The following is a 72,089-nucleotide window of genomic DNA, read 5'->3' as shown; positions in this document are numbered from 1 at the left end:
TGCCACAATGCAAAGAGGTAACTGGTGGTTGACAAGATAATCACCATGCTTGCTACGGGGAGGAAGAGAGAAAAGGGCAGAATTCAATAGAATACTTTAGACACAGTTATTCACTTGAGAATTAAAAGTGGCTTGACTTGGGATGGTGGCAGGAAGGTAGAAGGTGGATAGACAGTACATTTTTGAAGACAGAGACAAGAGGACTTATAGCTAGATTGGGACTGAGAGAGTTGGCATTTAATTTAAGTATGAAAAACAAGTTAAAAAACACTGCATCTCTTCCACTTCTACTCCAGGTCCTCCTTCAGGCCAAATACAGACTAGGACAAAAGTATGAATGTTAAATTCAGGTCCCAGCCAACCGCTACCAGAGAGGAAGCTTCTGGGCTTTTCAATTCAAACTCCTTCTAAGCACCAATGACAAGTCATATATAAACATATGTAATGACTGGACTTTTGGCACTTTTAAACCAGGGAGAACCAAAATTTGAATTGCATGCAGAACTTGTTCACGCAGCCTCAATCTAACTGTGTTAGACAAAGATCAGATCATTTTCCTCTTGGCCTGGGTCTCCCTCTGAGGCATAGACTCTTCCCATTTTCTTTCCCCGATCCTTCTCCATGTGTTACCATCACAAGATTGGAGCCTGAGGGAATTAAGTATGTTCCACATTCTCTGTGCTGGGGTTTACCTATATTGCCTCATTAACCTGAATAGCATCTCTAAAGGGAAGTTTTCTTTCCATTCCAAGAATGAAGAAATTCAGACTGTGTGGGCTGAAGATTTGAAGTAAAGGAAATTACAATTTTGGAAAGCCCACCATGTGCTGCTTCACACATTCCATATTGCACAACTGACTGAGCAATTGTTACAGGAATAAGATAAACAAGACTTTGGATTAGTATTGTGTACAAGGTCCCACACCAAAGTAAGAGCAGAGAGTCAGGATTCCAGTTTTGTTTGGTTTCTGTACTCACTTGATAAGGCCCACCACAGACCCAGATGGGGAAAGGCTGAGCTCTGTTTTGGTGGATGTAGAGAATATGAGAAAACTCCTCTAGGAAACCAACAGAGAAGCCATCTGTCTCCTGACTTTACAGTATCCCAGACTTTTCTTGGGATAATTTCTTCCATCTTTTATCACCGCTCACCCTAACTTTCCATGGTAGTGCCTACTTGACTATGGACACTCACAAAGACCACACTCTAGCCATGTGTGTGGGTCATATACATATGTGTGGGCAGGAGGGCGCTTCATAGCAGTAGCAATACGTTTTGCAGCATTTTCATACATGTCAGTCATTTGATCTTTGAACAAGCCTGAGAGGTAAACATAGTGGATATTTTTATTCTCTCTTCACTTATGAGGAATCTAAATCTCAGAGAGGTAAAGGGACTGATCCAATATTGTTTGATGCCAGAAGGAATACATTTGATCTAAATGTATGCAAATATATGCTACAGAATGAGACTTCTATGCAAACAAAGATATTGAGTAATTTTAATCTTTTTCCTCCTCTAAAAACAGCATAATGGGTTAGGTAGTTACTTTATGAGCGATGTTTTAGAAAAGAATGAGCACATAAGCAGCATTATAATTATCATAAAAACTATCTAAAGATCCCCAGATTTCCCATTTGCAGACATCGGAGGAGGCAGTGCTTTGATGTAGATGGCTCTGAATGCTAATGCAGTTATTGTTTTCCACTCCTGTGAACATCCTGAGATCCACAACCCCAGTGTGGAGGTGCTGGGGAGACTGTGTGAGACACACTCCTGCTGTCTTTCAAGGGCAGCCTTAAGGTCACATTATTTTCTACCCAGCTGGCATGGCTTCTCTTCTCACTCTGCAGGGCCCCATGCTGTCATCTGTCAAGAGCTTCCTTCAAATTTCAATGCAGATGAAATTCACCCAGACCATGTGTGACAGCAATATGAAAATAGCAATATGCATAGAACACATTTGAGTTCATTTGTGCAAAAGACATTTATTGAGCACCTACCATTTTCTGTGCAAGATACTGAAAGATGGTTGATTTAAAGGCATGGATAATAAAATACCTAAAATAAAATTTAATATACTCAAAAGTTTGTATAGGTAGGCAGAGATTAAAATATTGAAAAGCAAAAAAAAAAAAAAATCAGGATGTTTCTATTATTTGTACTACTAAAAAAATCTTCCAAAGTAGGAACTATATCTACAATATTTTCTTCATCTTTTCTTAGCATTTTGTATAATAAAACCAGATAAATGCTATTCACTGATTCAATACAATAAATCAGTCTGTTTGAGTGAAAAGAGAATAGATTTGGATTGATGCCTGTGTCCGCTTTATTTACTGCCAAAAAAAACACACAGTTAATTTCCTATCAAGAATGAGAAATAAGATGTTATTGTGTAAGAAAATTGAATAAAATTAAAAACACCTCTTTTCAACTTATTTGGCTATTTATTAATACAAATAATAATTAGTGAGCCATTTTATTCCAAATGTGTCACAATAATGTTTGTTGAAAAACTAACTAAAATCATCCTTTAAAAGTGTAAGATATTTATTTTCAAATGTAGTTATTGTGCTTTAGAAATTACTAGATGGAAATTTTACCTAATGTTTTTGAAAAGTAGAAATGATTAATAAATGATTATTTCTTCATTGAAATAACTGAGTTTTTTTTTTTCCTTTTTGCCATATGGAATGGATCCCCTCTGTCTTGTATGTTGGATGAAATTCATACTCTTTTTCTATGATTGACATTTTCATCAAAAATCTTAGGTCCATAAAACATCCTAGTCTAATAAAAGGGACTTTGACCACATGTTCTTAATTCACTTTATAAAATTTTAAAAACTAAAGAGTAGACAAATCCAGAATGTACAGAATTATGCTGCAAGTCTCTTTCAAAAAGCCAATGATGTAAAAAGTGATTGAAAAAAGCAATGGGCTGTTCTAGATTAAATGGGTTTTTTTAAAAAGACAGAGATGATGCAATGTATGAGATTCAGGATTTCAAAAATGGCTGTAAAATAACACATTTGGAGAATAACTGAGAAAGTTTAAGTTCATTTTTGCCAATATGGAAGTATTAATTGTATTACATATTTTATGAATTTATTCATTTTCTAAAATAAAAGAAACATAGATATTAATTTCATTCTTTCAACGTTTTTTGCAGATTCAAAATTCATTAAAAGAAAAAAATTGAAGAGATAGTAACTCAAAGAGAAAGGAGTAACTGAGAGTTAAGGCACTGAGCTCTGCATCCAGGTCCCCACCAGGCAACACCTGGACATGGCTGACCTGAGTGTCAAATGTCCTTATACTGCAAACAGAGAAAGTATTATATTAAGCTTTGCTACTGCTTACATTTTATCAGTGACAGTACCACTGACTATATCACAGACAGGGTGTGCATGTATTCATTTGTCCCTGTAACAAATACATGCTGAAAACCCCCATGCTAGAAGCTGGAGATGCTCAAGGAGACCTATGTGTTGAGTGACAAATAGAATCTATCCACATGATGGCATGTTTGAGAGTGAAAGAGAATGTGTGATAATACTTTAAATTATGTAATTTAAAAAATATTTCTTGAGCAAAAATTTGTCTTTACTAAACTGGTATTTCTGTTTTACTAGTATTTCTATTCAAAACTTGGGCAGAAACACATGAGTATTTCTATTCAAAAGACCACTGGGCAGTGTGAAGGTCCAACTGGAGGACAAATGCCTATATGCCGTGGACATAATCAATTAGGTATTATTTCTCTCAGGAAATATGGGGAAGTTATAAAGTTGGGTAGATCTAAGGATGAGGTTCCTCCAGGTAGTTTCTATATTAGTTGAGGTAAATGCTTTTGCTTCTATGACAAAAAGAAATACAATGGCTTACTTTAAAAAAAAGTTTCATATAGTAGTTGCAAGATGAAAAGTCCAGGTTAACCAAAAGGCTTGTATCTTTGAGCTTATTCTGGAGAACCCTGACTAATATATATACACCTTTCTTGGAACTGTACCATCCAAGGTATTGGAGGTCTTCACACACTGCCCTTGATGGGTCATAGTCTGTGCTCTTGTTAGAGCCTCCTTCACATCTGGAAGATGACAGACCCTAGAGAAAGGCTTCAATCCTCCTAAGTTCTCACATCACATATTTCTGTCCTAGAAAACAAGATAAGAATCACAACTCACTTTTCAGCAGACTCGTTGGTAGGGATGGGAAGCCTTTTGTATCTACTCCTGTCTCAATGTTGTGTCCCCTCAAAAATTCATATATTGAAACCTAATCACCAATGTATTGGTATTGAGAGGTGGTGGCTTTGGGAAGTGAGGAAATCATGAGGGAAGAGCCCTTGTTAAGAAGATTAAATTCCTTATAAAAGAGGACTCACAGAGACCCCCCACTCCTTCCACCATGTAAGGATACATTGAGAAGATATTGTTAATTAACCAGAGAGCAAACCCTCACTGGACACTGAGTCTGCTATCACTTTTATCTTGGATTCCTAAGCCTCCAGAACTACAAAAAATAAATTTTTGCTGTTTATGGGGAAAAAAAAAGAGAGAGAGCCAGACATGGTGGCACACGCCTGTAATCCCAGCATCTTGGGATGCTGAAGCAGGAGGATCATAAATCCAAAGCCAGTCTCAGCAACTTAGAGAGACATCTCAAAATAAAGATAAAAAGGCTAGTGATGTGGCTCAGTGGTTAAGTGTCCCTGGATTCAATCTCCAGTACCAGAGAGAGAGAGAGAGAGAGAGAGAGAGAGAGAGAGAGAGAGATGCCCTCACCAACAAGAAGGGGCATCATCCAATCCACTGAGAACTTGAATGGAAAAATAGGGAAACGGTGAATCCATTCCCCCTGTGTAATCTGGGACAACCATCTCCTCCAAACTCTCAGACAGCAGAGCTCCTAAATCTTGGACCTTTAGGATTGGACTGGAACGAAACCACTGGCTTTCATGATTTTTCAGCTTGTAGACAACCTAACAATACCACACCCTTGGGAGAGATGACAAAGATTAGTGCCACCATCAAAGACTTGGAAGATGAAGAGCCATGTGACCAAGCAGATTCAATTGTCTTGATGTGTCAGCAGCAGATAGGGATTCTGTTCAAATCCTTTTTGTAAGCCCCTTGAAGAAAATCATAGGACTTTGGATTTTATATCGAAGTCCTGCCATCATCCCCCAGATAGTTACTCTCCTTTGGGGAGATAGCTTTGGACTACTACTATGCTTTAGCAAAGAGTGAACATTTGGCCATGGGTCACTAAATTGCCATGTCACCTGAGCTGCCCGTCATAAACTGGGTGTTAGCTGACACACTGAGTAATAAAGTTGGGCATGCATAGCAAGATTCCATCAAATGGAAGTGGTATATTTGTGATCAGGCCACAGAGACCCTGAAGGCACAAATAAGTTATATGAAGAAGTGACTGAAATGCCCATAGTCCTCAGTCAGCTGCACTGCCTTCTTCCTACCAGCCAGCATTTATGGACTCAAGGGAAGCCCCAAAGATCAGTTGAAAGAAGAATAAAAAACTAGGGTCTGAATTACAGATGGTTCTGTATTATATGTAGGTACCACATGAAAGTGGACAGCTGTAGTACCACATGAAAGTGGACAGCTGTAGCACCACAGGCCTTTTCAAGGACATCCCTGATGAACAGTAGTGAAGGACAATCCTCCCAGCAGGCAGAACTTCAGACAGTGAATCTGTGTGTTTTGCCTGAAAGAAGAAATGGCCAGACTCACAATTATATACCCACTCATGGGTTGTAGCCAGTGGTTTTACAGGATAGCTGGGGACTTTGAAGAAATGTTTTTTTAAAGGTTTATTTATTTCTGCTATCAAAGAACAGAATTATGACAGTGTAATTTAACAATCCTAATTGGCTTCATTTTAAATTTTAAAATCAAGTAACACTTCATTCCATAAAACAGAATCAGTTTTCCTATGAGCCAAGCACTCATCAAAAATAATTTGATGATTAACATCAGATTATTTATTTTGCTTACACAAAATAAGGACAAGGAAACTTCATTATTTCGCCAGTTGAGAATAGCTGTTCTCCTTCCAATCCAGATTTCTCTTGGAGGACCAGATATGTCAGCTTGGTTTGATTGACTCCATGTTTTGTTTTGTTTTTCCCCCTGGAATATTGTCTCTGTTGAAAACTGGCTTCACAAAGAAGGTGGCACCAGGAAAATTTCAGAATCCAAAGCTTAAAAATAAGTCTTGAGCGGTGTGGGGTTATTTTCTGTCTCTGGGGGGGATCATCCGGTGTCTGAGGCCTGGGGACAGAGGCAAAGTCCCCAGCCGCCCATCTAGGAGAGGTCACTCTCAGAAGCATCTGGTGTCCTGACCTGTGCTCACCCAGGATGATGTGGGTAAGGAGCAGCAAGTCACAGGGGCCCCCTGACCCTCTGGGAGACAGAGCTCTCCCTAGGCAGACCCTGGGGCTGAGGGTCAGCGGCCAGGGGAGAATCAATGACTGTCCCCGCCTATGGTCCCTGAGGTCCTGGGGCAGGGATGCAGGAGGCAACCAGTGTCACAAGATGTCCCCGTTCCCAGCCAGTCTGGGCGCCTGGCTAAGCGAAGAGAAAGATGGTGTCCCTCCTCAAGACCTGGCCCCTGCGCCTGGTCTCACTTCCTCCCTGGCACTGCCTGGAAGGGGAGGAAGTGACACTCAGGGGAAGGCCGGGAAGTGAGGCCACCGTCAGTTTCAAGTTCAGGGTGTGACAGCTCAGTCTGCCTCCCAACAGGCCCCATACTCAGCTCCCCTTCATGGGCCATGTCCCTTCTGAGAGTCACACCCTGCCTTTTATAGACACAAGGACCCAGAAGTTCCAGGGACACGTCCATGTTTAGGCCCCAAGATCTGGAAGTTCCTTGGGCGCACATCCATGTTTAAGCCTTAGCATCCGGAAGTGCCTCAGGTGCACGTCCATGTTTAGGCTCTAGGATCTGGAAGTTCCTCAGGTGCCCATGTTTAGGCTCACGATACCAGAGGTTCCTCAGGTGCACGTCCATGTTTAAGCCCCCGGGTCCGGAAGTTCCTCAGGCATCCATGTTTAGGCTCTGGGATCCAGAAATGCCTCAGGCGTCCATGTTTGGCCTCCAGATCCAGAAGTTCCTCAGTTGCACGTCCATGATTAGGCTCTAGGATCTGGAATTTCCTTTGGTGCACATCCATGTTGAGACTGTAGGATTCGGAAGTTCCTCAGTCATCCATGTTTAGGCCGTAACATCCGTAAATTCCTCAGGTGCATGTCCATGTTTAAGACCCTGGATCTGGAAGCATTTCAGGCGTCCATGTTTAGGCCCCCGGGAAGTTCCTCGGGTGCACGTCCATGTTTAGGACCCTGGATCCGGAAGTTCCTCAAGCGCACATCCATGTTTAAGCTCCCGGGTCCGGAAGTTTCTCAGGCATCCATGTTTAGGCTCTATGATCCAGAAGTGCCTCAGGCATCCATGTTTAGGCCCTCGGAAGTTCCTCAGATGCACATTTAGGCCCCTGGATCCGGACTTGAAGAAATATTATTAGAAAATTTGTAACAAAGAAATTTGGGGAAAAGGTATCTAGATAAGCCTCAGTAAATGGTCAAAAAATGTAAAGATGTTTGTGTCCCATGTGACTGCTTAGCAAAGTGTGAATTCTGTGGAGGAGAATTAAAATAATCAAATGTATAGAATGACCCATTCTATGGATAATGATCAGCTTCTTTCCCCAACCTACCAACTCACAATGGACTCATAAACAAAGTGGCCATGGTTGCAGTGATGGAGGTTATGCATGTATTTAGCAACACAAAATTCTAGTTACTGTGCTGACTGGGCCACAGCAACTTCTGAGTGCCCTGTCTGCAGCAACAGCAGAGACCAACATTGAACCCCCATTAAACTATCACTCCCCAGCATAATCATCCAACTACTTGATGGCATACTGATTACCCTAGGCCACTTCTGACAGGATGGGGCAGTGTTTCATATGACATCTTGAAACTTATTATCATATAGCATTGAAACTTATTTTGACATTGATTTTCAGCCCTCAATTTAAAAGCAATGCTTCTGCCAAAAATACCATTCACGGACCTGCAAAATGTTTTACCCACCATAGTGGTATGCCACAGAGAATTGTCTCTGAGCAAGAAACTCATTCACATAAAAGGAAGTGTAGTAATGGGTACAAGGTCATGGAATTCATTGGTCTTACCATAGCCCACAGAATCCTGAAGCAGCAGTTTTGATAGAATGGTTCAAGTGGTCTTCTGAAGACATAGTCACAGTGCCAGCCAAGTGACAATACCTTGTATAGCTGGGGCAAAGTTCTCCAGACAGCTGTATATTATATGAACCAGCATCCAAAATATGGTACTGTGTCACGCAGCGTCCATGAGCTGTGTGTGTGGACTATTGCGCATAGTAGCCAAATGAGGATAGACCTGGCCCTGTGAACTCCCTGTCAGGGATTGATCACATGATGCAGGTGCACCTTCGCCCTCTAGCTCTGCGTAAGATCCCACACAGCACCTGAGACGGGTGTGACTTGCCAAGATGTCAGTCAATCTGCTGACCACAAGAGATCAGGAAGCAAGACTCCACACTTGCAACCTTATCCCTACCTCTGATGTCCCCTCTATAAAATAAACCAAACATGGGCTAATGCTCTCTTTCAGTGCTCTTGCCTTCCAGTGTGGAAGCAGGACCCTTAAGGTCACAGAGCCGTCCCGGCCTTAATTTAAAAACTACTCTCTGTGTTGTGTGACTTTTCACCACCTTCTTTTTAGCTTAATGTTTCAGCCAGCCCATTTAAACCCAGTCGTCTCATCTGTGCGGGTCGCAGGCAAGAATACCGTTTTTTGTGATAGCCAATATTTACTAGTCTAAGAATCAGGGGTTGGATTACAGAGTGGCATCCTTCACTCACCCTTACCCTTAATTATCTGCTAGCAAATTTTTTGCTTCCTGTGGATTTATGTTCTGCTAACCCAGAGGTCCTCTTTTCAGAAGAAGAAATGCTTCCACTAAGAGATACCACAATTATCTCATTGAGGACTGGAGACTATCATGCTGAGTGAAATAAGCCAGTCCCCCAAAATCAAAGGCTGAATGTTCTCTCTGATGTGTGGATGCTAACACACAGTAATGGGTGGAAAAAGAAGAATTCTCATTGTTCACTGGATTAGACAAAGGGGAATAAAGCAAAGGAAGGGGAGATGGGAATAGGAAAGAAGTAGAATGAATCTGATATAACTTTCTTAAGTTCATATATGAATACATGACCAGTTAAACTCTGCATCATGTACAACCACAAGAATGAGATCCTGATTAGAATAAGTTATACTCCATGTGTGTATAATATGTCAAAATAAACTCTACTGTCATGTATATCTAAAAAGAACAAACAAAAAGGAAAAAAATATTATTCCATTGAACTGGAAGTTAAGACTTTCCCTCAGTTTCTTAATCAACAGACCAGGAAGGGGGTTACAGTGTGAATTGGAGTAATTGATCCTCAATACCAAGAGAAAATAGAACTACAACGTTTCAATGGAGATGAGGAAGAGCACATCTGAGATACAGGAGTTCCCTTAGTCTGGCATTATCATGACCTGTGAAAAAAGTCAAGAGAGGTTGTTATGGTCCAATCCAGACAGGACTGGTAATGGCTCAGGCCCTTTAGGAATGAACATCTGGCTCACCCCACCAGGCAAAAAAATACAACCAGCTGAAGTGCTTCCCAAAGGCAAAGAGAGTATAAAAATGGATGGAAGAGTTATAAATGAAAACTACAACCAGTTACAGAAATGATAATCATACTTGTTATGAGTATTTTCTCTTTATTTTGTTATGCATATGTTTGTATGAAATAAAAAATAAAACAAACAGGTAGAAGGATACTAAATTCTCACTTCCTATCTGAGCTGGGGCATCCATCTTCTCCTACTCCCAGACACCAGAGTTCCTGATTCTTGGACTTTAGGATTCAGACTGGGACTCACACCACAAGTTCTTCTGGTTCTCTGGCTTGCAGACTCCACATTGTGGAACTTCTCAGCCTCCACAGATGTATGAGTCAATTCCTACAATAAATTTTGAAACATACACACACACACCCTATTGCTTCTGTTTCTTGGAAGAACTCAAACACAGAATGCAGAATGGCACCTGTAATAAATCAAAGAATAAAGAGATAAAAGGGATCAAGTGGTTGTGGTCTTTGAAGTAACAGTGAAGAGAGATGGAAGTGTTTGTGATCTGAAAACAGAGTTCAAGATTATAGTGGAGAAGTTCAGGGTAACAATCAGTTCAATTGATATATTGAACGTAGGTAAAGATTATTATAAAAAAAACACTGAAGAAACATTCATCAGTTATCTTTTAGGGTGTCACCTAACTATATAGGCCTACCCTAATGTCAAACTAAAGAAATTTATTTAAAATTTCAATAGGGTCTTTTTCTCAGTTATCAAAGTCTATCGTAACCCATGCAATTGACAAAAAGTAAAATCATGTTAGGTTCAAATTTGAAACTTGAGTGTACCCTATTTATCTTAAAGAATTAAAGTCATCATCCTATAGCCATACACATAAACCCATGTTGACAGCAGCACAATTCACAATAGCCAAACTATGAACCAACCTAGGTGTCTATCATTGGATAAATAGATAAAGAAAATATGTACACATATACATATATATGTATATCATATATAAAACTCTAAAGTTTTATTCAGTCATAAAGAAAATGAAATAATGTTATTTGCAGAAAAATGGGTGACACTAGAGAACATTATGTTAAGCAAAATAAGCCAAACTCAGAAGGTTAAGGGTCAAATTTTTTTTTCTCATATGTGAAAGCTAAAGAGGAAAAGGGAGAAGAAAAGTGGGGAGGGGGGAATCTCATGAAAATCGGAGGACCATCAGTAGAGTAGAGGAAAGGAACCAGAGGGAGGGAGGAGGGGAGGGAAAGGGGAAATACTGAGGAATTATATCAGCCAAATTATATTGTTATACTGTGTAAATATACGAGTGTGTACAAATAGCAACATGTGTACAACTATAATTCACCAATGAATAATATGAAAATATAAAAAATAGAAAGAAACCTTAAAAAAAAAAAAAAAACCTACTTGTGGTACATTTGAATTGGCTACTTAGTTGACACTGCCACCAAGTGGTCAGAAGTGAGAACTGCATTTAGTGCTGGAATCAATTGTCAATGGGCCATTTGCCTTTTCAAGATCAAGATCAAACTCAAGCTTTGCAGGTCTACTAACACTCCAGAATAATATTTGTGTGACAGCCTCCAAGTGAAATGTACAATATGTCAATCTCTTACATAAGAAGTTTTATAAAATATGTAGCTTGACAGATGATCTATTCTGACATATTATTCTGACATATTAATTATTTCTTCTGACAATTTGGGGAAAATTTATTTTCAGAGTAACTGTACACTTATGAAAAAGAAACTCCAATACATCAAAAGGCAGAAAAAGTAGAAATTCTTGATGTTACCACATCTGTAGGTAGACCTGAATCTCCAGACTTCAAACTTCTCAACGTGGAGGGGTATTTCAATGTGGTTGATGACATGGATGTACACAACAAAGTGCATGGACTACACATGTTATTATCATTTTTTGTGAATAATGGAGCTATTTTTGGTCAAATACATAAAGATACTGTGTATCTTTGAAATACCCATTTGGAAGACAATGAAGTGAAATTGACGGGGGTTAAGAGCAATTCGGTGGGCCCTTTCCAGTCTCTCTTTTACTTTGTTGTAGCTTTTCACTAAAACAAGAAAAAAAATGAAGATTGAAAAATGAATACCTCCTTTGTTTGCTCAACAGTCATTTACTAAGCACCATCCATGGGCCAAATATGGCCTTACCATGTAAGATAAGGTCTATAGTGCTTAGCATGCTCTGAACAAGGAAGATACTAATAAAAAGAGGCCATATTCACTGCTTTATACAGCAGTGATATTTTCACAGGTAAAGTTTTAAGAGAGATTTTTGTTGTCAAGGATATTTTGTGTGTCAGAAAGCTTTCTACCTTTTTACCTGTGTCACAGGTAAAGAAACTGAAGCTCAGAAATGCAGTGAGCAATTGACAAAATGAGATTTCACACACTGGTATATCCTGCAATAAAACCTATGCTTGTCATTTTTATGCTACAAGCAAAGAGGTGGAACCTCTGTTCCTTTGCAACTTCTGCAAAATTCTGCCATATAGCTATTGTAGAAAGCTTTCTGACACACACAATATCCTTGACACCGAAAATCTCTCTTAAAACTTACCTAGTGAGAGGTAGATTTAGTTAAGTGACTCCACATTCTTCTTCTCCTGATAATATTTCATCATGTTACTTATTGCATTATGTTGAAGTTAATCCATCTGCCATGCCTCTCTCTGTCACTGGATTGTGTGCTCTTTAGAGCAGAAGCCAGGTCTTACTTATGTTTATAGCCAACACCAAATTCAGGCACTGGCAAGAGAAGGAACAAGTAGAACAAGAATTTGCAAAGAGTAACATCTTAGAACTGCCCCATTGAAGAGCATTCTCTGCCCAGTTCACACCCATTGCTATATCCTGATTGATTCTTGATAAATTCTTATTGGCCTAAACTTACTTGCTGAAGTCTGCAAAGGGAGAATGACATTGCTACAGGGAAGAGTGACAGACTAAGAAATCTCACCTTTCAGATGGATGTCTTTTCTTTCTTCCATGAATATAATCCCCCCCCCAATATACTGAAGGAAGAATCCCTTCCAATAATCACTTACTTAAGACCTACTTATCTCCACATGATGCTTTGCCATTGATTTAGAGTATTTTCTTATACTTAATTACATTTGTTTACCTCATTAAGTAGTATTATGATTTGGATCTGGAATGTCCTCCAAAGGCTCGTGTCCTGAAGGCTTGGTCCCCAGTGCAGCCATGTTCAGACATGGGGCTTTGGGAAAGGGATTGGATTAAATGAGCCCTGACATCATCAGTGGATTCATTCATTGATGGGTCAATAACATGATGGCATAATGGGGAAGTGGTGGAAACTCTGGGAGTTAGAACATAGTTGGAGACAGTGGGTCCTTGGGGACATGCCCCTGGAGATATGTCATGTACTTTTTCTTTCTCTGCTTCTCAGCTACCATGAGGTGAGCAACTTTGTTTCACCCTGCCCTTCTGCCATGATGTTCTGCCTCACCCAGACCCAGAGCAAAGAAGTCAGCCAATCATGAACTGAAACCTCTGAAACTGTGAGCCAAAATAAATCCCTTCACCTTTAAGATTTTTTCCTTGAGTATTGTCACAGTGATAAAAAACTAACACAGGTATGTAGGGCAAGCTATTTTCCCCCAAAGAATTTATGGCTTAAAGACATTAAATGATTTTTCCAATGGCACAAGTCTTTAGACTTGATTTCAATTTATATCTAGAAGCATGCATAGATCTGTTTTCCTTAACATGCTTTTACTCTGAATTTTAAAAATCATTCTGCTATAGACATATTTTATAATCTAAAATTCATTGAATATTTTATATCATTCTTTACTGTATGGCAGAGCTATTTTTGTTCCAATATATGAGGACATAGTGTATTTCTGAAGAGATGAAATTTGTCATGATTGAGAAACAGTAAACCAGTGAGTTCCCTTCAATATGTTTCTAGATTAATGGTATCTCTCTACTAAAACTGGAATAAATTAATGCTTTGAGTATCTGTGTCATTAAAATCAAGGGCATTTGTAAATTACTAAAACAACAATTCAAAATATAAATTCTGTAAATATTAAAATGGAGGAATTTAAAGAGAATTGATGGATAGAGGTTTACATCCATTTGATGGGGGCATGAAATAGGAAAACCTTAGAATTCTGAGGTACTGTTTACCAAGAAAATATTGATGATGCCCCACAGAAATATCATGGTGACCACAATTTATGCTGTTTGCAGATTTTGTGTGATCTCAAATGCAAGGAGAATGGATTGTAACACTCCTATCCCCACATGGTGAGCAGTTCATACAGGTGGTTTCCCCCAGGAACTTATAACACTGAAATGAGATATATTAATCATCACACTGGGACAGCATGTTTTAACTGAAATTTCCTATGAAAACTGGGATATATGTTTATCCTGGTATTAATAGTATGCATTTTTTTTCCCAGAGAGTTTTGGAAAACAATTATCCCTACAAAGTCTAAAGTGCAGAGACACTTGTGCAAGTGAATTAGCTGAGACTAAAAATAAGGCTCTGGTATTTCTATCTCAGTACAGGCAGCACTGAAACACAGTAGAGGGTTATTGAATCAGATGCAGCAGGATATGTAGACTTCATTAAACCAAAACCCTTCACTTAGATTTGCTCGGTTAAAGTCTTTCATCATTCTCAAGTACAAAGTTGGATATTAACATTTACTTTCTCCTTATATATATTTTTTTTCTAGAATTATATTTAGGGAATCTGTTTCATACACAGTATAAAGTTCTAATTCCAAAGATAAAAGGGCAGCAGTTCACAGTGAATCTTTGTGATTGTCTTTTTCCAACATAAAGCACCTCTCATGTTTTGTCAAGTAATAATAGCCAGACTCTGTACCCTGACTAATTAATCACGTTAATCAAGGTTGTGGTGCCCAAAATAAGCAAAACTATTAAAGTAGACTTCCTTCAAGAATACTGAATTAGCCTGTCTCACTTCTATCTGGAAATACACATTATACCTCAACTTCTTATTGTACTTTATTATATTTTTTTATTTTTACCAAAAGATTGCAAATTCCTTATTAGCAGGGATGATATCTTTCCTTATACCCCCAGTAACTGGAATCATCACTGGTGTGTAGTAGATAGATTGATTTGTTGGTTGACTGGTCTGTTGATTAGTTGGTTGTTTTTCAAGTTGGTAGGCTGGCTGGTTGATAGGTTTTGGTTTTATTGGTTGGTTAGCTATCTGGTTGAGTGGCTCAATAATATGTTGATTAATTGCCTAGCCGACACACTGATTGTTTGATCAAATTAATGAATTAACTCAGACAGTGAAGCAGAGTCTTTGAAATAAGTTGAAACTGTTTCACCCATTAGTCTCTGGATGTATTATCCTAGAAAATTATTATTATGGTATGGATAGAATTCCACATTAAGTAAAATTTCTTCACTAATGTGCTTTTTTCAGTTCCTGAATATTTTAAACTATTTTTTTGCATTTGTTTGTTCTAATAATTTCTAGAACATTGTATTGGCATAACTGTATGATACTATAAAATCTCTCCCCCAAAATTAAAGCTAAGTAACCAATTATAACCCACCTAATTAGTAAATTATAATTCCTTCATAGTATGATACCCCAATTTTAGTATAAGTCTACCCCCATCAGAGTTAGGCCTCATCAATACACAATATTAAAGAGATTATTGAAAGGATAGTCAATATTTTGAATCTCATCACTTGTCTTTCTTCTTTATAGAATATTTTCTTCAAGTCTCTGAGCATTTGGTTATTGGGGATGGATGTCTTTTAAAAGTTTCACTGTGGTGGTTACCAGAGGCTGGGGAGAGTAGGGAGGAAGGAGAGGGATGGAGACATGTTGGTCAATGGGTTCTAAGTTACAATTAGATAGAAGCAAGAAGTTCTGGTATGCTATAGCACATTGGGGTGACTATACAACAGTAATGTACTGTAAATTTCACAAAGTTAGAGGAAAGGATTTTGAAAGTTTTCACCAATAAGAAATGATAGGAGGGGCTGGGGATGTGGCTCAAGCGGTAGCGCACTCGCCTGGCATGCGTGCGACCCGGGTTCGATCCTCAGCACCACATACCAACAAAGATGTTGTGTCTGCCGAGAACTAAAAAATAAATATTAAAAATTCTCTCTCTCTCTCTCTCTCTCTCTCTCTCTCTCTCTCTCTCTCTCCCCTCTCTCACTCTCTCTCAAAAAAAAAAGAAATTATAGGAGGAGAGAGATATGTTTAACTTGATTTAAACATTATACTATGCTTACATGGTATAATATATACATTACACAACTCATTAATGTAAAATTCAGCATCCATGAGAAGGTAAATGGGGACTTCTTAATAAGCCAAATATATCAAAACATTACATATACAATTTTTATGTTTTGTCACTTAAAATAAATTTTAAAGATAAATAAAATTTCCTTCAGCTCAAAAAATGCAAATAAAAGACAAATGAGACTTTACTAATACTTTAGTCCACAGAGGGCACCTTAGCATAGACCAGGTACCTAGGAACAAATGTAGGAAATACAGAAATCCACCTACAAGAATGGAGGAACATAAAAGGTAAACTGAGTTTTCACATTGTTTTATTATATTCCAGGTCATAATGAATTGTGGTTACTAAGATAGCTTACATGATAATCTATGATCATTCTTCAAAAGTTTGGAAGGAAATAAAGTATAAATTGTTACACAGACATCATTGTCAAAGCTGAGTTTTGAACATAAGCCCCTGTGAGTGAAATGTGTGCATCTGCCAAGGTCTCTTAGAGAATGTAAATGGATATCAATAATGACTCATAATACCTGAATTAAATTCACAAAAATTGTTTCTTATATGTTTCCCCCAAAGCCTTGTTTTCTACAGTGCTTGAGAAACAGCCTCAAGTCATGGTATCGAGAATAAATTTGAAAAAATTTATTCTCCTGCATGTGCTCCACAAAATGAGAAGAAAAAGGAATTAAGCAGTATTTCGGGTTATTCATTCTCACTTTTAATACCAACAATGACTTCTCAGTGACTTGAAAGTGAATATTAGATATGTGATTTTATTAAAACCAATACATTTAATTAAAATCCATCAGTTTAATTTATAGGTCATTTATTTAAAAAATAAATGTTCTTGTACTGATTATAAAATCACTGTAAAATATGGCTAGCATCAGGAGTGGAAAATAACTCTTAATCATTTGGCAATTTAGAGCCATACTACACAAGTCATTGATGTAAAATTCAGCAGCCATGAGAGGGTAATTGGGGACTAATTAATAAGCAAAATTTTATAAAGTCCAGTTGATTGATAAGGCTTGAAAATTACTGTCAATTGTTCTAAGAGTTCTTCTCAGGTTTCCTAATAATAAGTCTAGGATTTTAAAAAACTATCCTTAATTTTTTTTAAAATCCAATATGTCTGTTCTATAGGATGGTTATGATATAATGATGTAAAAATGAAAGGAGCTAGTAAATGGGTCAACTTGTTGGTTGGTTGGCTGATTGACTGGTTGGTTGGTTTTCTGATTAGTTGGCTGATTGCTCAGTTGGCTGGCTGATTGGTAGGTGTGTTGGTTGGCTCAATGGAGCATCATCTTCTTTCATCCCTCTTGGCCCAAAAGCCTTGTCAGGATATGATCTTCTTCAGTGCCAGAGGTACAAAAGAGGCAGTGAAACTGCATAATGTCTCTTAAGTCCTAGATCTGGAATTGACATGCCTTCTCTCTAATCCACATTGAACCAGACAAAGCAGATTGCATGCTCAAGCCCAAATTCAGGGTTGATGAAATATGCTCCATCTTTAATGAAGCCATCACAAGGAAATGGATCCAGGAAGAAGAATGGGATCAATAAATCTCTCACAATCCCAGAACTCTTTAATTGTAGATCCTTTCATGGGACTGGAGACTACGGGACATACTGTCTGAACCATTGCAACATCTTATTGGTATTTTGCAATGCTTATGTTATGGGTACAAGATACCAAACAGTGACATCCTAAGATGCTGCAGCCTGAGAGATGTTTAAAAAATATCAGAAGGTAAGTGAACATCCACTTAGATTCTTAACAGAGAAAGAATTTTCATGTTAATGAGACTTTAAAATCCCTCCTGTTGTCACAGCTTATCAAGAATTCAGCCCCCATAATGAATATAGACACAATTCATTCAGTTTGGAGAGAGAACATGCTCTAAATGTCTCAGCCAGAATTTTGCAAAGCACTTTGGAGGAAGCCAGATTCTTCCACAGGAGGTAGTGAAACTAAATTCTCAGAGGCTATGCTTTGAGGAAGTGCAGTATTGAATACCAATCCGGACAACAGATGCATTGTAGAGAGAAGTCATATCCCTTCCCAGGCCAGGTAGGCAGCTCAAGAACAGCACAGACAAGCCAGCCAGAAGACAGCCAAGCCAGGCCATCAAGTATGTCCCTGAATGTCTCTTAATGAGAAGGTATAGACGCCAGGATCCACTTTGGTCCATGGTATATACCTGTGTGGAGTATAATGTACCTCATTCTCATTAAGATATGGTTTTAGTCATTGTACTGATCCTTTTGGTTTTTAAGCAAAATCAGATTAGTGATCCTCACCAAGAACTCTTGAACCAGATGAAACTTTCTCTAATATGCATAGCCAGAAATCCATATACAGAGTAGGAGAAAACCAGGTCAGCAGCATATCACCTGTAACACTGAGAAGTCATTCATTAGTAAAGTATAATAGCATCCATCTAGAGTTATTATAAAAGTAAATGATAAATGTAATGATACTGTCAAAAAAAATACATAAAAGTGGCCCAAAACTGTAAGATGAGGCCAAGTATCCTCCGTCCATATCTGTGGAAATTTTCAAACATAAGTAAGGATGCAATTAAATCTCATAAGGTGACATTCTCCTGAATAGTGATCTCCAGAACAAGCCTTTTTGGTGACTGATTCTAGTAAAACACAATGCAGCATACTGAGCTAGAATTTTTTTTAATGAAGTATTCATTTTAACAGTATGGCAACAACCACAAAAACAGATTTATTTATTTCATCTTTCATTCAGTCATCCTTAAATTATACAATCAGTTGGGATTTGATTGCCATCATCATCTTCATTATTATCAATCACTGAAACAAAGCATTGAAGTCATAGAAGTTAGCATCACAGATAATCCTGGTCTTTTTAAGATGGAATGTCTATGAGTGAGAATAGCAAGACAAGCCAGCCTGACTACACTTGGAGAAGAGAGGATCTGGTCAGAAATAGCAAATTTGAACAGAAAAATAAACTTTAAGAATTTAATCTGGAAAAACAGTTAATATGTGTTAATCTATAATTTCCACAAATAGGAAATGCTTTGTCCACAAGGTGTTGCAGAGGTTTAAATAATCAGCCAACAAGATAGACCAAAGTTTTTAAAAAGAAACCTGTTCCTATGGTTATTTTTTCCTCGGAGTGGCCTTGAAATCTCCCACTTTGAACCCCAAATACTCTTTAAATTCCATCTCCTATACTTATCTTCTTGATTTTTTTGCAGAGATTTTAAAGCATGTACTCATTTAGAGATGTCTTTTTGCTTAAACACTAACTCTAAAGTAGCTTGCAGTTCTGAAATGCATAACCATTGACTCTACACTGGCTTTTAAAAATTCTGATATGTTGAATTTTTGAACCAATTTTTCTCTTTTCTTTTTTCCTTTTTCTAATTTAATGTGTAATGTATGACATTTTGCTATGCCACTTTGACCACTAATAGGAAAGGGAAGAATTCTAAAAGGTGCTAGGCTATAATGAACCTAATTATTTTAGGGACCACCTATTGAGCTCTTACTGCATGCCAGACCCAGCTAAAGTAATTTTGCATATTTTGGGTCCATAAAGCCTCCTACCATCCATAGTAAGTTTTTACAACTCTTATTTTACAAAAGAAGCACACTAAAGAATATGTCCAAGATCATATGCCTAACAGATTGGGATGGGATGCTGAGTGGGCTGTCTTCAAAATCCCACTGAACCCCCTTGGATAAGAAGTAATCCAGCCAGGCACTGGGACACAGGCCTGTAATTCCAGTGGCTCAGGAGGCTAAGGCAGGAGGATGGCAAGTTCAAAGCCAGCCTCAGAAACTTAGCAAGGCCTTAAGCAACTTAATGGGAACGGGTCTAAAAATAAGAAGTAAAAAAGGGGGTGGAGATGTGCACAGTTCAGTAGTTAAATGACCCTGGGTTCAATTTCTGGTACCAAAAATAGAAAGGAAGGAAAGAAAAGAAAAGATCCAACTCTAGTTTCATCAGTGTCATCTTGTTTGCTAAGCAGTGACTAAGGCCAGCAGATTTGACCAAGGTGCAAGTATGAAGCTCAAGGTCATTATCAAACAATTTTGCTGGGTTAATAGTTTGGGGGATACTGAAGAGATTTAGTCGGATTAAGGCAAAGTTTTTTTAAAAAAGAAACATGTTCCTTGGTGATATTATAGGTTTATTCTTCCCTCCCTCCCTTCCTTTTAACCTTTGGGACATCAGTAAATATTTGTTGACATTAAAAAGGTCGAATTTTTATATCTTACCTGCCCAGCTGAAAACACTAACAAATGTTCATAGAAACCTATGTCACTACCAGAGTCCAGAGAAGCGCTTTAAAAAGCAAGCTGGGCAAGAGGAGCAATGTTTTACCATTCTATTGGAGAAGGCATCCCAAGCTCCTAGGAGAGAGCAGGGCACAGAACAGGCATTCAAAAAAGACGTGCTGATTGGAGGAAGCGTGCTTTAAGTAGCAAAGGTAATCCCGCTCTTGGGGGGGCGTATGGCCTTTTCAGTTCCTTGCCACTCATTTCGGTGGAGGTAGCGTTGGCACCGGAACAGAGACGAAGGTCCTAGATCCAGACCCTCCCACTGCTTCCCCACCTTCCCGCAGCTGGAACCAGTTGTGAGCGGTTTTGCTACGGGCCTGTGGGATAGGTCTGCTGCCCCTGAGAGAAGAAGGGCATCTGCATCCGTGTCACTGTGCGCAGGCTGAGGCCAGCGAGCCCCATTTGGCTTTTCCTCCGGTGCCTGGGGTGCAGCGGGCGGCACAGCAGCGACCGTCTGGCGCGCTCCACCCGCCGCTCCTCCCACCAGGCGGGCTCACCTTCAAGTGTGCGGTGGTTGCCGGGATCTTCCCTCTATTCCCAGAAGGTACAAAGTTTGGTTCTGTGGAGTCACCTGCGGGACTGAGCTGGGGTGGATGGCCAGCGGGTTTCACACTTATTCGGTAAAGAAAGAGGACACGGGTGGAAAGAGCTGGGGAGTGACTTTCTGGGAAGTAGTCGTCCCAATCCAGAAAGCCGGAGCGCGGGGACTCTTTGTGGCAGTGAATGAGTTGAAATAAAGTAGCAAAGGGGAGGCGCTGCTCATTGGTTTGTGTTTATCTAAGCAAGACTGCAGGGTACCTTTTCCGAATTAAAAAAGCCAAATACAGTTCATCTCCTAATAGTTCCTCTTTGTCCAAGTCCCACGTTTGCACCCTCAGATGGCCTTCTGTCAAGTACCCCTCCTGCTCCCGCACTTGTTTACACTTCTATTATTCATATGTTACATATCCCCTGTAAGGTCACCTGAACTTTCCAGAGACCCTAAGGAAGTTTGTGAATGTCCCGGGGCGTGGGCAGAAGGGAGGTGGGCCTTTGCCAGTCAGCGTGCAGCTTCTTAGAGACTTTGAGAAATTCTTCTTAAAAGCACTTTCTTTAGCAACAAAAGAGAATCATGCTTCTTGTACTTCTTAATAAGACTTTGCCTCAAAGCCTAACTTTGAGATAGTGTTTTCTTATTAAATGTTCTCTAAAACTAAACTAAAGAATTAGCCATAAACATGAAATGTTCTTGGGTTTCAGGTATGCACAGATACTTGACTGAACTTAGCTCACTGCAAATTTGGAGGTGGTGTGTTTTCAGGGAATGTTTTATAACTTTTTAATTTTGCATTTTCTACTTAAATAATAATCTGTCAGTATAATTTAGTGGGTGGTGAGGTTAGGGATTTGCTGATTGTCTGGTTATGAATAGGATGAGTTGGTAGCCCAATATTTGTGTTTCATTTCGATCATGACATCTGTTTAATGTCACAATTGAATTGGCTTTGCAGAGCAGACATACCCTTATCTGTTGTCTTGTGGCTATGACAAGATAATTACAGGGGCAATATGCTTGACTCTTAGCCTAACACAGGTTGTTAAACTGCATAAAGCAATCCAATTCCAAGGAAAGAGTTTTTCTAGCCTAGGGAATAAAGTGTCATCAATGCACAGGCCACCTAAGGTTTCTGAAATATTAATGTAGATTGTTAAGCAAAGATTGAACAGGGGAGGAAAAAACCACCAGGCACTTTAAGAGGGACCAAGAATAGTCCTGACTGCCAGTGAGAGAACTAATTTCCTTTTCTACTATCATCTGGGCTTCCCTCAAATTCCCAAAATGGATTGGGGAGGGTGTCTATTGCTGTAGAATAAGAAGTTCAGTATTTTAAGAGGCAAGCCTGTAACACTTAACACAAGTGGTAGGCTAAATGTGCAAGGGGCACCAATTGTCCTGCCAGGACCACAGACTCCCTACATTACTATTTTAGTCCCTGAGTTGGGTGGGGTCTCTCCCTCCACTGGACCACTGGAAGCCCATTAGATCTAGTGATGAGGGCAGCCTCTGGTCAGAGGTCCCAGGTACACTGTCCCAGGGACAGTCACAGTTCTCACTGCATAAAGGATGGGAATCACTCCTGTGCTTTGAAGAAGCCTGAATACCTCTGCTTTCCACCATGACAACCCCTTCCCCACTGTGACACCCATTCCTTCAACCCACCTGGAAGGATCCAAAGCTATTACCTTACCCTCAGATCCCTATGCACTTATTTTTAACATTATGACCCACAAAAGTGAAATAAATAAAAGTGAAGGAAATTGAGGATAGCTGGAGATAGGAAAGAAGAAGGGGAAAGTTTTGTGCCTCAGGACTTAAGAATGAACCTTTGTTAACAGCCTTTTCTGCTTTAGGCAGTGTTCAGATGCTTCATTTTTATCAAATCCTCAGGATAACTAGGTAAGATAGATAGTATTATTCCCACTTCTCCCATGGGGGAACAGGCTCAGAAAGTTTAGTGGCTAAAACCACACAGCTGTAAAGCCAAAGGAATAGATTAGGACATGGTCCATTGAACTCTACCTGCAGGAAGGTAAGTATTCTTTAATTGTAAGAGCTGATTAAAAAAAAAAGAAGCCCCAGCATCTCTGTCCTCCATCTACATCCATCTTCAGCTTTCCTGAGGAGGCTGAGCTGGGGCCAAATCTGCCTGTAGCCATGTCCCAGGAATGTGTACATGTCTGGGGTTTCTTTCAACATATTGGGCCTCACCAGCTGCCCTATCCCTGCCATTCCCCACCCTTTACCTCCATTTTTGCACACTCTCCATTACTTTAATCCCAAACTATCAAGTACTAGGCTTCCAGAACCATTGATATGGGCTCTTTTTCTCCTGGGGCACCACCTTTTCACTTCATGCTTCATGATGGTAGATGTCATAAAGATCACTCCAAATAAAACAGGAAATGCACATTTAAGGGCTCATAGTAGATGCAGCTTCAAGGTCTAAGGAATCCAATAAATTTGTGGTGCACTTTATTGAATTAAAATAGAATTTTTTACTCTTTCTAAACTCTCAAACCTAAGAGAGTTCCTGTTGGATCTCAGCATTTGGCATGACTATCAGATCACCCATTTCAGTAAATACCACACATGTGCACACACATGCATGCACACACAGTCAATAGTATATCCTGTGACTCTAACATGCTCAGAGACCTAGCTGGAAACCATGCTTTTATTCTTGAAGACTTATATTAACATGTAAAACATTGGCAAAGTTTTACTATAGGGAACTCAAGTTTCATACACTCAGTAGCTCATTACCCCAATTTTGAAATAATTTGTGTACTAGTGGGTTGGTAAGTATTGAAAATACTGAAGTCTCACCAACTGGGTCCCACCTTGACATTCCAAATCTTCAAGAAAAGTTCAGGCCTTTATGAGGTCAGGTCAGGGGAAAGCAAAGGGAAACATCTGGGAACCATTGTTTCCACCATGTTTACAGGAAAGAGATCAAAGGCCAACCACATGGCTTTAGAGGCAGACAGAACTGGGTTCAAGTTTTGACCCTATCGCTCACTCACAGGGAATCTGAGCAAAGTTCCTATCCTCTTAGCCCAGTGTCCTCTTTTGCAAAATAAAGATAAAATTGCCTGCATTTGAAAGTTACTGTGAAATTTAAATAGAAAAATGCACACAAAGAGCTGAGTATGATATCAGGCATATTACAAAAGGTCTGTAAATTTTTTTCACAATTGATCCTTTACATTCTGTGTTGGTTTCCTATGTCTTCCTTTTTTTCATTGAAATCTAGATAGTAATTTTAAACTGGAGGTATATTTCCATAAGCATAAACGTGAATGTTCTTTAATGATTGGAAATGCTTGTTTTTAGCATGTGCTTTGGATTTATTTTCCTCATTAGAGTCACAGGTGTGTTGGTGAGTATGACTGTGCATTAAGGCTGGTTTCATCAGTGACTCCTAAAAACCTAGGGAAGTTAATACCAGTCATGGATAAATATTTTCTGATGGCCATTCTTGAAAAGAAATTCAGTTTTTTGTTCATTATATGTAAAGAATTACATACCTAATAATAGTAACTTAAGTCCAATAGTAGTGAGCTTTTAAGAGATGCATCCTGATCCTTCCCAGTATTTGAGAATGATCAAAAGCGAGAAGCAGACTGGTAGAGGATAAAGGGTAAGGTCTCTCTATTTTGTCTGAACCACTGACAAATGCTGTTGGTTGAGTATCCTCTTTTTTCTTGCATTGAGTTTGGATCTCTATGTGCTTCAGATAAATCTATGTCCATTTCTTGCTATGAAAGGAAAGATGAATCTAAATTGTTTTTTTTTCAGTACTGATGATTGAACCCAGGGGCACTTCACCACTAAGCTCTATCCTCTTTTTATTTTATTTTGAGTGGAACTCTGTAAGTTGCTTAGAGCCTTACTAAGTTGCAGAGGCTGGCCTTGTGATCCTCCTGCCTCACTCAGCCTCCAAAGTAGCTGGATTACAGGTGTGTTCCACCATGCTTGGCTCTGGATTATTTGTGACCATTCTTCTAATTGCACTCTTCCAATGTTTGGTGTCTTAAGGAGCATGTAGCACTATAGCAGCCATTATCAGAGGAAGATTCTACAGAAGGGACCACTAGGAAAAGATCACATGTTCTGCAAAATGTCCGCAAAAAAGAGTTTGTCTCTTTTCTGGCTTTGTTGTGCTTATATGGAAATGTAATGTGCCCCATCCACATATTCCTTAAGAAAGACCACTTTCACCATTTGGTATCCCTGAGGGAAAGCCTTACATGATGAGAACAGTGCAGTGGAGAAAGAAGGAAAAGTTCTGGAACCCTGTTGTCATCATTAGCACTGAAGTAAGCAGTCTTAGAAATACCATTCTCTTCCACAGTGAAAGTGCCCTCAGTGGACCTCTCTGTTGTGTTTAAGCTGATAGGGCTGGGTCTTCTTAAACGTGCAGGTGAAGGTATCCCACATGAATTGCACACCAGCCAAAGAATACCAAACCAGAAACCTCTTGCAAGAAAATCATTCTAAGATCAAATGGATTCACTATTCTCTGGTGTCTATGGCTGCCTTTGTTCAGGGAATGCAGATTAATGATTTTTAATTTAGTCTGTTTTCTGTCTCAATACTTTTTTGAAAACGATTAACCCTCTGTGTGTCTATTGTTAATCTATTTTATTCTTTTGTTTTATTATTGACTTGTAAACAGCTTACCAAGAAATAATATTTTGTACCCACATAAAATCTTTTGTCATTTTTATTTTTCCATATTATATAACTAAGTTACTTTTAGTTTCTTTAATATATTTATCAATTTATTTCTATTTTGTTTCTTTTTACCTCTTAATATTTATATTTTATTTTTCCATGTAATATTTTGATCTTTTTTTTGCTTTCAGTATAGTTTATCTTTTAAATATATGCATGTGCATACATACTTTTGGAAGAGGCATGATGTAGTAGAAGCATGGCATTTTGCGTCAACCTGGTTTAAATTCTGGCTCTGGTCTGTCCATGTAGTTTTTGGCAAATTCCTTAAACTAAAAGCAAAAGTGGTGACAGTGAGCATGGAATGATGTAATTACAGAACCAGTCCTAAAGGAGATGTAAAGATTAAGATGTCAGGCCACATGCCTTGAGAATTTTTAATTACAAACTGATCAAAAAGTGGAAGAAGAGAGAAAGAAGGTGGGAGATAGAGTGAATGACCTCTGGTGTAATAAATGTGAGCCAAAAATATTTATTATTTAAACTGACAAGTATTCAAAATATTAAGAACATTAAAACATACAAAGATTAAAAATAGACCAAAATTGAGTAGTGCAGAGCCAGAAGGGATGTACCAAGGGAAGGGGAATGGGCTAATGCTATTTTCCATATTGAAGAACTAGGAGATAATATCTAAAGAATTAAAATCTAAAAGTAGTATATAATATTAAACAAAGGTAACCTTCAAAGCAAAAATACACATAAGTGTGTTAGAAAAATCAAAACAAAGTGATAGTGAAAAATACAGAAAAAATAGATAATTTCTCTCATATATGTATATGTGTGTATATAAGCTATAAAAGACTTCTGGGCTTCCTTATTACTCAAGATAATAAATCTTTTGAAAGCCATTTGTGTTGTTTTATTGAAGCTGGCAGTTGAAAGCATCCTTATTGATCAACCTACCAGCTACATGATACCTAACCAGAAGCCCCTTGCAAAGAAACCAACCCTTCCCTCCAGAGTTAAAACCAAATATATCTATTATGATAGATGCAGAAGAGTTCATTTTCGCCTCTATATCAAGAAAATAATTACAAACTGACTTATAAAGCAATATCCAACTCTATGCTGTAGATAAGGCATAACTTAAAGTGGTTCAGAGAAGTTGAAAAATAAAACGTGTATGCAAAAGTATATCATATAAACACAAACAGATGCATATTTTTTAATAACATGAGATTATAAGATCAAGGAATTCTAAAGAAAACAGGGTTTTAAGGTGGAAATTTCAATAATGCTGAATATTTCTAGGAAACCAACTAAAATAAGGACACAGAAAAATTTCTTTGATTTAGCCAATAATGAGATTGAGCAATCTTGAAAAGAATGGTTTTGTTGAGGTGATGAGGCAAAACCTACAGTGTGAAAATCTCAACTTTTTTCCCAGCAATTATGATCATACTTGCTTCTGAAAGTTCAGAGTATGGGGCAGGGCTATGTAGTAGTGTATGGCCCTCATAACAGGAAAGATGGCTGTCGGATATATTCTAGCTCAGATAACTGTTTGCAACCTAGTTCTACTCACAGCATCCTCTATAAACAAATACGTAATATGAAGATTCAGGAGCAAGAACAGGGGTTTTGTTCATTTGTTTGGTTTTGTTTTTGCAGGACGGGTTACTAATACAACAACTGGCTAGGGCCACATATTCCTTAAGAAAGACCACTTTCACCAAGAGAATGCCCCACCTTGGGTCCCCCGAGGAAAAATGAGGTGATGAGCATCTAGTACCACTCTCTTCTTGTATCTACATGTAACAAATAGGCTTCTTCCTCTGACATCTAGTGTTTGGGTGTTATATTCGACCAACCTGTATTGGGAGTTTAGGGAGAATTGGAAAAAGCCATTTCCCCATTAAGAATTAATCCATTCAACTCAGATGGCACCCCTATTAGCATCCTGGATAGATTTTTTTTATGTCATAGATATTACATTTATGAACAGTCTCCCTGAATGGAGTTGGATAAAGGTAAATTGATGTGAGTCATTAGCTAATGCTTCAGTTAGGAGGTCCAGTTAGGAGGTCGCTGCTGGTACACAGTAACTATGAAGTAAGTATTGGTTATCTTGAAGTGACTAAAAGGCTGAGAAGGAATATTGCTGAGGTGGGAAAGGAGGCTATTATAACTGCAGAGAGAGTAGAACTTTGTGAAGAACCCAGAGGACATTCAGCTGAGTAGAACACAGAGATGGGGGCCCAGGGTTTAGGAAGCCCTGAAATCAGAGTCTAGAATATGGAATTAGATGCAAGATATACAGGAGGGATGAACATTGGAGAGAAAAACTGTTAACTCTGCCAACAAGTATGTGTTGAGCTTATGTTGGGCATGCATAGTAACTTACAGTTTGAGGAAAGTGGCATGTAAACACAGAACTAAAAATTAGGAAGTATACACAAAACCTTGGAGTATACAGGAGGGAGAAACTTCCAGCACTGGAAATAACCAGGGTAAGCCATTGTGAAAAGAGAACTTCTCCACATCATCAAGAAAGAAAAGAGATTTTCACAAAGAAAATAAGTAAAGGCACAAATTTGAAATTAATAGCAATAGTAATAATCAAGACTTATTTCACGGTTACTGTGCACCATAACTTCCCAGCACCATCTCATTTCCTCACAAATGTATGCAGTGAGTTATATGATTCTCCTTGAACAGATACGGAGCCAAGATTAAAAGAAGTTGATAATTAAACCAATGACCTTGAGCCTAATGGAAAAAAAAGTAGGCCCAAAATTTCCATCATATCAGATTAGGCCCCAACTTCCTTAAGACTCCTATAGCACAAGAATTAAAACCAAGAATCAATAAATGAGATGGATTCAAACTAAAAAGCTTCTTCTCAGCAAAAGAAACAGTGAGGTGAATAGAGAGCCTACAGAATGGGAGAAAATCTTTACCACAAGCACATCAGATAGAGCACTAATCTCTAGGATATATAAAGCACTCAAAAACCTTAACATCAAAAAAAAAACAAATAACCCAATCAATAAATGGGCCAAGGAACTGAATAGACACTTTGCAGAAGAGGATATACAATCAATCAACAAATAAATGAAAAAATATTCAACATCTCTATCAATTAGAGAAATGCAAATCAAAACCACTCTAATATTGTATCTGACTCCAGTCAGAATCACAGCTATCAATGGGGCTGGGGATGTGGCTCAAGCTGTAGTGTGCTCGCCTGGCATGCGTGTGGCCCAGGTTCGATCCTCAGTACCACATACAAACAAAGATGTTGTGCCTGCCGAAAACTAGAAAATAAATATTAAAGGGTTCTCTCTCTCTCTCTCTCTCTCTCTCTCTCTCTCTCTCTCTCTCTCTCTCTCTCTTAAAAAAAAAAGAATCACAGCTATCAAGAATACAAACAACAATGAGTGTTGGTGAGGATGTGGGGAAAAAGGTGCACTCATACATTGCTGGTGGGACTGCAAATTGGTGCACCCAATCTGGAAAGCAGTATGGAGATTCCTTGGAAAACTTGTAATGGAACCACCATTTGACCCAGCTATCCTACTCCTTGGTTTATACCTAAAGGACTTAAAAATAATGCTACATACATACATAGCCATATCAATGTTATGGCAGCATAATTCACAATAGCTAAATTGCGAAACCAACCCAAATGCCCTTCAGTAGATGAATGGATAGGGAAACTTTAGTATATATACACAAGGGAACATTACTCAGCATTAAAAGAAAATAAAATCATGGCATTTGCAGATAAATGGATGAGTTGGAGAATATCATGCTAAGTGAAGTAAGACAATCCCCAAAAAACAAAGGCTGAATGTTTTCTTTGATATGAGGATGCTGATTCATAATGGTGATATGGGGGTGGGGAGTATGGGAGGAATGGAGGAACTTTACATATGGCAAAGGGGAGGGAGGGGAAGGAAGGGAGTAAGGGGGCAGTAATGATGGTAGGATGAGTTATACATCATTACCCTAAGTACATGTATGAAGACATGAATGGTGTGAAAATACTTTGTGTATAATCAGTGACTTGAAAAATTGTGCTCTATATGTGTAATATGAAATGAATTACATCTGCTATCATGTATAACAAATTAGAATAAATAAATAATTTAATAAAAAAATAAATAAATGTTTTTTAAAAAAGAAGTTGATAGATTTGCCTAGAATCAGCCCAGCTTATCCATTCCTAGCTACACACAGCAATGTCCAGATCCTCCAAAGGACAAGGACTTTACTAGAAGCCAGCCTTCAGTTTTCAGTAAAACCACTCTAGTCACAAGCATCTGCCCAGCAATGGAACATTTATTTTTCTTATAGTCACCCTCTTCTTTGATATTTTTTTAAACAAAATTTTCTGTAGTTGTAGATGGACAGCATGTCTTTTATTTATTTATTTAATTTTATGTGGTGCTGAGGATTGAACCCTCACATGCTAGGCAAGTACTCTGCCACTGAGCTGCAACCTTAGCCCTCTTCTTCAATCTTGAAACCCATTCATACAGGGAAGTGCTTAGCAGAAAAAAAATAGGTGAATTCATTTCAACTCTAAATAAACATATATTTGTCTCTGTCTTAAATATGGAATATTAAGTGATAGATACAGGAATTGCTAAATTTTTGTCCGAGCCACAGCTTAAGGCAAGCTACACCTTTAAAATTAAAAATAATAAAAAGGAGAAGAAATAAGCAAAAAAAAAAATACTATGTTTGATGGCCAAGTTAAAGATTAGCCAGCCGCTTGGAAGGCCCCAAGACATTTATTTTTACTGTAATACATTTCTGATTGTCAAACTAAAATGTCTCTTATTGTATAGCATTTGACCTATTTGAAGAAGTGCAAATTATCTAAGGGTTTTTCCTTTGTTAAATTCACAGCCCTATTTTGACATCCACTCAAATATGTAATAACTTTTTATCATAAAACCTGCAGCAGAAATGAATACTAAATTTTTCATGCAACCCTTCTGGGATTGTACTGTCAGAATGGATATATCTTTTCTTTGATGTTTTTGAAATTAGTTTTATGTAATCAGTACCTGTCAGTGGGACACTGAGTATTGACAGAATAAAGAATTCTTCCACTTTCTCATTGCTATTAAATACCTCACTGTCAATTTTTAGAATATGCAGGATTTGACTCAGCCCTGAAATTTCCAACATAGATGGTATTTTACATCTGTGATAGTAATCATTGTGTCCTTGAAAAGGTTATATCTAGAAGATTCTCTCTCTCTCTCTCTCTCTCTCTCTCTCTCTCTCTCTCACACACACACACACACACACACACCCCTTCCATGCAGTTTTAAGTCCATCCCACATACCCAGACAGCTCTTCACTGCCTCTCTGAGAGGGCCAGGGGATGACCTATGTAGTTCTATGGAATTGCCTGAACCTCCTATAGCCTCTCTGAGGCTTTTGAAATGATCATACCAGGGTATTGGTAGAAGCAGCTTCAGTGTCAGCCTGCCCTCACCTGGCAATGAGAGGCTCTCACAGAGGGTGCGCTCCAGATACAGGGGTGTACACTGACTTTCCTTTGACTCTTCTCACTCTCCTCCACAGGTGGGTCTGGTGCTGAGGACAATTCACATACCTTGAAAATAGCACATCTTAGTTAAATTAATGCCAACAAAGGACCCTAGATTGGTTAAGTGAAGTCTACTAGTATGCTTTTAGAATGCTTCCCTTATTGTAAACTACAGAAGAGAATAATCAGCTTATAAATTAAATTGGCTAAATTAAACAAAAATCTGTAACATTAGTCACCATTTTTATATGAGGCTATTTTGATGCTAGTAAATTTTCAGCAGGAAACAACTCTTTTGCAAATTACAACTTGTAGGTCAGCTGGGCACAGTGCCAGGCCATTATAATTTTTTTTTCCTTTTTAATTACTTGGCCAAGAAGGAACGTAAATTTTTCAGAAATTTTCTACTTTAACCCTGTTTACTATTATAACTCATATAATTCTTACAAAGTATATAATATCAGGATTATATTAAAGGGTATTAAATTAGCAACAATATAACTAATCATTATATAAATTATCAAGGACATTTTCTATAGTCAGCTTCCAGGGCAGCTTTGCCCAACAGAATTATGAGCCACAAAGGCAAGCCATGTGTATCATTTTAAATTTTGTAGCAGCTGCAGCTAAAAATAAAAATAAGTGAAATTAATTTGAATATATTTTAACACATTACTTTAAAAACATTATTCCATCTGTAATTCAATACAAGAACAGATTTTGCATTTTTACACCTAATAGTCAAAATCAAGTGTACATTTTTATACTTACAGCACACCTTAATTCAGACACACCACATCAAATGATCAGTAACCCCTTTGTGGCTAGTGACTACTGTGGTTGTAAGGTAAAGTTCAGGGTCACATGCATGCTGTGCTCTGAGGAGATAGGATAAAGGATGAATTAAAAATGACTTCTACCCTCTGAGAGGGCTAAGTGTGGGGAGTCAATCCAGGTGGGGACCTTCTTTGGGTGAATAGGGCTGCTTATATGCATCTTTCTGCTAATTAGACACTCTCAGTCACCTGACTTCCAGGTGTCAGGAAATGGGCACAAGGTGCTAATTTTATTAAGACAAAACACTCTACTATCATTATCCAGAAAACCACTTTAATATACAACTGTCTGATATTTACAAAATAAATACTCCCACATACACACTAGGATGTAACCTGTATAATATACCAGAAGCCTGGCAGTGGTACCTTCCTCCCCCTAGTTCCTCCCTGCCCACACCCTAGTCAATATCACAACAAGACTCTCTAATTTAGCATCCTGCTTTGGAAAGTCCACTGCCCCTCTCACCCTAACTGCAGCATAAATTGTGAAGAGGATACATTTCTGGGGTTCAAGCCTTCTTTGTTCTTCCCCAGCCTCTGTATGTCCTCTTTTTCCTTCAGGGAGTGCCACTATGTGGCTTTTCTAAAGAGCTGCCTTGAACTCCTGTAGCTTCTTTCAGAGTCTTAAAGGCTGGCAAGACCAGGAAATTCCCCTTAAAACACGACTGCTTTCAGAGAAGGTTCTGATGGAAGTTCTTAATTCCACACCGAGCATTTAATACAATACTTTCTTTCCTTAGGGATTTTCATATCATAAGCATCATTTGTACCACGAAGAAGAAAGGCTACATTCTCAGTTAAATTAATTTCAAGCATCAGTAGGCAAGGGAGAGGAAGGGCAGCTTCCTGGAGCTGCTGAGCTGTTGCTAATGAAGCTCCAGCCTGCTCTGCCTTTGGCTGGGGCCGCCAGTCAGGCCCTTCAGCAGCCTGGCCTTCCCTCACATTCCTCTAGACCTTTGCCACATCATGTGGGAATAGCTGCCTAAGTTGATTCTTAAAGTGAGTTTTTTCCTGCCTTCCCAATTTGTGGGTATGATTCTTGAATTTACCACATATTAGAAGTATCCACATTTACTTTATATTCATTTCCAGAACAGCAATGATGTGGCCCAAGATTGATCATTAGCATGATAAATTATACTTATCACCTGGCAAACTTCGAGATGGTTGAATTAATTAAAAAAAAAATAGCCTCATTTTTATGAGGCTCCTAAATTCTGAAGCTGAAGCATGACATTTTGAGCTTCTAATTCAACACTTTCTTTAAAATCATGGACACAGGAGTGGAAGTGCCTTATCCAGTAGGCACAGTAGCCCAGGGCCTACAGTGTTTCCAGGACTCAGTGGATGTGTATTCATTTCTTTTCAAATTCGGAAGAAAAGCTGGATTTTATTTGTCTTTATGCCCATGTAGCTATAAAATACGATTTTTCATATTTTCCTTGGAGGAAAGGACCCAGGAAAGGAAAACTGTCTCAAGCCTGTGAGCAATGAAGCAGCACTTGCTGGATGGTTTCCAGCCCCCATGAACAACCTCAGAGATATTCTGTTCTTCCTAAACAAAGAGTAATTTCCTTCAAAGATTTTTCTCCCACTACTTGCCCTAACAAAACAATGAGCTGAAGTTGTTCTAACAATCTAGAAGATATTAGAAAAAGAAGACATAAAACAGGAGAGTCTGGATTCTCTAGCCTATTTTCAAATCTACAAAAAGCATTCCCTCAGTTAATACAGTTCAGGGTCGAAGGAGATTTTTTTTAATGTGCTAATTAAAATATTAAGTACTGCTTGAGCAGAAAAAAAATCAATTTTTATTCACACATTTTGAGAGTGATTCATGAATGAGTGGGATAACATGTCAGACTGTGTCTCAGGTCCTATTTGCCTTATCAAAAGTTAAGTATTTACCTACCTCAAACCAATTCACTAAAATATAACTTCATTACAGCAGAGAAGTCAAAACTAAAAGAGAATAAACAGGTCAGTAAGTATTAGAACTAGGCCTCTATAAGCCTAATATTGCTTTTTTATCTTTTATTGATTTCATTTTTAAAAAATACACAACAGCAGTGGAAAGCATTACAATTCTTATTACACATACAGAGCACAATTTTTCATATCTCTGTATATAAAGTATGTTCACACCAATTTATCCCTTTATACATGTACTTTGGGTTTTTTTTCATTATGATTCTTAATACACATATATACCACAATTTTTCATATCTCTGTTTGTATATAAAGTATGTCTTCATACATGTACTTTGTATAATTATGTCCATCACATTTCACCATCCTTGCCAATCCCCTGCCCCCTCCCTTTCCTTCCCACCTCCCTGCCCTATCTAAAATTAATCTATCCTCCCATGCTCTCCCTCCCTACCCCACTATGAGTCAACTGCCTTATATCAGAGAAAACATTTGGCATTTGATTTTGGGGGGATTGGCTGAATTCACTTAGCATTATCTTCTCCAACGCCATCCATTTACCTACAAATGCATGATTTTGTTCTTTTTTTTAATGCTGAGTAAAATTCTATTATGTATATATGCCACATTTTTTTATCCATTCATCCACTGAAAGGCATCTAGGTTGGCTCCACAGTTTAGCTATTGTTAATTGTGCTGCTATAAACATTGATGTGGCTGTGTCCCTGTAGTATGCTGTTTTAAGTCCATTGCTTTTGATGTAGTGGAATGTGTGAGTTGTTGACAAGAGAAGCAACTTGTCTGTAGTAAAAGGCCAGTGAGTATGTGAGACAAGGACCTAAGGATGCAAATCACTTAAATTAAATGGAAAACTCGAATCCTCATAGACCTAGACCCCTGTCAACAGTCTTACTGCAAGGCTTAGGAGATCTTTTGGAAGCGAGTGGATGGATCTGGTGTAAAAGAAGCTGCTGGAAGGTGAACCTAAGTAGAATGCAGGGTATGAAGACACCTGGAAGTCTGGTGGATATAATTGCAAATATAAGGTAGCTGAGGAGCACTATTAAAAAGCCACAGGTGATGCTACATGAAAGTGGACAGGCTTGGCCAGCTTGTAGCAGCCACACCTGGGTACCTGTTTTTGAACAAGGGCATGAGTAGACAGTCATGAGGAGTTGAGCTGTGGGAGCAGTTTTGGCTACACAAATAGAGACTGCAACAGCTTTGCTCCTTCACACCATCAATCACCTTTTATGACTTCATCTCCTTGGGTACGCCATCTGGAAATGCCCCAAAGCTGTGCACAGTTGGTGCTCACCAGATTATAGCTGGGTTTTATATGGGTGAAAATCCTCAGATATAAAAAGATTGAGACTTGTGCAAAATCACATAGTTTCCTAAGGCTATAGATTCTGAACTGAAATATAGATGATATTATATGTGATCATTGTAGTTTGAATAGATAAAGATTATGCAGCTAAAAGTGTAGGGGAAAAGAATAATAGATTTTGGTTAGGCAATCAAAATACTATGTTATTTTCCATTTCTGGTATTGTTAGCTTTCTTAAATTTTTCATATCTTTTTTCACTTTGAAAAAGTATTCACATTTTTATATATTTTTTTAAATTGTTGATAGACCTTTATTTTATTTATTTATATGTGGTGCTGAGAATTGAACCTAGTACCTCACACATGCCAGGCAAGTGTGCTACCACTTAGCCATAGCCCCAACCCCACTTTTAAATTTGTTTTATATTATTATTTTTTTAATTTGTTCTACTTAGTTGTATATGACAGCAGAAAGTATTTCAATTCTTCATACACAAATGAAGCACAACATTTCAGTTCTCTGGTCGTACATGGTGTAGAGACACACCATTCGTGCAATCATACATGTACCTAGGGTAACCATGTCCATCTCATTCCACCATCTTTCCTACTCTCATAACCATTCCTCATCCTCCCCTTTGTCCAATCCAAATCACTTTTAAATTTGTATTGATAACTTTATATTTTTCTTAAAGACCCACCCTGATTGTATAAGAAAAAGTACTACAAATCCTACTATATGCATGACTACACCCCACTGTGAGCTCTGATTCCTGCATCATTCCAGTGGAGAGAGACTTCTCTCCAATTACATTAAAAAAGAATTCAAAAGAATGAGGCTATGACTGTTGAGACAAAGAGTAAAGTGACCTTCTATATTAATCAAGGTTGAGCATAAAGTTCAGTTGTTTAGTGTTTAGCCACTGAGAATAGATAACCAATGAGATGCATGAGAGGCTGAAATGAAGTGGTGGGTATGTTTAAAATGTACTTCCAAACTATTCAACCACATTTTGACATCATCATCGACTCATGGTATATTCTCCATTGGAATAAACTCCATTAGTCTCTTCTGTCCAGCATCCCCTGGTCACTTGGAGATAAATGAAAAAACTAAGAAGTGAGAGGTGGGATAGCTCTTGGGAGGTTCCTTCTAGTGAGAGATGACCTAGTCATTTCAGGAGCTGTCTGGACAGCATCAGTAGATAGAGATGGAATTATAGGTGTGATCCCCTTTCCTCTGTTCTCTTCAAGCTCTGGAGTGCTTAGAACTAAAAGCTGGTGCTTTGTTTCTAAACCCATTCTCTGTAGCTTAAAGGTCAGAGCCTTAACCTCAGCCCTGTCTTGGTTCCCAATTCATTCCTACAACTCTCACCATCTCATCTCCATCCCAGGGGCTCACACCAGCAAGCACATTCTAGGGCATAATGATGGTCATGATGGGGATGATAATGGCTGACAGTATGAGAAAACATTATTCTCAGAACTTTTTTGTGATAAATCTTTTATGACAATACTGTCATATTATTCATCACAACTGTAGTCTGAGTTATGTACTATTATTGTTACTATTTTACATAGGGAGACTGAGACTTGGAGAGATTACTTAATTGGTGTTACAGATTTCAAGCAGCAGAACATCAAACATTTATATAACCGCAAGCCCTTAAATATTGGGGTGTGACTTGAGGTCTTCATCAGGTTCTTGTTGATCTTATTCACTGCTATAGACACTATGTATGTGGAAAGAATGAATGACATAAAATAAAGTATATGCTGAGAGATCATTAAAAATGGAGATTCCCCAGAGCTTCAATACAATGGAACAAGATGGGTGGATGAGGTGAAAAATGAGATCCTCCTGTTATGTGGGATATAACTTAGCAAATCTGCACAACTTGGATTCACAGGTGTGTGGGTGTGTGTGGGAAGGAGTGTTGACAGGCAAATGTAGTTGTTCTGTTTTGTACTTTGATGATATCAAAACACCTCAATAACTTCGAATTATTAGCAGATGATTTTTCTGATATTTAAAGTAATAAAACAAGCAGCCATAAAGCTGACTCATCAGTTACTTCATCCTGTCATGACTCTGTTTACTGGAAAAAAAGTTGAGAATAATTATTTTAGGCTTTATTTCAAAAAATAATCACAACTGTGAAATTATCACTGCAATATAAATGAATACATCATCTGCTAGTCCTTTTGATTTATTCTGTGCATCATGCTCTTCTCTACCATATACATTTTCTTAACACTTTTCAGACTTCTTAACATACTTTTTTCTTAAAAAATAGTCTAATTTCCTTTAAATTCATTCCTCATTTTGCTTGTCCTAGTCATCATGAATAAATTGCGTATGTATGAAGATGTCAGTGTATATAGATGAACGTTGTGAATCAGAATACATTAAACTGACACTGTCAGTCTTCTATCAACACCAACCTCACAAGCATAAATTTTCTTTTCTTTCTTTTTTTTTTTTTAGAAAAAAAATCTTGCTACAAAAAAGCATTCTCAACTGCTTATGACTTGTTTTCTGGGGTCATAGTCCAAATAAGTGTCAAAACTTAAAACTTAAGAAATGAGAAAAAGTCTTATACTTTAAAAAGTTTCAAGGGAAAAGTGCTTTCTCTTAATACAGGCTAGGTGGGTTCACCCAGCAGTACCACATGAACACTGATATAGAGATAACACGGGTGTGTCTGCAAAGAATTTTTTATGAAGTTAATCATATATAGCATCAGATTTTATCATAAAATTAGGGGTAGTTTTCCTATATGAAAATTACCCTTAAATATAATAAAAACATTCTGAAGAATTAACTCTGTGTAAACGGTACTTTAAAACAGCTAAGTAAATATTAATGATATTTAAAATAGGAACACAATATCAATACTAATAATTAGACTTTTTAAATGTCCAATATTGAACACATCAGTGAATTAATATTTTATTCCTTAACTAATGAACAGCCTATTGAGAATAGGATTAACAAAATTTTAATTATATAGAATTTCCACTAATACATCAACTTGTCTTTACTTCAAATCTCAACATTTACAGGAGGTGCGACACATGAAGTCCTTTTTTTGTTTGTTTCTTGCTTGCTTTTTGGAGTAAAGGTCTCACTATGTTGCCCAGGCTAGTTTGGAACTCTTGGGTTCAAGCCATCCTCCAGCCTTAACCTTCAGGTATCTGAGACCACATGGGTGCACCATTATGCCCAAATTGCTAAGCATGAAGTTTTAATTGACACAAAGGAAATCAATGCCTGCCAAGGAACAGTGCTCTTACTTTGTCAGGTATTTGAGACACAAGTAAAGGTTATAGATTAAAGGTTACAGTTTGCTTTCAGAGTTCATTCCCCACAGAGAATTATTTAACAGAATTATGTCCCACTCTGAATCTCCCATCTTCCTCAGAGGACTTGATAACGGGGAGAGAAAGAAAGAAAGCAAGAGGTACACAGAGGTGAAGGGGTGAGACTGAAGCACTTTGAGTTTAGATTTCAGTAACCTGGGAATTGTCAACAATAAGTAAGTCCCCTGACTTTGCAATTTTATTTTTTATTAAACATTAAAACATATTAACATGTAGCTAAACTGATTATACTCCCAAATCTTAAATGTCAGACCATCAGTCTTAGAAATAGACTTATTAGTATGCCTGCTGACTAAAATTTGAGGAGCCATATTCCTCCAGATTATATTTGGAGAATATTGAAATTCATAAAATGATTTGGGAGATCACGGAAATTGCTATACATAATTCATTGGGAAAAGTTTGCCCATCTTAATTTAAATCATTGTTTCTAAAAATGCAGGTCATTGCAGGTCCCCCAAACTTGCTCATTTGAATATATAATCCATATTATCTTTTTTACACTTACAGAGATGCTTTAAAAGCAGTTGATATGAGTTCATTTTTCTCCTGTGCCTCAAGTTATTATAATTACAAAACACTAGACTTTTTTTGTTTCCCTCAAAATCTCCTTTTAATTTATTTGTTCTTTTTTTATACATGACAGTAGAATGCGCTTTAACAAATTATATGTATATATGTATTTCAACTTCCCATTCTTCTGGTTGTACAGTATGTGGAATTACATTGGCCATGTATTCATATATGGACATAGAAAAGTAATGTTCAATTCATTATATTAACTTTCCTACTCCCAATCCCCCTCCCTTCCCTTCATTCCCCTTTGTCTAATCCAAAGTACTATTTTTCCCTACCCTGCCCCCTTATTGTGAATTAGCATCCATATACCAGAGAGAACATTTGGTCTTCAGGTTTTTGGTATTGGTTTATTTCACTTAGCATGATAGTCTCTAGTTCCATCCATTAATTGGCAAATACCTTAATTTCATTTATCTTTATGGCTGAGTACTATTCCATTGTGTGTATACACCACATTTTCTTTATCCGTTCATCTGTTGAAGGACATCTAGGCCAGTTCCATAGTTTAGCTATTGGGAATTGAACTGCTATAAACATTGATTCAAGTAACCCAATTTATTGTTACCAGAAAACAGACATTTTTAAAATGTCTTTACCAAGACAGTTGACTGCACAAATAATTTTTCAGCTCTGTTATATTTTATTTGCTTACTTGTTTATATTTAGGTTGAACAGTGGGGGCATTTATCTCTGTATACTTCTTTGCACATGGTGCTTTCACTGGTCATGACACTTTTACCCTCATACAGCTAGCTACCTTTTGCTGAACTGACCCATTCCTATTGACTATCTTGAATAGTCCAAGGACCACATCAAGAATTCTTACCCATTCCATCCTAAACAATCAGCTGGATATACACCATGTACTAACAAGCAGACAAAGATATGTTTAACAACCTGAGTGTTGCTGAGATACTAGCCACTACAAATAGACAATTAGACATAAGTTGTAAACAACCAGTACCAGTACATGCTGAACAAATATAAACTCTGCTCAAAGCAAGAACTACAATACAGTGTGAAGACAAGCATGGTGCTTCTCGTGCTGTTCTGTAGTTTGCTGTTGACCTTCTCTTCTGGTAACCTATGAGATCATTATTAAAAAGGGCCAATCATACTTACCCTGGAATCCTGTGTCAGCTTTTTTGCTACTGTGACTAAAAGGCCTGACAAGACCTATTTTAAGGTGGTAAAGTTTATATGGGGCTCACAGTTTCAGAGGTGTCAGTCCATAGATGGCTGGCTCCATAACTCTGGAACTGAGTAGGCTGAACATCATGGTGGAAGTGTGTAGTAGAGGAAAGCAGCTCAGGACTTGGCACCAGGAAACAGAAAGAGAGTTCCACTCAACAAGAACAAAATATTATAAGAACTCCCAGGGACTCACCTCCTCCAGCCACAATCTGCCTGCCTAAATAGTTACCACCCAGTTAACCCGTACCAGGGGATTAATGCACTGATTAGGCTAAACTCTCATAACCCAATTATTTCACCTCTAAATTTTCTTGCATTGTCTCAGACATGAGTTTTGAGGGGACACTAATATCTAAACCATAATAACATTGTGTTGTGTGAACTCTTGGTACAAATGAGGCTCCAACAAATATTCTTTGAATTAAGTAAAGGAAATCTATACTGGAAAAACTCAATAAACAAATCACCTCCTATTACTTCACAGCTTTTAACACTGGAAGCCCATGAACAATGAATTCATTTCACTCAACCTTTTGGAACACCTCTACTGAAATTTTAAACAAATCCTGGAATAAAGAGTTTGCTTTTGAAGCCCCCAGCATTGTGGATACAGTCATCCTTCCTTCCATGATTGGGATTATCTGTTTAACAGGGCTGGTTGGCAACATTCTCATTGTATTCACAATAGTAAGGTAAGGACTTCTTTTTCTTTTCTTCCATAATGTGGGGAACACATTCTAAACTCTCTAAATAAATCAAGTGAATCCTTCCCTTGTAGGATTTGCTTAATGAAATCAGGTTTAGGGAATATTTGCTTAAGATAATTAAAGAAGATTCTACAGATATTTTCATCATACATTCAGTAATATCTGAGTTGCTGATCTCAAAACAGTTAAGACCTAGTCCAATGCTTACTGCTGGGTCAGTTAATTTTTAGAGCCAGGAGTTTTAATCTCAGACACATATTAAAATCACCTGGGAAGCTTTTAAAAATCCTAACATGAGGTTTCACCACAAACTCATTAACTCAAAATCTTTGGAGGTGGAGCCCCGACAGGGGTTGAAGTAGCAACACAACTATTTTATTTTCCAGAAATAAGAGTTACCCTAAGGTGACCTGTTTTGGCTGAAGGAAATCCCTTTTCACTCACCTGGGCATCTGAAGATGCAGGGAGCATAGATAGTGAGATGTTTCCCCTCTGTGTAGACCATCCCAGTATAGACCTAACTGAGGGACATCTGCTCCCCAGGACCTCCTCCTGCCTCTGCTCCACTGCTCCCTCCTCACTTCAGGTCATTTCTTCCTTCCTCTCAAGTTGAGCAAAATGTTTGATCTGGAGAAAAATTACAGGTTATTTGTTTTCTTTTTTAATATTTATTTTTTAGTTGTAGTTGGACACATTATCTTTATTTCAGTTATCTATTTTTATGTAGTGCTGAGGATCAAACCCAGGGTCCCACACGTGTAAGGCAAGCGCTCTACCCCTGAGCCACAATCCCAGCCCCAGGTCATTTGTTTTCTATGGACTTGACAAAATTGGTTTACAATTAATACACATGTGCCCCATCATACTTGATATCTTTGCTGTATTGATTATTTTCACAGTTTAGTTTTACTACTTTTAATCAACACAAGATGTCAAATTTTTTTGTTGTGTTCTCTGCTCATACTTACGACTGTCAATTTTTAAAATGTTTGCCCTTCTTTGTTATTTAAGGTGTACTACATAATAGGTATTTTCACATGTGTCCCATCATACTTGATATCTTTACTGTAATAATTATTTTCACAGTTAAATTTTACTACTTTTAATCAATACAAGATGTTAATTTTTTAACATATGATAGATGATAGATGATAAATTTTTATAATATGCTATATAATAAAAATCAACCACATATCATACTAATAACTGTCATTTTTTAAAATGTTTGCCGTATTTATATGTTATATAAGATGTAGTATATAATGGGTGTTTTCAGCATTAAATTAACCTATATCTATAACAAACTTTGTGGAGCATATGAAACTAAAATCCACAGTTGTAAACTCATTTGATCCTCAAAGATGAAGTACCTCTATTATACCTATTTGGAGAAAGAGGCTCAGGAGAGTAAATAATTTGCCCAACATCACACAGCTATTAAGTGGCAGTCCTGGCAACTGGACCCAGACGCTATGATGTCACCTTCCAGGCTATTTCCTCCACCCTAACAAAAATAAGTGATTTATCAAAATTAAAAAGATACTGTTGTACTTTTTTTTTTGTGAGTGGAAGAATCCTCACAGGACCAGTTAACAGCAAGATCAGTTCCCAGGATGACGATGTGAATGATGATCAATAGTAGAAATAGCAAAAAAATGTTACAGCCACATCTGACTCTAAAAAAACTCATAGGCTAGCAAAGAAGGTAAAATTTAAACATATGGAATAGTTCAACAATAATACAAAACACTGAAAACAATTGAAAAAAAAATAAAAGAGAAGGAGGAACCGGAGGAGAAGTTTCAAATAATAAAATGCGGAAAAGAAACTGGCAGTAATGAAATAGTCTTGGAAACTCAAGGAGGCAATAGTGCTGAGTAGAAGAAGGCTAATAGCCAGAGATGTGGGAATGTTTCTAGTCATTCGTATTTGCCTGTTGTACTTGCCACTTTTACATCTTTCCCTTTCTCCTGCAACTGAAGGAAGAGCAAAGGTGGCATTACAGACCGCAGGAGACTGGGCTGCCTATTGGGAGTCCCTGTGGGATCCAGGGCATACACTTGCAGGAAGAAACTGGAGCCATGGAAGGGAAGCAGCCACTGTTCAAGATGTCAGGAATGGAGTGGAGAGAGAGCACCCTACTTCCTTCTCTCCTCCTACCCTTTAGCGTTTCCTATTGGCCAACCAGTCAGCAAGGGGGGCTGGGAACAAAGCTCTCAGGAAGGATGGGAAATAAGCTTGAGAACCAGCAGGTGAAGGACCAGCAGAGCAGCCTACATATGTGCTATTAGTCATATTTTGTGCAAAGTATATATTGTTATTACTGACTATAAAAGAAAAACAATCAGAAACTACAAAGCATAAGAAAATTCATATATCAAATAGATGATCACTGTGACTACTTGACATTATTCATTCATAATTTTTAAATAAATATTTAAAATAAATTTGAAGCCATGCTCAATACACAGTCAATATTTTTTTGAAATAATATTGTAAGTATTTTCTCATTTCATTAAATATTCTTCCAAACAATGATTTGCAACAGCTCTATCATATCTTGTGTGCTCTTGTGGAATACCATAATTTATTTTTAGCATTCCTCAAGTTAGTGAACATTAGATATGGCTACGTTAACCATATAGAAAACATGCTAGCCAAAATTATCACACGTCTATGTTTTGTCTTGTTTTTTTTTATTTCAAATGTTTGGGTCATAACAAACAGAAGTCTAATGAAGTCTGACAGCAGAAAATCTGAAGGTAAATTAAACCTAAAAAGAGAATGTAAGTTATATGGATAGAATTTTATAATTTCTATTTAATTATTTTTAATTTTATATGCTGCTATTTTTCAGTAAAAAAGCAATCATAAATATATTATGTTATTTATATTGCTCCAGATTTCTTTGTGCTATACAGAATATTGTATATAAGCACTTTTACTTTATTTTTTAAAGTTACAAGTTAATGATCTGCACAATAGAATTACCATATTCATTATCAGCAAATGATGTGTACCTAACTAAAGGAGAACAAGGGCCATAGGTCTGGTTACCACAACTAGGAACTAAACAACCACTCATGATTTACACCCAAATTCAAATGCAAATAATATAATTTAAACATTAAGATTTACAACTGTTTTTCAGTGTGGAATTTTTTCTACCTGATCCATAATGTCTGTCTCTTTCCTTGTCCCCTCTCAATGTCCTTCCACCAATGACCTGGAGAAGACAAGAGGTAAAAGACCAAGGACAGTCACTTCCTGCCCTTTTGGTTGACATGATCCTTTCCTCAAAGAGAGGAAAAGTAAACATGTTTCACCTTTTCCTTCTTGGTCATTTTGATGTTAGCCACCAACCTCCCGTGACAAAGAGCCATCCTATTCTAGTGGCATCAGCAATGACTAGAGTGTGGCTTCTGAGTAAGGACTCAATGTCAGCAATTTCCTCATACAGTGTATATTGCCAAGATCTGGGCAAAATATGGCCTCTCCCTGTGTGATGTTTCACACAATTTGACAGTTTAGAAATGAAGTTCACAGTCTACAGAATTTGCAACCAGTGAATAATAAAGCCATACACTGGCTTCCAAACAGCAGGGTAATAACTTTGGATCTGAAGTTAACTAGCAATTATGGTATGGTCTTAGGGCTCATTCTTATGTGTTCTTTTTTTTTTTTTTTCTCTTCTGGAGATCAAACCCAGGCCGTTATACATGGTAGGCAAGTGCTGTAGTGCTGAGCTGCATCCCTAGCATTTGTCCTCAATTCAAATGCTACCTCTGCCAAGAAACCGGCCTTGATCCCTCCTTAGTGCTCTTTGCATCTGACTCTACCTTATCTTATCAAATTGTAATGTAATCCATCATTCATTTATACATATCTACACTATAAGCTCCTCAGTGACCAAGTTTATAAATGTAGCTTTGTAGGCCCAGAATACAATATTATGCCTGACATATTATTGGCGCTTAGTGAAATGTTGGTTGAATTCGTGAACAGCACCTCCCAGATGAAAATGATATCTATTTTTTGTTGACTGTTCCTTGAAGAGCTGATTTTAAATTTAAATTTCTTCTGTAAGAAGACTTTTTCACCAACAGGTGAGTATGCTACACCTAGATAGCATTGCATTCATTTCACCCCCTCCCCAAGCAGGGAATCAGTCATTCTACCGGTTCACTCATTTCAGATTCCTCTCTGCTGTCTGTATTTCAGGTTCTTCATTCATAGTCTTTGCTATTGGATTCATTTCTCCTGGAATATTTCTAAGTAATGGTTCAAATACTAAGAGTGATCTCAGCTCTGGTGAGGAGAATGTATTGCACAATAGAAACCATTTATTTTTCCTGTTCAGCTATTTTAGGTGCTAGAAACAAGTAAAAACTAAGCTTTTTGCTTGAGTTTTGCTTAAAGTTTGCTTAAAGTTGGTATAATTTGTTGCCAAATTAGTGGCTCAAATCAATAAATATTTATTATCTCACATAGTTTCCAAGGGTCAGGAATCCAAGAGAAACTTACCTGGTTGCTCTAACCCAGGGTCTCTCATTAAGCTGCAGTCAAGTACTCCCCCAGGAACACAATCATCAAAGGCTTGTCTGGGGCTAGACAATCTAATTCACTCACATAGCTGGTAAGCTGGTGCTAGCTGGTTGTTGGAGGTTTCAGTTCCTCCCCATGTGTACCTCTCCACAGTGTTGCTGAGTATCCACACAACGTGGCAGCCATCTGGCAGCCATTTTCCCTCGAGAGACAGTTATTCAAGAGAGCAAAGACAAAGCCTCATTGTGCTTTGTGTCCTGAGTTCAAATGTCACACAGCATCTCTTCTACCATATTCTAATTGACAGAAGCAATTTATTAAGTTCAACACTCAAAAAGAGGGAATTAGACTCCACCTAATTGGAAGGAATATCAAAGAATTTGTGGATGTACTTTTAAAACATTACAGTTAGTAATCAGATAAATAGTTCAAAATGTTTAAATATACATAAGACTATAGGCATTCCTTGTGCATTTGTGTCCGTTTTCCTTTAACTTTTAAAATTCATTAGGGCAATCAAAATTTTGTGAAAAGTGGCATAGGTTGAAGAAGTTATACACTTTCAGTGTTCATCCTGAATCTCCTTCCATTTTTTTTTATTTTTTCAGGTCAAGGAAAAAAACAATCCCTGACATTTATATTTGCAACCTGGCTGTGGCTGATTTAGTTCACATTATTGGAATGCCTTTTCTTATTCACCAGTGGGCCCAAGGAGGAGAGTGGGTGTTCGGGGGGCCTCTCTGTACTACCATCACGGCCCTGGACACCTGCAACCAGTTTGCCTGCAGTGCCATCATGACTGTAATGAGTGTGGACAGGTAAGTGAAGAGACTCTGAAATACTTCAGTACAATTCAGAGACACCTGTGCTTCCTCAAGGTCATTCCAATTTAAGCAACATCAATGTTCATTTACAACAGCAAAGCTCCTCTTCCTTTGTTTGCTTCATTGTAAGACTGCTGACTTAGGAATATTTTTTTCAACTTTAACGGAAGTCTTTTTTAATGGAAAAATGTAAAACACTAAAATCTCTGTTTTTCTAATCTTTCTTTTTGATCTCAGTTTTATTTGCAATTCACTGCAAGAAAAAAAGATCAAAAAATCATGAAATATTGGAAACCAAAATGAACTCTCCTGGGCTACCCAACTTTCTTGCAGTAAATCATATTTTCCTGAACTGAGGCCCAGAGTGATTAGGGGATATGCTGGGGGCACCTAGAGAGTTAGTGGCAGAACTGAGCATTTAAGTATGTTTCTGGTATGTTCACTGTCTCACATGCATCTTACCACCTAGCAGCAGGCAAACCATCTTTTACACAACACTTATGTTTAGTTAATGCAAATGCTGCCATTTTACATCACAAAAAAGAAATGTATTCCCCTGTGCCCTGCTATGGTACCACATACCTTTTTGCCAACCACATAAGCTAATCTCATTTGAGAAGATAATGGTGATGGTGAGTACTTGTGGAGTCAATGACTCTAGTACTTCTGGAGTCCAGTTCAGACCCAGACCATCTGACTTTATAAATATCAAGTCGTTTGTAATCATCTCACTACTGTCCTCTCTAAGAAGCATGCACGCTAAAATTGTCCTGTATCATCCAGATACCATGACCCCGAACATCATCCAAGCAACTCTCTCCAGATGGAGACATAAAGACAGCAATAATACGCACAGCAGCAGTGTGCTGTCTCCGAAACAACACACTCAACATTTGCATCTATCTTTTTCTTCCCACCCCAACTGAGCACACTTGATCCTCCTTGCTCTGATCTACCTTTTCTTTTTCCCTTGCTTCAAATATCTCACATAATTTGTGAATTTACATATGTGTGTGTTGTTTATTGTCTAGCCTCTCTTGCCCCTCCACTGTAGATTCCACAAAGGCAGAGTCTTTGTCCACTAATACATCCCAAATGTCTGTGGCATATAGATGCTCAAAAAATACTGATGAATGAATGAATGAATGTCAGCCCTGAAGAGTGTGTTAATTTCCTTGAGTCCATCCAGGACTTCTTCTTGAGCTCTGCCTCTTTCACCTTTCCAAGTGGGCCTTTTGGGATAGAGAAGTGATAGAAAGTTATTCAAATGGATTAAACAACAGAATTGTAAGATTCACATAAATCATTTGCTCTGACAAAATGAGTAATGATGGTAACATTTTATGCATTTTTTTGTAAAAGAGTTCTCAAAACACAGAGCATGCCTTTCAATTTATAATTAACACCACATTTTAAAAATATTGTACTGTGTAGATCTTGTTATTCAGCAAATGCAACCAATACTGACTATAACTTGAGAAAAGCCCATAGCTTGACAGTGTCACAACACCAGAGAGAAATCCCTGCACAGGCCAAGCCCACTGTAGAAAAGCAACCTGATGCATAGGATTTACCAATGATAATCCCATTCTTGGATAACAATAAAAGCCTCTTTACACCCATATCCTGGATGCAAAAGAAACTGGCTTTTTTTTTTAAGAGGGAAGTTTGTCCTGTAATTTTCTGTTTCTAATGTTTACAGATGTGTGAGCCTGGCGGGGCGGGGGGTGGGGGGTAGATATGCATGCACATGCATTTGTTTTGTACAGTTGAATATACCATTTTCTTTCTGTTTTGTTTTAATCAGGATAGACCAGGATGCTAAAATTTTACTTCATAGTTAAGTCATTCTGATTTTTCTTTCTGCTGGCTATCATTCTAGAGGATCAGGTGGCAAGAAACAAATGTTTCCTGGCATTTCTTATAGTTCCAACCCTACTAAATTTATAAAAATTCAATCAAATCTGCCATTTTGTAAAAGAGTGATGGGGTTTTCTTTGTAAGGCCATAACCAAATGTTGTTGCCATCAATATCCTTTATTGTTTTTATATTTAAGTCATTTTAACTGTCATTGTAATATATATTGAAAGTATTTCTAATAACTTTATTTCCATTTCTCTGATTAGTAATAACTACAAGTTTATAGAATATTTAATAGTTGACTCCTACCTCCATACATACAAAAATATAAACATTCAAAATAAAGATATTTGTCTCCTCCAATCATCAAGAAATCAAATAATAATAAATGTTGGCAAGGAAGTGGTGGGAAAGGTACACTCATACATGTTGGTGGGACTTCAGATTAGTACATTCACTCTGGAAAGCAGTACAGAGATGTCTCAAAAGACTAGGAATAGAACTACCATATATATAACCCAGCTATCCCACTCCTCAGTATTTATTCTAAAATTACTACTAAAATTTATAACTAAAATCAACATACTCTAGAGATACAGGCACATTTTTTATAACAGTGCAACTAACCATAGGCAAAATATGGAACCAGCCCAGGTGCCCATCCATAAATGAATGGATAAAGCAAATGTGGTATATATTCACAATGGAATTTTACTCAGCCATGAAGAAAAATGAAATTATGGCATTTGTTGGTAAATGGATGGCTCTGGGAACATCATGTTATGTGGAAGACTCAGAAAGTCAAGGGTCATTTTTTTTTCATGCAGAAGCTATAACAAAGTAAATGGGGAAAAGGAAAGGGCATATCCCACAAAAATAGAGGGAAGATCAGTGGAGTAGAGGAAGAGAATTGAAGGGGTGAGAAGAGGGGCAGGAAAAGGGAGAAAATGCAGAATGAAATTGACAAAATTATGATATGTACATACATAAATATACCACAGTGAATTCCACCTTAACGTATATCTAGAAGGCAGCAATTTAATAAATAAATAAATAGATAAATAAAAAGAAGATCAGTAGAGTAGGGGAAAGGGAATAGGGGGAAGGAGAAAGTAAAGAGGAAGCACTAAGGACTGAAATGGAGCAAATTATATTCCATGCATGTATGATTATATAAAAAGGAACCCTACTGTTATGTATAATTCACTAATAAAAAAAATTTTAAAAAATATTTGCCTCCAGATAAAAGCTACCTAGACTTTCGTTAGTTACTACTTTTGTAAGTAAATTCTTTAGAACATCTAAAGACAGTGAGTAGGAGCTACAATCCCCTATTCATTCAACAAAAATTTCTGATAAGTATTCCAGATACAGGGTATACTGTGGACTTAAACTAGTAATCAAGATTCCTGCCCTCATAGGACTTATGTTCCAGCAGTGAGACAGGCATTAAGTATAGAATCACTTGGTTGAATGTTAATTTCCACACAATGATACATCCTAGAAGGAAAAGTAGAGTTCTCCTGTAATGTGCAATGATAGTCATGGGCTCTTGAATCGAGTGAGTAGTCAGAAAGTCTTCTTTGAGAGAAAAGCACTCAAAGAGAGTAGGAGGAAGTAAACGCAGAGCCCACCAGGCAGTAGAATAGTGTATGCCGGGCCCTGAAAGGGAAAAGAACTTGAATGAAATTGCTCTAATTTGGATCTGGAATGTCCCCCAAAGTTCCTTGTGTTAAAGGATTGGTCCCTAGATTGGTTCTAGTGGAAGATGGTCTAATCTTTAAGATATGGTGCCTACTAGGAGGTCTTAAGTTATTGGGGATATGTCCTCAAAAAGGGTTGTGGAACTCTGGTCCCTTCCTTTTTCTTTCTCCTCTGGGCCATGAAGTGAGCAATCTCAATATACTAGGTGCTTTATACCATGATGTGCTGCCTTGCAACAGGCCCAAAGCAATTGAGTCAACCACCCACATATTAGAACCCCTGAAGCCATGAACCCAAATAAACTTTTTCTCTTTATAAGTTGACTATTGTAGATATTTGTTATAGTAACAGAAATCTCAGACCAAAGACAAGAGAGACCCTGGCATAAGTAAGCAGCCCAGGTGGCAGGCAGGCTAGGTGGAGAAAGAGCTTGAGGGTCATAGTAAGGATTCTGAATTTTATCTGAAGTCAACAAAGCCATTGAAGGGTGACCAACAAAAATATTTTTTACATTTGTTTAATTTCTGCTAGTACTACCTTCAACTACTCTCCCATCCCCAGCAAACTGCTTTTTCAAATGGCCTTCCTTCTGAATTGCAGCTCTTTTTTATCCCTTTAGCTTTCACTTAGCTCTGAAAAATTCTTGGGTTTTCTGGAGGACCAAATGTATTTGATATGTCAGGATTTCAAGTTTGATTAATGATCATTCTTTTTTTACCCCCTTGATCTAAACTGGAAGAAAAAAGAAAACTCTTCCCTGTGAAATTGGTCCATTTCCTCCCTCTGGCCTCTAGCCTAAATTCCTGGAGGAATCTGCATTGCCTACACTAGTCAGGCTTGTTCATCTTCACTGTGATTTCTGTGAAGCAAATCTCCAAGAGCTGGGGGGATCTACTGTAAAGCCATCCTGCTGGGGAATTCTCCCATCAGCCCCCACGCTTTCCTCCTTCCTGCCCTCATGTCAATCAGTCCTACTGGGAAGAGGATCATTTCCTCCTGAAGGAAATCCTTATTCCAAGACACTGTTTTCCAGAGCCTCCTTTACAAGGAAAGCACCTTTGCAAAGAAAAATTTTGCACTGAGGAATTTTACCATTATCAGTGTATCCGTGGAAGTGACAGCTATTTCAGTGAGTGGTTTATTCAGACTTGCAGGGTCAAGAGTTGTTTTCTCTACAGGTATCAGCAAGCTCTTAAAAAATATAACTTTCTTTTTGCCATGATAGAGGTGTGCTTCAGGGAGGATAATAATACTAATAATTTACTCTTGTCATGAACCATTCATCCTTGGAGCTCAGTGTTTTTATTGATTGTTCCCAAACCCTTCTTAACTGGCTTTGCAGGTACTTGGCCCTTGTCCAACCATTTCGACTAACGAGTTGGAGAACAAGGTACAAGACCATCCACATCAATTTGGGCCTTTGGGCAGCTTCCTTTATTCTGGCGTTGCCTGTCTGGGTCTACTCGAAGGTCATCAAATTTAAAGATGGTGTTGAGAGTTGTGCTTTTGATTTAACATCCCCTGACGATGTACTCTGGTAAGTTGTTAAAACATAAGAAAAATAGAGTTGAATTAAGTTGTGAAGTACTTCATCCTCCTTGTCAACACGTGAGCAGGCTTAAAGAGTGTCCTCGGGGACCCTCTTCTCACCAGTCTCTCTGCTTAGTTTTCTCCTTTACACAATCCAGGTGATAGTTTGATTTGAAAGAGAGGATAACCTTTAGAAAAAGATTTTGAATTTAATCATGTAACCTCAGTAGACACAAATATATTTAAATATGTATTTAAAAATCTATGGGAGCAAACATAGCAGGAACTTAGCAATCAAGGGAGAAGATGAATTTCCAAAAGGCTCTAAGAGGTACCCAGACTTAAACCCCACCAATGTGCAATGTAGTTTGCTTGAATTGTGACACCCATAAAGATTTATTCAAGTTCTAACCCACTGTTCCTGTGAGCATAACCTTATTTGGAAACAGAGTCCTTGCAGATGTAATTAAGTTAGTCTGAGACTATACTGGACTAGGGTGATTCTTAAATCCAATGGCTAAGGAGGGGAAAATTTGAAGAGGCAGAGCCAGAATTTGCAATTAAATGTTTTTGAGCCAAGGAACACCGAGGATTGATAGGAATCACCAGAATCGAGGAAAAAAAGGCATGGAGCAAATTCTCCTTCAGCTTCTCCAAAAGGACCCAGTCATACCAACAACTTCATTTCAGATGTTTGGATTCCAGAACTGTGAAAGAATAAATGTCTATTATTTTAAGACATCCGGATTGTGGTAATTTGTTTCAGAATCCCTGGGAAAGTAATAGAACAATTAACTGGCCATTTCTTATGTCTTAATTTGAAAAGAAAAAATTAAGTCAAAAATTTTCTACTTAAAACTTTGAACATAACACTAGAGTCTACAACTGAATTTTTTGAGCACATCCTGAGTAGGTATCTTTTATATGCATTCTCTCAAGTCATTCTGGCAGATTCTTTTTCCCACTCCATCAGTTCTCAAGTGGATAAATCATTTCTGCATTATGTAGACGTAGCCTGAGAGAATTAGAAGCCACAAATGCCTTTAAAAAAACTGTATGTAACTATAATAAATGCTATAATAAAGTATCATAGACTACATAGTTTGTAAACAAAAGAAATTTATCTCTCACTGTTTTGGAAGCTGGAAGTCCAAGATCAAGGTGCTATCGTGGTCAGTTGCTAGGTTCTGGTGAGGGCTCTCTTCTGGGTTGCAATTGTCAATCTCTCCTCCTATCCTCACATGCCAACCTCTCCTTCTAACCTCTCCTTATTCCTCAAGGGTCTCTCCTTAAAAGGGCACTGATTATACTTATTACCTACCAAAGACCCCGCTTCTAACACCCCTCCTATCACATTGAGGGTTAGGCTTTCAACATACAAATTTGGAGGGAACATAATATTCAGTCTATAACAATGTAATATGTACCATTGATTATTTGTTATTTCTCCCACCAGCATTTGTTGCCCTCACAGACATAAAACATCAACCAAATGAGAGGTGAAATGATATTTTAATCACTAGGACTGAGAGTAACACAGTCCTACCTCCTTAGAAGGAGAGCACATTCACATAGTGAGCCTCAGGCTATGCTCACCTTTTTTTTTTTAATATTTATTTTTTAGTTGCAGTTGGATACAATATCTTTATTTATTTATTTTTATGTGGTGCTGAGGATCGAACCCAGGGCCTTAGTACGTGCTAGGCGAGCATTCTACCGCTGAGCCACAATCCCAGCCCAGTACTCACCTTTGATTTTGGTCTGTGTCAAAGAAATAGAAAAAAAAAAAAAGGTTAACTTAGTTCACCAACAGCTGTTTCTGCTTCTGCTATTTGTCAGTGGTTATCACAGGGGATGTCCTAAGGGTGTAGCCTCTGTCGTTCCCCCTAGAATCAAGTCCTTAAGGTGCACTAAGCCTAAACCTCCTGTGCTATATTCAGGGTCCCTGTGATCCTTGTATTCTCTGCCACCTTTCCACCAATCTGGGTCTACTCCTTTCACCAAGGCAGATCCTGCCAGGAAAGAGGACACCTGGATCTGTACAAGAATGGAGCTGGCATACCTGAGAATTCTCCCTGGAAGACCAGAGAGGAAAGACAGCCTGATTTTACAACAGGGACTTCTCCCCATGGGAGAGAAGGTTATTAGCAAAGGCTCTGGAGTCCAACAGCTTGCCTAGGTTCAAATGCCATCTCAGCCACTTATGAGCTGGGTAACCTTGGGCAAGTCCCTTATCCCTTCTGTGCCTCAGTGTTTTTTCTTGTCACATGAGGATACTAAAGGCATGATACTTAGGGTGTTTCACAGATTCAGTGTGTTAAAATATTCAAAGAACTTAGGCCAGTACCTACTGTATAATGCTATCTGCTGTTACCTGATCATGTTAATAGTAAAGATAATGATAATGAATAGCCTGTGTTCTGCTCTCAGTACGGTTGAGCCTGGGCTTGGTTAGAGAATCTTGTCAGTGAACAATGAACAGCAGGACTTCTCTTTGAGAATGTACCCAAAGATTCTTACCTCCTCCCCAGGGATTTTTATCCTGTACCCTAAAAAATCAGAGATTTGTGCCTCATAAACTACAAAAGTCAATGCCTATTACAGTGAATACAACAGTTATAGCTTTCTCTCTCTCTTTTACAGGTATACACTTTATTTGACAATAACCACGTTCTTTTTTCCTTTACCCTTGATTCTAATGTGCTATATTTTAATTTTATGCTATACTTGGGAGATGTATCAACAAAATAAGGATTCTAGATGGTAAGTATTTGCCTAATTTTCACTTTAATTGTTAGAAGAACAATTCAGATATGCTAAGATATCGTCAACAGGACCTTAAGCAACAACTACTTGAAATACACCACATTTAGACATACACGTATTATTAATATAGGTTTTAAAGGCATGTTCTGAAAATAAGACATGTTCTAAAACAGCTGTTTGAGTATCTTTCAGTGATAAATGTTAAAATCATTGATGTAACTTATAAAAATGTGATTAGAACTCAAGATTCTAAAGAATAATTTTATAGATGTCATCAACATTATTTAATTGGTTTAGTTGCATATTTTACAGTTTTATACATTTGCAAATATCTAAGATGCTATGTGCACCCTTTTAATATTTTAACTAGAAAAGGATTTCATTAATACTTGAATTAGAAGAGTGTCATTAAGATTAGAGGGAGATTAATTATAAATAAATAAAACCAAAGACTTACCTAATGACAATAAACTCATGAGACTCTTTATTATATTCAATTTGAAATTATTTATACTGACCTGTTCAAAAGAATGTCAGTGATTATGCAGCATGTTGGGTAAAAAAATTAAACTTCATCTTTTGTGAAGATTTTGGTGGTTGTTTGTTGTTGTTGTTTGGGGTTTTTTTTTTTTTTTGGTTGTTGTTGTTTTGTTTGTTTTTTGTTTTTTGGAAAGGCAAGATTGCTGGGTTTCCCTGCACACCAAATGTTAATAATGGGAAGACATTTTTAACATTTTTTAAAAAAAATTTCTAATTAATCATACATGACACCAGAATGCATTTCATTTCATTGTACACAAATGGAGCACAACTTTTCATTTCTCTGGTTATACACAATCTAAAGTAGCACCATTTGTGCCATCATACATGTACCTAGGGTAATGATGTCCTTATTCCACCATCTTTCCTACCCCCTCTTCTACCATCCTCCCCTTTGTCCAACCCAAAGTTCCTCCATTCTTCCCATGCCCCCCTCCCCATTATGGATCAGCATCTACTTATCAGAGAGAACATTTGGTCCGTGGTTTTTTGGGCCTGGCTTACTTTGCTTAGCATGATATTCTCCAACTCCATTCATTTACCTGCAGATGCCATAATTTTATTCTCTTTTAATGCTGAGTAATATTTTATTGTGGATATATACCACATTTTCTTTATCCATTCGTCTATTGAAAGGCATTTGGTTGGTTCCACAGTTTAGATATTGTGAATTGAGCTGCTATAAATGGCTACATCACTGTAGTATGATGATTTTAAGACTTTGGGGTACAGAACAAGGAGTGTGTAGCTGGGTCAAATGGTGTTTCCATTCCAAGTTGTCTAAGGAATCTCTATACTGCTTTCCAGAGTGGTTGCACCAATTGCAGTGCCACCAGCAATGTATGTCTGTACATTTTCCCCCACATCCTTGCCAACACTTGTTTGCATTCTTGATAACTGCCATTCTGACTGGAGTTAGATGAAATCTTAGTTTTTATTTGCATTTCTCTAATTGCTAGAAATGTTGAACATTTTTTCATATATTTGTTGATTGATTTTATCTCTTCTTCTGAGAAGTGTCTGTTCAATTACTTAGTCCATTTATTGATTAGATTATTTGATTTTTTGGTGTTTAGCTTTTTGAGTTCTTTATGTATCCTGTAAATTAGTGTTCTATGTGATATGCATGTAATAAAGATGTCCTCCCACTCTGTAGCTCTCTCTTTGCGTTATTGTTTCCTTTGCTGAGAAGAGGCCTTTTAGTTTGAATCCATCCCATTTATTGATTCTTGAATTTATTTCTTGTGCTTTAGGAGTCTGGTTAAGGAAGTCAGGACCTACTCTGACAAAATGAAGATTTGGACCTACTTTTTCTTCTATAGGTGCAGGGTCTCTGGTCTAATTTCTAGGTCCTTGACCCGCTTTGAGTTTAGTTTTGTGCATGATGAGGATAGTGATTTAATTTCATTTTGATGCATATGGACTTCCAGTTTACCCAGTGTCATTTGTTGAATATGCTCTCTTTTCTCCAATGTATGTTTTCAGTGCCTTTTTCTAGTATGAGATAACTGCATTTATGTGGGTTAGTCTCTGTGTCTTTTATTCTATACCATTGATCTATATGTCTGTTTTGGTGCCAATACCATGGCATTCTATAATATAATGTCTGGTATTGTGATGCCTCCTGCGTCACTCTTCTTGCTTAGAATTGTTTGGCTATTCTGAGTCTCTTATTTTTTCAAATGAATTTCATGCTTGCTTTTTCTATTTCCATGAGGAATGTTTTGGGATTTTAATTGGAATCTCATTAAATCTGTATAAGACTTTTGGTAGTATGGCCATTTTGACAATGTTAATCCTTCCTATCCAAGAACATGGGAGGTCTTTTCATCTAACAATGAGAAGATTTTTTGAAAAGTATATGTAAGCAATTTAACCCATCAATCAAAATTTGTGACCAACCTTTGGTTTAAGTCTTCTTGGATCACAGCATTTTAGCTTAGCTTCTTGAAATTCTCTGGAATCTTACAATTCTAAAAGCTAGTCTGTCAGAACAGAAAAGGAAAACAACCACAGATACAGAAAAACAATTAGTTTCTAAGTGTGTCACTGGGAATTGTGTTGATAAGAATGTCACAATGGAATCATGTGGAAGGTCAAGATCTGGACCACTGGAGGGGATGTTTGAGTTCTTTTAGAAGAGTTTTCCAAATCAGATTAGGTTGCTCTTAACATTTTCCTCAGAAATGCTAAGAGTATCTTATCAAACAAATATCAGACTGTCCATTTATGCCTCAAAATGCAAGAAATTATAAGAGTTTTGGTGCCTGTTCTGATTAAATGCAGAGGAGTCATCATCTTAAAATGATCTTAAGCTTCCTGGCTCTTTTTCATATTATTCCCAAGGTTTATTCATCTGCTTTGATCATGTCCCAGAGAAATTATTTATTAAATGTTTAAATGTGACAAAACATGATAAAATTTTGGAAATTTAAAATATTTGTTTGTTAGAATAATTTTTTAAATTACATAAAAGAAGCAAAGGTAGTAAGAAAGTTCCTATATGCCTCTCACTCATCTTCCCTCTGTTGACATCTTACATTAAATGATATATTTGTCAAAACAAAAAAAAATGGCAATAGTGTGTTATTATCAACCAAACCCTATCCTTATGGGACTTCACCTGTTTTTCCATTAAAGTCCTCTTTCCAAGATTCAATCCAGACTAACAATTGCATTTAGTTGTCATACCTCTCCAGGATCTCTAGCCTGTGGGATTTTCTCATACTTTGACAATCTTAAGAAGTACTGGCCAGATATCCTGTAGAATTTTTTATATTCTGGGTTTTTTTTCTGATACTGTTATCATGATTAGACTATAATTATGAATTTGGAGGGAAAATCATTTCAATATATCAGAAGTCACAGAGGTAGGTTTGCCAATGTTCTCCATTGTAAAATTACTACTTACCCCTTTCTCTGCTCTGTTCATGAGAAATGAGTCCCCAAGCATAGCTCAAATTGAATTGAGTAGGGGGAAATTAGGAATTAAGCTCTATATCCTGGAAAGGGGATTATCAAAGATATGTAAAGAAGATTTGTCTCTTCTCCTCTCATTTTATTTAAGCATACGTTTCTATCACTATGGACTCAGGTATGCTCATTTCAAACATTGAGTTGTATCATTCAGTGCTATTTATTTTTTTCTCAAAATGGTCCAACTTTAGAAACTTTGGTAAGTTTTTAACAGGAATGAAAAAAAATATATCTTTGCACAATACTCTGAAGTAGGAATATAAAAATGAGCTTCATATTTCACTGCAAAGACATTATGAACTGTCCAGAAAGTTCTAGAGAATTGTTATCCCTTAATTCCTCTGACTGTTCATGCTCTAACTGAATGTCTCTTTGGCAGTTACAATCCCAGTGTCCCAAAGCAGAGAGCAATGAAGCTGACAAAGATGGTGCTGGTACTGGTGGCAGTCTTCATCCTAAGTGCTGCCCCCTACCACGTGATACAGCTGGTGAACTTACAGATAGAGCAGCCCACCATGGCCTTCTACGTAGTCTACTACCTCTCCATCTGCCTCAGCTATGCTGGCAGCAGCATTAACCCTTTTCTCTACATAATGTTGAGTGGAAATTTCCGGAAACGTCTGCCTCAAGTTCCAAGGAGGGTGACTCAAAGGGAAATCAACAATATTTAAACTATACTGAAATCAAGCTTTTAGGGGCGTACTTGGATCATCAAGAGCCTAAATAGGTTTGTCTATGATATTGATATTTAAAAGGACAGGCAAACTGGGGTACTGGTACCTGCCTTCTTCTTGTGTATTTGTGATGCTTAGCCTCATGAAACGGCAGTATAGCCATTTGATGCAATGAGTTTAATATGCTCAGTTTAGCAAGATATAAGTGTTGGTTTGCTTGGGAACTTAGGGAGTGGGATATATTAATACCCAAGCTCTGTGGTTGTGTACATTATTTCACATGTCATAAACCAGTCACTGATAAAAATGGCCATCCATGACCATCTCCTCCAAACTCACCAAGGAGCTGGCCTTACCATTTACACTATAAGTGGGTTTCTACACTGTGAAATTACTACCGATGCTTTTCTCTGTTCTGTTCATAGGAAGTGAGTCCCTAAGCATAGCCCAACCTCAAAGGAGTAGTGGGAAATTTGGAAATTAAGCTTTATTTCCTGGAAAAAGGAGTATCAGCAGATTAGTAAAGAAGGTTTTTCTCCTTTTCCCTCAGGCAGATATTTATTAGAGTCCCTGCAGCCCCTAGGAGGGGACCATCTTACAGTAAGGTCTGAAATCTGGTCATTTGGTAATATCTTTAGAAATGTCAGCTTCATATGGGCCAATCCAATACCTTCAATAACTAGGCTCTACCTTTATCATCTATCGCCTACATGCAATGTTCAATATTTTATTTAACAAAACTATGAGGTACCATTACTTGGGGAAGGTTGTGGTAAACCTAGTGCTGAACAGCTACCTAAGAACTGGACTGAATCCAGGTCTCTTGTTTGAGTTTTCTGCGCAGCATCTTGACAAACAGTCCTTATGGTGGAGAGAGCAAGTAACCTGGAGTTTCTTTTGCTTTCTCCAACAGACCCACAAGAAGTCAAGTCTGAAAGTAGTGAATTGATAGTTTAAGTATATTATTTTGAATTTAGCTTTGTTCTCATAGCTGCTAATTGTAAAAACCAGCATTTTAATAATAGTCCTTCGCTTCAAGCCATTAAATATCATTAGGAAGTATTCCCATTTAGGTTTAACTATGTGTTTATTTAAGGTACAAAAAGAATTAGCCCTCAAACTCATAATATTCATTATAGCTATCTTTTCCTCTTTTAGTGTGTATAAAACTTGCCTTTTGATACAATTAGGAAGGAAAGAATGCTTTTAAAGCCTGTCTTTTCAACAAAGGCAAATGTGATTTTGTTTGTGGATAAAATCTGTAACTTGCCTCCTTTGTCTAGAGCCATAAAATTGTTCACTCTGTGGACATCTGATTTTTAATCAGCCCATTTTAGAAAAAGTGTCACAGAAACCAGCTTTTAAATGAACTTATCTCCATTTTTAATCTCTCAGTTGTATTTGAAACACAGTTATTTTAACCCAGTGTTAACTCAATGGTCAAATCTTTGACTAAAGATCTTTTGGACACTATTTTGGAATAATGTAATAGTTGAATGCACACCTGTATCAATAGCCATGTGCAACTTACAAATAGGTCAGATCCGAGACATTTGAGTTCTGTAGTGGGAGTATGGGGGCTGCACACAGAGGTTGCTCCTTTATGATTTCAATCAAAAGCTGTGTCATGACTTCGATTTCAGGGGTCTTCATTTTCACTTTTATAAGGTGCAACAGTCTGGATTCAATGAATAACCCTGAAATATGCCCACTCAACAATGTGGGTCAGAATCAGATGTTTCTTTTCATTGCCTTTTTACTACAGAAAATATTATAAATTTAAAGATTTAAATGGTTTTAAACCAACAGACATTTTTCTAATAGTATTTCCAACAGTACTCAATTATAAAATATAAATGGGCCAGTGAATTATTTTAATTTATATCCATTAAAAGTTGTAAAAAAAAAAACCTAACACTTAGTCAAAATAGAAAATAAAATGGATGACTATTAAATTCATTTTTGTACCTTTATATTAGTTTTTCTATGCATAATCAAATTTCTATGCAGAGTTACAGAGGTGGTTTGACAGATTCCATATGTATCTTTTATTTTTGTGCATTATGTGTGTACATTGTTTACTTTCAAGTAAAATTAGCAATGATCAGTTCTATTAAAAAATTAATACTGAAGCATTTGTCTATAGTAAATCATAATTGTATATCTCCTTTCTGTTTATTCAATTTTAGGTGCCTCATTTGAACTTTGTTCAATAATTAAAATAAATTGATGAGTGAAAATTGCTTGCATATTAATTTATGGCTTTATATTTTCTTATATAGAGGATTTCATGTTTTTAAATATAGTTTCTCTTGAACAACACCAAAGATTTCATATTTAGTAAAATGTGTCTACATATGGTCAATAGTTTGAAGACACTCATCCTACTATATTCCTAGAAATGTAAGTCCTTGTATTGTTTTTGAAATCTAAGGAATTAATATTTTTCATGGGCAATAATATCACAAGGTCACAAAACTTTGCATCTGAAATATACTTAAGATTATCAAATGAGGAAAATGTATCCCAGATAGGTAAAATTACTTCCAACACTGGCCAGCTTTGTGTCCAGATCTGATGACTAATGGGCATATAGAGCCCAATAAACCACACCCCAGTCCCTCCATGTGGGACCCTGCAAAAAAATTACAATACTAAGATAATTACAATTAAACTTAATGTCCATAATAAAGTCTTCAGTTTAGAGAGAAAATCAAGATTGTTTTATGTTTTACAGGTTATAGAATTAGAATAACTGCATCTTTGTATTTACTTGGATTTCTTGTCAGGATGGCGTACGTTAATTTTACACTCACTACAAAGAGTTCTTCTGACACACCAACAAAGCAAAATACAAAATTTAACAATATTTTCTCTTATTTCTCCAATTTTTTGTTCACAGTTTCATACATCAAGAATTTAGTACATGGGCTGGGGGTGTGTCTCAGTGGTGGAGTGCTTGCTTAGCATGTGTGAGGCACTGGGTTCGATTCTCAGCACAGCATATATATAAATAGAATGAAGTCCATTGACAATTAAAAAATATCAAAAAAAAGAAGTTAGTTCATTCCACCAGATATCCTTGACTTTATAGACAGAAAAGATAGGAGTTGAGGTTTAGCTCAGCAGTGGAGGAGTTGCCTAGCATGCACAAGAGGCTCTGGGTTGGATCCCCAGCACCACCAAAAAGAGAAAAGAAACAAACCAAAAAGTCATTCTTTTTATGGCTAATACTCCATGGTGTGTGTGCGTGTGTGTGTATGTATGTGTATGTGTATGCCATACACATACACATACATACACACACACGCACACACACACACCATGGAGTATGTCTATATATATATATATATATATATATATATATACACACACACACACACACACACACACACACATACCACGTTTTCTTTTTCCATTTATCTATTTAATGGCAGCTAGGTTGGTTCCTTAGCTTTGCTATTGTGAATCACATCATGATGTACATCCATAGGAATGGAACTATAACTAGAATAAGATATATTCCATGCTTGTATAATTGTATCAGAATGGATTCTGCTGTCATGTATAACTAAAAAGAACCAATAAATTAAAAAAGAAAACATAAGTCAGAAAAGGGCAGGACAAAAAAAGCAGAAATAGAAAACAAAAAGTAGTCTTTCAAGGCTACCTTCCCTGTGAGGTTGAAACAGGGGCAACTTCCTTATTATATTGGTCTTTAGGAAAACTGTCCCATTTTGAAGTTTAGTTTCATTACAAGTCACCTAGAACAAGTGACTGCATTGTGTTCTGTCTGGACTGATGGGACCTAGAGCAGGAGGATTGTCCAAAATAGTGGTTTCCCAAAAACTTTGTCAACTATAATCACATGGGTGTACCACAGAACAATCCGATGGGGAAAATATGGAAGACAAATATCTGTCTTTTAGATTACCAATTACTAATAGATCTAAGTAATTCTAAACACTTAAATAAGAACCATCAAAAATATCTCATGTAGATCTGTTTCCCAAAATTTAACAGTTATTTCCAGTAATAAGAAATCAGAAATAGGTTCTCAGTTGTCAGCATTGTATGGAAAGGTCTGGGTTGTTGGTGTGTCAGAAGACTTGACATAAGTTTAGTCTGGTCAATAACTAGATGTCAGATCTTGATAAAACCATTAACCAAACAACTACTTAACCTTGCGATTAGAAAACTGGATCCCACACCATGTAAAGGGATAATCTAATGTCGCACAGCCTTTTATTGTCAAAACAAGGCTTGCAGCTCCTTACTGTTAATTCTTACCAGTTTCCGTATCTGTCTCTTTCTCAAAGAAATAGAGCAAGAAACTATTAATTACATGCCATGAAGTTTGATTATAAACACAGCAAGATGTGCTAAAACTTTGTGTGTTGTGTGTGTTGTGTTGTGTTGTTCTGTTTGGATTGTTGTTTGGGGGGTTGTTTTCTGATTTTATTTTCTTTTGGTGCTTCGCTGAAGCTTTCTACAGAGGGCAGTAGCACTATCAGATCTGCTACAGGAACTAAAGTGTTTAATGGAGATGGACATCGTTACCCCCGAGTACCTGTACGAAGACATGAATAGTGTGAATATGCTTTGTATACAACCAGAGATATGAAAAGTTGTAATATGAATTGTAATGCATTCTGATGTCATATATAACAAATTAGAATAAAAAAAGAAAAATAAAAGAATGGGAAGAGCTGAAAAGGCAGACAGAAAGTTATCACAATGGTCCAGATAGAAGGAAATGATGTTTCTGACTAGGACAATAACACAGTTGTATACATTTAGATATGTTTCTTGAGTGCATACAATGTACCAGGAATTGGGCATAATCACATATAATCCCAACATCAACTACCAGAATTACCTACTATTGTCATCCTCATTTTATACATGAGTAATCCAGGGCTTGGAAAGGATAAGAAACCTGCTTGAGTTTACAAAACTAGTAAGGTACAAACTCAGGATTCAGACTCAGCCTGATGGGTCTGGGGGTATGGCTCAATAGTAAGCACTTGCTTAGCATATGTGAGGCCCTGGATTCAATTGCCAGCACCACACACACACACACACACACACACACACACACACACACTGTGATGCTTTTGGTCACTATACCAGTGCTTCTTAAACTTTGCAATGCCTGCACATCACTTGGGGATATTATTCAAATGCAGATTCTGTTTTAATAGGTCTGTGGTACAATCTGAACCTCTGCTTTTTCTGAACATCTGCATTAGGTAATGCTGATGTTATTGGTACACAGACCACATGTAAGCATCAAAGAGCTCTGTACAACAGAAATGAAGGAAGAAGGTATTGGGGATATAGCTCAGTTGGTAGAGTGCTTGCCTTGCATGCACAAGGCCCTGGGTTCAATCCCTAGCACCACAAAAAAAAAAAAGAGGAAAGGGATAGGCGATATCTTCCAAAATAAATTTGGTTATGCAGAATGAGGAAGAGTAGAGAAGAGGAAATGATTCTGAGTCAATGGGGAGGCTCCTGATTGAATAGGAACCCCCTCCCACCCACCCCCCAAAAAAAACTTCAATCTAGCTTTGTTTTATTGTTGTTATTGCTATTGTACTGGGTATTGAAACAAAGAGGATTTTACCACTGAGATAAAAACCCAGCCCTTTTTTGCTTTGTATTTTGAGTCAGGGTCTCACTAAATTATTGAGGCTGGCCTCAAACTTCTGATCCTCCTATCTCAGCATATGAGTTTCTGGGATTACAGGCATGCACCACTGCACCTGGCTACAATCCGTATTCATTAGAGTTTCTTTCAGTCTAATCCTAAATCAATCTTAAAAACGAAAAAGAGCTGAATCACCTTTGGCAATTGTCAAAATAAAAATAAGTTAACAGTGTAGATGTCTATTTACTTATTCAACTCTGTTGTTTATTAGCAAAAAAAAGTCTCAGTAATAATTTTCTTGTTTTATAAATTCATTATCAACCCTTTATGGTTTTGTGTCATTATTTAAAATTAGGATTGATGTTGACATAAAAAAGTATAATATAGATTCCAGGAATTAATTGTTGCACATAGAGTATGCAGAAATTGGGATAGGAAAGGGGAGGGAACCACAGGCAAAAAGTCAGCCAACCTGTGTCTTCATCCCTAGATTGCTACTTGCTGCCTTTAGGATATTGAGCAAGTTCTTCAGCTGCTCTAACTCTAAAGTTCCCCATCTATAAATTAAGGATCATAATATCACCCACTTCAAAATATTATTGTGAGACATGAACACTTAAACCACCTGGAACTCTAGTTAGATAATACAAATACTCGGTACTTTTAGTATCTTCCTCCTCCTCTTTCTCCTCTTCCTCCTTATCTTCACTGTTGTCATCATCACTTCAAAATACTTGATTGAAAAGCATAGCCATGGTATATTGCAATTCCCATTAAGTAGAGGATATTTCCACATCTTAAATCTAGGCCTCCTTGTAACTTCCTTTGAATAATAGATTGTGGCAGAAGTGACATTGCATATAATTGAAAAGAGGTCTTGCAGCTTCTTTTACCCCTTAGATCCCTGCCTGAGGCACCATGTAAGAAAGCCCATCTAGCCTACAGGAGGTTGAGAGGTCACATGGATGAGGCATTCAGGGTGGTGGCCAACACCAACTGTGAGACATGTGAGTGAAATCATCTGGACATTAGGGTTAAGCTATCTGTCCGGCATTCAAAATCATGTGGGTGACACAGGGGTAACCAACAGAAGAACCATCCAAAAAATCCACACATTGTGAAAAATAATAAACCATTTTTAAGCTATAAACTCTGGGGTAACTTCTTCATATCAATAGATAACTGAAATAGCATATATAAAAAAATTAGTAAGATAATCTTTGGCAATGAGAAAAAAATTGTGAGTCTTATGTTATTATTCTTATTTTGAACTTTAACTCATTCCTCCATTCACTCTACAAATATTTGTTAAGTATTTATAAATGTTATTATAAGTATTTATAATACTTCTCTATTTATAGAATGTTATTTATTTGTTAGCAGAATATTTGTAGAATGAGCATAGAATATCAGTAACTTTCAGATGTAGACTGGAAAACAACATTTTCTTGCCCTTACAGAGTTTAAACGTTGATTTAAAATACTAACACATGAATAAACCCATTATTATTGATTGTGGTAGGTGCCTATAGGAAAGGATAACACAGATGAACCTTAGCTATATTGAGTAGTCTTTTGTCAGTGTTTAGACATAGAACAGCTGTGAAATAAATTGTCTCCCAATGATTTTATTCTAAAAGAAGATATCATATCAAACACAAAATGTTTAAAGTATGAGGAAACTGTTGTTCTAGCTCTTTCCCATTTAAAAAGGAGTAGATATAAATAAACTGCCTACAGAGATGGGGAAAACAGATGGATTTAAAAATTCAAGCTCACACTGAATATAATTAACTTGGACATGGAGAGAAGCAAATGACGCCTGAGATCATAGGTGCCCAAGAGACAGGCAAAGGGCTAACTTATTTTTAACACCACAGTCATCTCAGCAGTAAGGAAAATTCAAACTCGATTAAAGTCTCTGAAGAGGTGAAAGAGCAAATGAAGAGAGAGAAAAAATGTGACTATTGGAGAGTAATTAACATTTTGACATAGTTGCCAGCCTTGAGTAGGTGTTTACTGCTTATTAACAGAGTTTGGGTTTTCCAGGTCACTGCAAATGAGAAGGTCTTGTGAAAGCACTCTGGGCATGTTTACTATTTGATTCTGAAATGGGTACACCTGAAGATTCAAGTAGGCTTTGGCAAAGCACTTCTTCAGCAGGAATGGAGGTCTGCCTTCTGCATAGAGTGGCCTTGTTTGCAAATTCACACAGAGCATTCTGGGAGAATTAGGACCGATAATAGCAAGATGGCCCTTGGCCATCAGATAAAGGACAATTTGGGGCTTGTTGACAGGGCTTCAAGCTTGTCCCAGGTCATGGAGATTTGGGGCATGTCCCAGGCTACTGGGATTGGGATTTAAATACAGCTTGGTATACAAAGCCTTCCATACCTGGATCACAGTGACCATTCTATGTTATTCACCCTACAATCTGGCGAATCCTACCCATGGAGTATACGGTCACAAATCCATTTTCTTATGCGTATTCCTGCTACTTAGAATGCCCTTTGACTCACCTAACAAATTTATGCTATTAGAGCAATCTAAATATTATTTCCTTCCTGTCTCACCCCCAAACAAGACAAGTTAATCATCCCTTGTTAGTATTTAGAAAATAATTTATGGCTTCCTCTATTATAACATAACCAGTAATCAGTGCACTTGTCTTACCTACTACACTGTAAGTTCCTTAAAGGATGTATAAACTCCAGAATGTATATGATTCATTTTGTTGTCTATAGTGCCTAAGTATCTATCACATAATAGGTTTTCAGAAAATATGTAAGTGATTAAATGAATGAATGAAAAGAAGAGAGACAAATTCCTACAAGCGCGCACGCTTGTAGGTGTCATGTATATACTTCTTTTTGTATTAGTATTTATATCCATATTCATAATAATATGTAGGTGTGGGAAGATATGCATCTAGATGTTAAAGAGATTTCTCATATAAAGCAAGTAAAGACTGTTCTCAAACAGGCATTTTTAAAATCTTTTCCCCTCTTCCTTTCATTTCTTTATTCAGAATACAGTAATAATTGAGATTTTTAAAATTGATGTGATTTCAAATGCCTTCCTGTTAATCTATGAAAATATTTAATAAATGATACAAGTGGTTAACCTAAAGGCTTCATTTTCATAAATCCATTTCTAAACTTTTAAAAATGCCTAGTACATTTTAAGAACATTTGAAAGTTCAAAGAATAACCTTTTCAAATTTATATAATTAGATTAAGTATCAAGTGGAAAATACTCAGGTCTGTCTTATTTTCAACAAATCAAAATTCAATAAATGTTACCAAGTTAAATAACACAGGTTCTAAAGACAGCCAGTTCTAGCCAATGTCTTCTCTATATGAATAAGTTCTCTCTTGCTTCCATGGAATTATTATCATTTGATGCCTATCTTAAAACAATTAAATAAATTCCTGTAGCCAAGATGTGTTTTCTAAATGATGTGGGGTTTATTTGTTTGTTTCTGAATATAAAAAGGTATAAAAATGTTCACTATGACAAATTTGGAAAATGAATAAGTAATATTCTTTGGAAGAAAATTTTAAAAATCATTCCTAATTCTGCAATTCCAAATAATCATTGCTAATGTTTTATTATAATATCTTATTACAAAACTAATTTTAAAACTTTAAAAATACAAATGCAAAAATAAAGTGAAAATAAATCACAATGTCTTTTATAGTGTTTTTTATCCTTACATATATTATTTTAACACAATTCAGACAATGATACATATTTTAAATAAAATTTAGATTACTTCTAGTTTTTGAGGTTATAATTAATTTTGAGATAAAGATTTTTATGGAAGTATTTGAATTTTTAATTGCATTTTTAAAAGAGATCATAGAAGAGGAATAAATAATTCAAGGAGTATCATTTTCATAAGCTTTTTCATCTCTGTGACGAAAATACATGACAAGAACAACTTAGAGGAGGGAAAGAAAGCTTATTTGCAGCTCACAGGTTCAGAGGTCTTCGTCCATAAATGGCCAACTCCATTGTTCTGGGTCCAAGATGAGCAGCACATTATAGGGTAGGGGCCCCAAAGAGGAAAGCTACTCAGCTCATGACAGGATCAGGAAGAGGAGAAAGAGGGGAGGGAGAGCAGGGAAGATGCATGTTTCCAGGGCTCATCCACATTAACCCACCTCCTCCAGGTTCACCCCACCTGCCTGGAGTTACCACCCATTCAGTCCATTCAAACTAGGAAGGACTAATCAGGTAACACTCTCATAATCTAATCATTTTCTGCATGAACAGCTTCTGGGGGCCACCTATATCCAAACCTTAGCAAGCATCCACTTTTTAAAGTTCTTAATACATCTTGCCTATGTAATTCCAGAAAAACTTTCTACGTAGAAACATCTACCTGAAGTAGATAAAAGCAAATGTTCATCTCCTCAATAATATTCAGTATTTTTATCTCTGTTAATGATCTTTCAAAATGTTTTAACTATTTTGGTTTTGTGCATTTCTTTGATAGAGAAACTAGGCATTTTTCATTGGTTAATTGGTTATTTATGTTTCATTTACTGTTAATGAAGTTCTTGAAGATGGGGTGTTTGCCCCCAGAATCTTCTGTTTATGACACATAGCAATTACTCCATGATTGCTATAAGAAAAAGATGGTATTTTCATTTATTTTTGACCATTTTTCACATTGTTTTTACTGTTTTTCTCATTGATTTAAAAAATTCATGTTTATATTAATGCTGTAATCATTTCCCCCAAATTTCTTGTTTTCTTCTCAATCTTGTTTATGATGTTCTTTGACGAACAATCTTTTGTTTCATGAAGCAAGATCCATTGGCTTTTTTCTATGTCTTTTTTTTTCTTCTTATGCTTTTATACTTCATGGACTCCCTTCCCATTCTGAGATGATTTTTTAATGGAAACAAAATTCAGTTACTGTTTTTCAGGGTAGCAACCGGTGTGTTCTGGTGGTCTCTAGGAAGTGAGAATGTGAGACACAGGAAAGGGTTTATTTTTCTTTCAGGGATTCTTCATCTGGGGTGAATCCTTCATGTCTATAAAATTCCATGTGCACTTTTCTGGATAGAGTTTCAAAGGATTTCTAATTCCAAAACGACTAGTGATCCTTAGAGATTCTTCAAAGAACTTCCATGTCTGATGCTATCAGTATTCCCCAGTCTTGAAACTTGAACAACTTTTCTGCAAATACAGAGTATGACACCCTGAGAAAAAGAAGAATAAGTCTAAAGAATAGTGACTGAAGTATTTAAGCTAAAGCACAAATTCAACACAAGCGTTTCTGAAATTGCTACCATGCTGAACTCAGACTTCAACAAGTGACAACTTACAACATTGGGTGCCAGTTTGCATAGGTGCCAGCCCATGTGCAAGTTGTTGAAAATTCAACAACTCTAAAGCCAAATATGTCAGTCTTTTCACATAATCTAGACTCACAAAATTTCCCATTTGGATGAAACCTTACAGCTTTCTAATCTTTCATTACTTTCCTCTCCACAGTGTTTCCAACAAGCAGTCACCAAGACTATGATTAAACGTTTCTACGGGTGGGGAACTCTGCTCTTCTTAAGGCAATTCACTGCAGAATTTCTCCCTCCAGCCCTTATTTCATGAAGATCTAAGTTTTCCATTTATCTTAGTGAAACAAGGGAGCCCAGGTAATCAGACACACCTGCAGGAAATCTGCTGAAACAACTTTTCAGGCTTCTTAAATGGATGAGCTGAGATGTAATCAAAACAGCATGTCAGAGCTCCATACTGATCCGTGCTGAAAGGTTTCTGAAACAGTGTGAGATTTTGAATACAGAGTACTCTTTAAAAACTGAAAGCAGAATTTAAGTTACAAAAATCATGCAGCAAAGTATAAGCTATACTGATTTTCAGACCTCCTAACTTGAAGAAACAGGGACAGTAGTTAATTTCCGTGTAGGTGATCATTAATGTATAAGGTCAAACTATTTCACAGAATCATCCAGTCATTTTGACAAAGCTGAGCAACTGGGCAGAGATATTCCCTATTTTGACTTGAAGAAATGTCCCAACAAAGGAAAATGTCTGAAAGCTCTCTGGGGTTTCCCAATGCCAGATGGTGACTGACAAAACAGACTCATCTAGATTCCTATACAACAGTGGTAGAGAACTAGAACCAAGAGTAGTTATCTTCTCTCAAAAAAAAAAAAAAAATATATATATATATATAGAGAGAGAGAGAGAGAGAGAGAGAGAGATGCAAAAGCTCATATGAAATAACTTAATCTCTTTAAACACTCATTTAAATAATAATGTCCTTATTATTTATCAACAAAACAGCATATAGACTAGGTATAAGAATAAGCCTATTAATTTTCATATTACCAGCAGCAATAAAGAGAGGAAAGTTCAATTAGAAACCCCATAGTGGTGGCAGTGCTCCAGTAGGTTGAACTCACAGTCAGCTTGACACAGCCTTTTACTATCAGCAGTTCCCTGAAGAAAAGAATTCTAGTTAAACACTTTTCTGGGTTTTGTGTTTGTTCTAATGTGCTATTATAAATAATTATTATTTATAAAAATTAAATTATAAAAAAAATTGTAGGATTTTGGCACAGAGATTCTTTTAAATGCTTATCTGTTTACATAGGTTTTGTAATAATAATGTTTCTTGAACTACAATGCACATCTAGAAAATCATGACACCAATTCAGTGGCTCTCAATCAACTCTTTTGCCTTTTTTCCCCTTTTATTAATTGTACATAGTACAATTTATGCATATACATTTGTGTGTGTGTGTGTGTGGTATGTAAACAGGCACACACTAGTGGGTGATAAAAATATGTTTCTTAGTCTAGGTCAAAGTCAAATATATTTAAAAGATATTATTCTAGTGGGAGAGAACAGATAAATGGATGGATGGATGAATAGATAGCTAGATAGATTGAATGATTATATAGATTCTAATTTATTTAAGAAAAGATTATGTCCCTAGCACCAAAACCAGACATGATAATATTTTTCTTAAAAGTCTTTTCTACAATAAGTTACCAAAGAATTTTTTAAACAACTTCATTAATCTTCACAACCCTCCTTTGTGGGAAAATTGGACTTACATTAAATGATGCTGTCAACTTTACCTCAAGGGAATGGATTTCTACAAAGTAGCTGCCAATTTTTATTTGCCAAAGCATAGATTTTTTTCAAGAACATTGAATAAGATTTCAAGGTTGTGACTAAAAATGAAATGTCAGTGGTGATTTATTTCTGATGAAAACAACTTAGACCCGGTCAAAGCCCAGACGCAGAATGCATGAAATACCTTATATGTAGCATACCTTTTAAACTTTCTTTTTTCTACATCCAAGTCTCAGTTACTTAGAAGTGAACTTCATGTCAATTTAATTATGCTATGTATATGTATTAATATATCACAATGTATCCCACTATATATCTAATTTTGAAGCACTAATTTAAATAAATAAATGATTGGGAAACTAGTAGAGGAAGAAGATCAAAGGCAGGGAGGAGGGGAGAGGAAGGGGGTATTAAAGAATGAAATGGAGCAAATTATGTTATGTGCATGTATGAATGTCTCACTGAACCTCACTATTATATATAATTACAATGCACTAATAATAGAAACATGAAAAAGAAATACACTTTGTGCACTGTGAATTATTTACATTACATAAAACTCACACAGATAAAGCTAGGACATGTACATACATACTTTCCCCATCACCATGGGAATGACTGTGAATGTATCTTCAAATATAGTAAACTCCATCTTGTGTCTTGGTCAAAATGCAGTTGGAATTTCCTATCGGATCATGTAGACACTGACAATTCTTAAGACACTTTGGAAGGTAAAAAAGTGTTGTGATCATTCAACTATATGGTGGTAT

General features: G+C 37.1%; 1 protein-coding gene across 1 annotated transcript; it reads left to right on the top strand.

Moving 5' to 3' along the window:
- Positions 1–20,417: 20,417 nt before the first annotated feature.
- MCHR2 (melanin concentrating hormone receptor 2) lies at positions 20,418–58,549 on the top strand (the record flags this gene model as incomplete). Its single annotated transcript, XM_081295008.1, has 6 exons — positions 20,418–20,528; positions 40,910–41,117; positions 46,286–46,495; positions 51,409–51,603; positions 54,240–54,359; positions 58,258–58,549. Exons 2-6 carry the CDS (start codon positions 40,936–40,938, stop codon positions 58,547–58,549), a joined length of 999 nt encoding a protein of 332 aa, XP_081151134.1. The 5' UTR covers positions 20,418–20,528; positions 40,910–40,935.
- Between the last annotated feature and the right edge of the window lie 13,540 nt (positions 58,550–72,089).

This window comes from Spermophilus citellus (assembly GCF_964194105.1).
Source record: "Spermophilus citellus genome assembly, chromosome: 5".
Taxonomy (NCBI): Eukaryota; Metazoa; Chordata; class Mammalia; order Rodentia; family Sciuridae; genus Spermophilus; species Spermophilus citellus.
This window is presented reverse-complemented; position numbering and strand designations above follow the sequence as displayed.